Raw genomic sequence first — 72,089 nt, 5'->3', positions numbered from 1 at the left:
AAAATCCCTTCATCAGAGTTAACCTGGGCATGAGTTAACATGGGCATACATATCTGGGTATAACTCATCCGTCACATCCTCCATCTCAACATCATCATAATTAAAACTAGTATTCCCAGACGGAACACTATTATTAAATCTTATTTCTTCCGTGCCCTCAACCTCAACCTCCACGTCTATTTGTCTTTCCAAATCATCCACCTCCTTTTCATTTAAATTAAGAAGCAATGCAATTTTTCTTTCGTTAATGAATGATCAACCAATTCACCTTCTTCAATCTCATTCGCGTCCACCATACTCATTACTAACCCGTTTTCATCAACAAGTAGCACCATTTTGACTTTCAATGTGTTAACGGGTTGCACATTGGTAGAATCATGATAAACTACCAACTAATTTCCCGACCCCCTTAGTAGAAACTGTACCAGATGTAGAACCACCTGGTTTCTACTCAAATCCGTCCCCGTCTGGAGCCTTTTCGTGATCCAGATCCTTCAACCTTTTCAACATATCATCTTTGCATGTAAGTTGAAGGATCATCTCGTCTTTCCTCTCTATTTTCTACCTTTGAGTAACAACCAATGCTCTGAGCTATTTATTCTCCTTCTGTAAAATAGGAGACCCCTCATCATATGTCGTTGATCTGTCGGCATTGTTTCTTGAAATTGTCGATATGCAGCCATCTAAATCTGATGTTGAACTAGCGAATTGTAGAAGTTAGCACAAATCAGCTGCATCAGGCCGTGATGGCTATTGAATGTCATGAAAGAGAAACGTGGTCTCTGCATTGGTCGTGCAGGAATATATAGACTAGTAGTAGCCAAAGTTTGTTCAGGAGTGGCATATGAGAAAATACAGATCTTGGAATATAACTGAAGTGCAGATTTGTGGATGTCGTTGTCAATAATGTAATAACCGGTGCACTATGTAAAGTAGTAGCAGCCGGTGTATGTGGAGTAGAAGTAACATGAGGAACCACCACCTGGTTCTCATTGTGGCTCCTGTATAAATACACCAGAACCCCTATGAGTTCTTTTCGGCTTGGACTTATCAACTACAGTCGCTTTTCCCTTAGCATTTTATTTTCGTGTATCTACACCACCACGAGGACCACCTATTCCACCATTACCATTACCATCACCACCTTCACGTTCAGAATCTGAATCATCATGGATCCAATGATCATTAGATGAAGCAACATAATCTTTGCTAGCCAAATGACAAATCAATCCTTTAAACCTTGGCCTCGTTTGATCAATTTGACCCCAGTATACTTAAATCCTGCATAGTTTCTTCAGTCATGTGCAACAATTCAATCAAATTAGCTAGAACCGACAGGTCTTTAATAAGGTTAGGCTCCAAATTATTAATGATCATTTGTAGGAAATGAGCTTACATTAAAAACTAATTCTTCCTGGTGGTGCAGTTCTCCTTGAGGTGATAAAACACCATCTTCGAAGAGTTAAACAACTTGTTCAATACTAATGCAACAAAAGCCGGTTGTAGCATCCACCTTTTCGTCCTCCCAAACAATGAATAAGTACATGTAACAAATACTTATATTGTTCACACATATTCGTCTTATTATACATTGACTTATACTTTAACCTTCCAAACAAACCTTTAATTAAATCCTTATCAAACTCGAACACACAATCATCATCATCCCTAAATCCCAATACCTTACGTATCACATCCACATCAACCACAATCTTTTTACCCTAAATCTCAGCAACAATATGCTTTTCCTCAGCACCATACCTAACAGTCATCCAAAATGGTCTTATAATACTATAGTGAACAAGGATATTTGTCGATATCGCACGGTATATTCATGAATGCCTTAGAAACATCATCACTTCTCTAAACATAGCACGCCCAAAGAAATTCTGACCCAAGAAAGCATAAATTTATGCTTCTTGTTAGACACTAACTGGTTCATTGTGGGTGCCTCTTCTTGTACTTGAGTAAGTTGGGCCTCTTGAACAACATGTTGCTCTTGTCCACCCTTAGGAACATTAATATGAGGATTTTCAGCCATTCTTGCAAAAACAAACACATTAGAACTTGAAATTTTAACAAACTTGACAAAATTGCCCTAATTCGTTATACATTTAACATATAACGAATGAAAACAACTCTCATTCATTAAAATAATTACCGAATAGGCACATTCATTAAATATATGCACATTCATTATGAAGACAGACACTTATTTGTTAGAAAGCTCAATGAATGCGGTCATTCGTTATCCAAAGTGAACGACTTATTCGTTACAGGAAAAATGAATGAATTTAATGAATGGATTCGTTTGACTTTAAGAGTCAAAGTCAAATTTTATATGAACCCAGAAAGTCAAATATGCAATTCAAATTCTGAATTCTTTCAATACTTGACAAAATACTTTAAAACTTGGTTCATTGTCATTGATACAACATCGATGATTAACTAATAACTCCTAATCCAATTTTCAGTTCAGTATTAATGTCCAATTGATTCGTTATTAGGCTATAAGGATTTTCGTGCCAAAACTCATCAAAACTTGATCAAAACTTAAATTAAGAAGTTCCAAATCATCGTCTATACACTCATAATCAATCTACGATGATTAAATGAGAAGATTTTGAATACAAACTTATACGGGAAATTTTTGCAAGGGTTTGCCGTAGATGAGAGGTTTTTTGATGTAAATAGTTTTTTGAGGTTTCCATTCGTTTGCAAGGGTTTATATACTCAGTGCATCCCAGCACGTTTCCCAATGCACACGAAATGTTTCATTCATTCACATAAGTAATGAATAACCCTTCATTCGCTAAGGATTTAACGAATAACCCTTTATTAGTTATACATTGGATAGCATATTATCGAATATGTTCTCATTCGTTATGATCGAGCGGAAATGAATGTGAAATGGTAACGAATATAACACATTCGTTAACTGTAATTACCGAATGGCCTCAAATTTGTTACATTGTGGTAACAAATGAACAGTAGTGACTGAATGGTTTTTACCATTCCAACTCCTATAAATTAACCATCAAAAACAACTTTGATGTCCATTTTATAAATAATAGTTTTTAATAAATTACTTTAAAATTGTTAACTTAAATCTTTTAACTTAAAATCGTGGGTATAATCTTACTTTTTCAAAATTTGAATTCGCAAAGCTCGGTAAACCAAAATAAAGTAGAAAAATTTAAAATCTTTTTGGATTTTTCTAAGTTTATATCAAAACACAACTAAAATATTTTTATAAATTTTCAAATATTCAAACAAAAATTTAACTACAAAAGCAGTACATATTTGAGTTTGAGCAGAAATCTTATTGATCAAGAAGCTGTCGACCACAGTTTTATATTTTGGCTTTAATGTGACTGGTTTGTTAAGTCAGTCATTTGTATTGCTGTCCACCTATGCCTTATAATAAAATTTTCAGAAATTTCCATGATACTTTTTAAGTTTCAATTAGGGCACGGAATATCAGAAACAATCAGCCTCTAATATCGATTCAGGCTAATTTGGATTTTTACCATGTCACCTCAACTTGACTTAAACCTTTGAACCATTTAGATCAAAATATTTGCATTACAAAAATTTACATTTTATGAAGAATTTAGCAAAGACGATTAAAGATATTACTGTCCCTTAAACATAAACATGCAAGTCTACCAGAAACTCACTATTTAAGATTTTTATAATACCTATCTAGCAAATAATCCCCACTACATGACATACCTCCATTATCAAGCAATACCCTGAGGTCATTTCCCACGGATGAGTATGCACGATTTCATATGTATTGCTTACATACATCGTGCCCCTTTTGGTCCGTTTCTTAATGGTAATAATATGCGAGCAAGGGGAGCATGTATGACTCACGGTGTGGTTTCATCAAGTTGGTAGTGAATTTGTACAATGAAGTATGTTTTTTATCAAGTTTAATGACTTATATAGGCAGATAAACTGCGGGTTTGCATCTTGAGCATAATGATATTCACCGAAATGAGTATCCGGATGAGAAACCACATAACGACCCAATGGTGTCCAGAACCCCGAAGCATCCTATCAATACAGGATTTAAGTGCATAAAACCATATGCCATTGAAGTGTTAACTGATGTTGTCTGTGCACGTGCTTATAAAATATTATAGATTGGAGATTTAGATTTTGTACAAGATCATGTTTTAAATTTATAAAAGTGTTTTCTACTAAGACTAAACACACACAAAATAGGCAAGTGTACCTATCGTATATGTAGAATAGTATTGGTAAGAACCAAGTATCGATCCGTGGACATAAATGTCTCCAATAGTGAATATTCGTTTTAGTTCAATCGGAGAGTTTTAATCATTTTGGGGTTGATTTTTAAACTTTTTGTAAAATAGAAATACTTATATGTATAAAATATGTAGGTGACGTGAAGAGAAATTCAAAACGAGTAAATCAATTATATGAAGGTTACCATCTAAGATCAAGAATCCACTCTATTCTTCCTTGATGATTATTAAGTAAACATGTGATAAACTTGCCCTAATATTATATGATAGAATAGTCTCTCATTTCTAAGTGAACATATTTTATGACATAAAAGAAAGTAGCATGCGTATTTTCAAGTCCATCCATGCTTAATCTCATACTACCATGAGAATGTCAATTTAAGTAGGCAAGTAGTTTGGTAAAGTAGAACGATTAGGATTTACTTCGATTTCTCAAATACCAATCCTAACAACTTCGGGTGGTTGTAGTTAACTCACACAACCTCCCCTTGGTTGATTTAATTAGGTTATAGCTACACATTTCATTAACATATGATTTATTTAACTAGCATGATAACCTAAGCAATCGTGTTAACAATGTTATTTTACAATTATCAAGACTAGAGAAATATATCATAACCTATATCTCATCATTTCTAACTACAATATAAGGATCCATGTTATATCTTGAATAAGTTATCAAGGTATTCTTTTTAACATTTCTAGTCTCCAAGAATACGAGTGAACATGAATGATTATTAGTCATCAACCTTTATGTATTAATTTAAAGTGATAAAACATTTCTTTATCAAATGATAATTGCAAAATAACCATATACTTACCAAACTAAATCACATGTTCAACATAATCATCAAGTAAAACAAAGCTTCTTCATAGATTTTAGATGGTAAATGGAGTTTAGCTCATAATGAGCATGGTTATGAACATTGAAAGAGATGAAGATAACAAAAACATGATCAAACTAGAACAATCTAAACTAATGTGGATTAATCTTCTTTATTCGATGGTGATGGATGATGATGATGATGATGATGATGATGATGATGATGATGATGATGGATGATGGTGATGAAAACCTCCAAGCCTTCAAACTCTCCACAAAACCTTCAATATGAGTCTAAAGTGGGTGTTTTTATAAGAGAACCCCGTATAGAAGTTCTCTTCAAGCCCACCAAATGAGTGCAACATGCTCCACTATTTATAAGTTGTCTAGGCAATCAGGTACGGCCCCGTTCTCCATGAGGCACGCCCCCGTGTCCACGTGTCCAATTGCATTAAATGCTCTGTCAGATCGTACATGCTGACTCAGCACGGGGGCGTCTTCCTGAGGCACGGCCCCGTGTTTTTGGGTGTTTGTTATATCTTCTTTTGTTGTTTCTGAAAGGTGACCACGAACCCGTTTCCTCTTAAGCACGGCCCCGTGTCCAGCTGTCCATTATTTTGTCTTTTCTTGTAGATTTTTGTCTTTTCTGAAAGGTGAGACCACCCTGAAGCATGGCCCCATGTTTCCTGAAGCACAGCCCCATGTTCTCAGAAGCACAACCCCATGTTATCTGAAGCATGGGGGTGTGTTTTGCTGTTTTCTTGGGTTTTCTTTGGTTTTTCATTTGTTTCTTCGTTTGAGGCTTGGATTCACCTGAAAATACATTTTAACATGATATGTAGTATTTTAACTATATTATACGATAGAAGTTGCAGTTTTTAGAGATTATTTGATGCTAAAAAGATGTATAATTTTGTATACATCATTAACCATTACACTAGAAGCATCAAATTTTTAGTTTTAAAGGCAGTCTAGCATACTTACAAGTTAGGCACACCCAAACATCATATGATAACTAATTATTCCTTTTATAATTTTATTGGTGATCTAACTGACTTAAGGCTTGAGTATAACAGGCTATTACATTTCTGCCATTATTACCAAGACTTTTTAAGAGACTAACACATCTTTCAATTTGGCAATTTTTATGTTTATATCACATACTCCTCCTTGTTTGTTTAAGGTCTACCAATACACTAATACAATTAAGAACACAACCTTTTTCCCCTATTTCTTACTGGATATGGGACATTAATGAACAATTTACTACCATTTTCCCTTTTGGCTTCAAAAACTCAATCTGATGAACATTTTTCAATGCTTTTGGCTTTTTAACATATATGAATGTTTTTCTATTTTATCCATACAAACAGAGATCACAATATATTTGTATTTTTATATTTTCTCCCCCTAAAACCAAAAACATGAAGAAAGAAAATAAATGACAAATCGTACAAAAATATAAATGATTAACCAAGCTCATGAATTTATTTCAAAGTATTTAAACCATTAATACCAATAAAATATATAAATCGCGTTTTGTCAAATGCTTTGGTAAAAAGGTCAGCTTTCTTAAAATCTGTGTGAATCTTTTCAAGATTAATTAACTTCTTTTCATAACAATCACAGATGAAATGATATCTAAATTAAATGTGTTTCGTCTTCGAGTGTTGAACATGATTCTTAGTTATAGTTATCGTAGCAAAATTATCAATAAATATGGGATTAGTTAGAAACTTCAAACCATAATACCACAGATGTTGTTGGATCCACAAGACCTATGAAAAGAAACTCGAAGCTGTCACGTACTCGGCTTCGGCGGTTGAAGTAGAGATTGTTGTCTACTTCTTTCACTGCCAGGAAATAAGCCAATTTCCTAAGAATTGGCATCCTGTTGTGGTAGACTTGAAGTTGATCTTGCACCCTTCGTAGTCAGAATATGTATAAGCCCTAAGTTTAAAACTATTATCCTTGGGATACCATAAACCGATGTCAGGATTATCCCTCAAATAGTGGAAAATGCACTTAACAGCCACCTGATGAGTCACTCGGAGACTCAGTTGATAACTGGCTCATAAACAAACAGGAAACATGATCTCAGGACGAGAGGTAGTTAAGTACACTAAATAACCAATCATAGCTCGATAAAGGGTTGGATCAAGGGTGCCCTCCAATTCGTCCAGTGATGAATTGTGATCCACAAGAAAAGGCATCAAGGGGACTTTTCCAGCAATTATCTTGAATCGACTTGAGACGTCGCTCACATATTTGGTATGATGAATGAAGATACCCAAATTAGACTGATGAACCTCCAACCCCAAAAAAAATTCATCTCTCCCATCGAACTCATCTCGAACTTAGTCTCTCGAAGTCCTTACATAGCTTTCGAGCCAAAGACGATATCATCAGCAAATATTTGGACAAGGAGGAGATCATCTTCCAGAGTCTTATTAAAGAGAGTACAATCTGTAGTCCCTCGTTTGAAGACACTATCAATCAGATGGTCAGCCAATGTATTGTACCAAGATCTTGGGGCTTGGTGAAAACCATATAGAGCCTTTTTTTAAATGAGAAACACGCTGAGGATAGTTAGGATCTTCAAAACCAGGAGGCTACTTCACATACACCTCTTCATGAATTTCTCCATTCAAGAATACACCCTTAACGTCCATTTTATAAACTTTGAAGTTCTTGAAAGCTTCATAGGCTGAAAAGATACGTATAGCCTCCAGACAAGAAACCAGAGCATATACCCAGTCATACAAACTGTTGCAACTCCTCTCGCATTGCCTCTACCCATTAAGGTACTTGAAGTGCCATAGACAAACCCGTCGGTTCAATTTGGGATAGAAAGAAAGTGTACTTGGTGATACTCATGATTCCTGATGTGTGCATATCGGTATGCACACATAATACATTATCATCATATACGTTAGTAATTTGACTTCTCGTACGAACCCCCTCATGCACTTGATGTGTGAAAAACGTATATAATATTAAAAACCAATTTTTACCGAATTCACCCAAAAAATCCACACACAATCGGCAAATGTACCGGACGCAATGTAGCTAGCAAGTAAGAACGAATATCGAACCTACGACACTATGGGTAAACTCTAATTATTAAACTTAAATGATTACTAACCTAGACTTTCTTTTGATTTTTATGTTTTTTATTACTTAAACTAATAATACTTAACTAACTAAAAATTAACTAAAAATAAAACTTTATAAAAATTGGGTTTTAAACAGATATGAGAAACGACTACCTGGGTAATGGAATCTTACTAGTTAAATAAATAGTTAACGAACTTGACTTGGTTGAAAAACAATATCTTAAAATATGACACTAGAGACCACTAAAAATACGCTAGATCGCCTCCCGGCCTCACCAACGACACCCTAGAACTCTAATGACATGTGAGCTCAGTTGTTAAAGGTTTGGATCACCTCCCGGTCTCACCTTGCCTAATAATACTATGCTACCCCAAAATCCAAATTACCTCCCGGTCTCTTCAAATACAATATATATTAATATAAAGAGGGTATTTTTAATTAACTTGAACACAACTTGTATTACAATAATCTAAGGGACCTAGGATAACTCACTCCCGTGCAATTACTACTCAAACCCGCAAAAGACAAAGATGACACAACACAAAATTGCCTCCCGGCCTCTCTAGTGAAAGAACAATAAAAATCTAATAAACTTCCAATAATTATTCCTACGATTATTTCGACCATAAACCGCAAATAAGTTGAAAACACAAAGTAGATAACCTAATCATGCATCTAACAATCACCAAAAACTATTAAACACAAGTGGAATAATTATTAAAGCAATAAACTAGATTCAGTTACTCAACAATATTATGACCAAACCAATTAAAACTTTTACCATAATACTAAATCAACTAATGTCAAATAAATAGTTCGTCAAACAATTAATCTAACATAGTATTCAACCAAAACCTTGGTAGTATAAAGGTTTAGCCACTTATAAAAACAAAAATAATTATGTTCATGACAAAATATATAAAAAAGTAAGACAATAATTCACCAATATACTTAGTTGCTTTCTTCTTTGTGTCTTGACCTCCAACTCATCATGAAGATAACACTGATTCACCTTTCCTGTTGTTAACTTCTGTTCACACTCTTGCGAGCCGTACAAACAAATCACAATTATTCTCTTCTGACTCAGTCTCTTTTGTTGTGCTCCCACTAGCTCTCCAAAAAATTTATTATATATATTGTGAATATGATTTTGTGTTATGCTTTCCAAACCAGCCGACCAAAACCAAGATATATTATGTATATTTGTTTGCAGCTTCAATATATAATAATATTAATGATGTAGCACGGTAGCCGCCAACAACCCTCCAAGAATTCTACGTAGGGTTTTATTTTTATATCAATATATATATAGACTTCAAATTTCTGAATTGATTGATGAAAGCCCATAACATCAGCTCGTATTCAAACCCAACGATTCTCTTTTCTTTATTTATTGTATTTTTTATTTGGTCTTGTATGTCATAATTCATGAGGGTCCACAAATCTCATGTATCTCCTGTACAAATCAAACAAAACTTTGAGTTTATATCTATAATTTAAACCTAAAGTTCATATATAAACTAACTTGTTATAATCTTTCATTAAAATTGATTGGCCCTCTTTATTTTATACCAAATAATAGTAATAATAATAATATATAATTTATTAAAATATATTCTTTTGCTAATCCCAAGTTTAGTTTGATACACCGTTTTAGCTCGTTTTAAAAAATTAACCTTTAAACTTTAATTATGAGCCAAATAGAAATATATTCAATAAAAACTGGTTTAAGATACTTGAAAATGTAGAAAATATTTATATAATAACATATATATTTTAAACCATATCTACATCACCAACAATGTTTTCATGAGGATGATAAGAATGAATCCTAAGAGTTGGATTCTCAGGAACTTCAACATTTTCTTGTAGATTGGTGACGTTTTCATCAGCCGATTCAGCATTCATATATTAGGAAGCTTCTGCAACTTGTATCTCAAAAACGGTCATGAGATTCATTCAATGGTGCTGATCAAGAATCTTCAAAGTCGACATCATAAGATGAAATAGAAACATCATATGACGTTTTGGGTTGATCAGCTACACCAGGATCTTCATAAATAAAAATCTAGGCTTATATAAGATCTCTTCTTCCAGATAAGGACGAATAATGATTCTTCTAGTTGTACATCAACCAAGGAAGTGAAAGAATCAAACAGACCATCATAATCAAACATCCAATTAGGTTCCTTGTCAACAGTTGGGGTGGTGTATCGTTAACAATCCATATGGTACCACTCTTCAACACACCCACATGAGAATTTAAATACACGTTTCTTAGGTGACGTGTACCCAAGAAAGTAACCATCTATCGCTTTCTCTTCAAATTTACCTGCATCTTTTTTCAACATAGTGTAAGGACACCCAGATGGTTCAAGAAATTGAAGGTTCGGCTTATGGTTGTTAAGTAGCTCATAACTTGTCTTCTTTAGCTTCTTCACCGTGAAAACTCGATTCGAAGTATAGCAAGCAATATTCATAGCTTCGTTCCAGAATTGAACAGGAAGCTTAGAATCTGCTAGCATAGTTCTAGCCGCCTCAATTATGGTATGATTCTCCCTTTCAGCAACTCTGTATTCATGGTGAATACCCCTTTGAAGATAGAAATTTCCATCATACTATTCTTAGACTCCGGGCAATTATCACTCGGGACACGTCTCACTTTCAGTTTGTAAAGTAATTCGATCTTGGTGATCATGTTTTGCATAAGAACGGGTGTTTGATCCTTCGTGCTCATAAATAACACCCACGAAAATCAAGTATAGTCATTGGTAAAGACTAAACAATAAAGATCTCCAGCAATACTCGCTCTATTCACAAGACAAAAAAAATCCATATGTAGACGTTCTAAAGGAGTATCGATAGAGTTGATAATCTTCAATGGATGTGAATTCTTCTTCGATTTTCCATTCTTGCACGCAACACAGTGATCGGTCATCTTGAAATTATTCAAAGAAACATCATCCACTAAATCATTTTCCATCAAATGATTCTTCTTTCGAATGTGGATATGGCACATCCTTCTGTGCCAAAGGATCGTGTTTTTCTCAATTGCTTTTGAGATAAAAACATGTTGATGTCGATGAGGAAGTATTTGTCTTTGACATGTCAAGCACATAAATATCATTCGATCAAGGTGATCGCATGACAACCATGTCCTCGGGAATAACAAATCCTGGTTTGAGAATTACACATTCCTTATCTCTGAACATAGTTGTATACTTTTTGTCACAAATCTGTGAAACACCCAACAGTTTATGATCAACTTTGTCACAATGATTAACCTTCTCGAATGTAATTCTTTCATTCGAGACTTCACCCTCTTTTGTAATCAAACCACCTTGATTACATGCAAAGGCAACATATCCCCCTTAAATATCTCTTACATTAGAAAGGAGATCCAAATTGCATGTTACATGCCGAGAACATCCACTATCCATAATCCATTTGTCTCTTGAAATAGTCTTGGATGAACTTTGCACAATCAAGTAAATGATTAGTTCAAAAAGGCAGCCAAGGCCTCAGCCTTGGGCTCAACCTTTGATTCCTCTTGGCATAAATCAATTTTAGGTTTCCGTATTGGAAGAACATCAACATAAACCTTGATCTCACTTGATTTCTTTTTCAAATGTTGCTAGTGTAATTGATGAACTTTAATATAAGTCAAAGTTTCCTTTGACTTTATTTTAACATATTTATCACGAATCACACCAGTATCAACATTCTTATAGAGAGGTTTAACAAGCTCAAACTTTTTATCAGTTACATTAAAATTTTTAAAAATTAACCCTTACTACCTTGATAGGATTAACATCACCAAACATAATTTGAGTATCACCAACCTTGACTTGTAGAGGTTGCCTTTTCAAAATACTCTTAATACGTGTTCCTTGATTAGAGGTTTTGATTCAATTTAACCCTAGATTCACATTTTTAGCAACATGACCTCGTTCACCAAATGAGAAACAAATTCTGATGTCAACAAATACTTGTGGTGTGTCAACAGCTCAGGTTGAAAAGTCACAACCTTTACATCAGCATCTCCCATTTTTTTTGCATGTTCATTTTTTTAAAAATCAAGAATAGAATACTCAGGAAAACTTTTAAGTGAATCCAATCCGGAAGATTTCATAAATTTAATGAGTTTAAACAAACTTGATTTATGTTTCAGTTGAGATTTGTTAACAAGATTTGATTTCTCAAAAGCTTTTTCAATTAAACTTGATGTCTCATCATTAGATACACTCTCAGCTAGTTCTGGTTTGATTAAACTCAAGGCAACAACTCTATAATCAAACATTTGATTCACACCTTTGAGTTTATCAACCCTACCTATTTACCTTATCACTTCTCATAGGATTTATAAATTTCATTACGTCCTCATCTAAAATCACATTCTTTTTAGATGACTTTCCACTCACAAGAAACATTTAAACTATTTTCATTTGTGTCAAAGTCATGTGGTTCACAAAGAATATGATTTGCACGTGAAAGGTCATTATTTTTGTGAATTACATGTGGTTCAACACATCCTCAACTAATACATCATGATCAGTTTCAGAAAAATCACATTGTTATGAATTTGAGGTTTTGGATTTGATTTAGTATAATCAAATTTTAATGGTTTTACTAGTTTAGTTCCCTCCTTTTGAACAACCTCATTCACAGGCACAGGAGGAACTATAGTCAAATCACTATAAACATCTACATGTTTTAAGTTTATTGTGCCTGGAATATTGTTATAATCATTATGGAAAGGAGGAGGAATCTCAACAAATCCTAAACCAACTTTCCCACTTTTCTGATGAGTACTATTCACTTCTATTATTTCACTTAACAAGAAAGATGAATTTCTAAATTTTCCCAACTTGTTTATCAACTCCATGACTTTATTTTCAAGCTCAGTAACTTTAGTTATTAATCTCAAGATCTCTTGAAACTGACTTTCAATAATAGTTAGTTTAACAGAAACTTCGTCTTTCAAATAATGAAAACTGACAGACAACAAATCAATCTTATCTTTTGATTTTTGATCATAATCCACCACTTGTCTATAGTTATCACGAATGATAGTTAAGTCACAAAGCAATTGTTCATTGTGGTGACGAAGTTATTCAATTTTATACTTATATTCACCACAATGAGCACACTCAATAACAATTTTAACAATCACATATTCAGAAGATTTAGAACTAACCTCTTCGATCTTTTCCATGCAAGCATGCAAAAGTGTCTTGCTAATCAACACTCAAATCATCTGAATCTATCTCTGACGCGTCAATCTTTCCAGTCAGTGTCTCATACTTATTACCCACACATTCTTACTGATCACAACCACATTAGATTGTTGCACCTAAGTATATACATTACCCAACAATCTTTGTGACCAGTCAATTCCTTCTTGTGCTATCATTGCTTGTGACCTTCCTGGCTTTGTAGAATCAGCTCCTTTTGGTTTCTCCTTAGACTCAGAGTTGTTATACTTCTTGTTGGTGTTGAAGTTTCTATATTGGGTCCTTGGTTCATAGGAATATTCCTTTCTTGGCGTGTCACATTCTTTAGCAAAATGGACAAACTCCTGGCAATAATAACAATTAACTTTCAACTTATCAAACTCTATCCTCTTGCTCATAGCAGGAAAATCCTTCCCAATTATTTGCATAAACTTTTTAATCTTCCTCAAAAGCATTGTCATGTTCCACTTCAAGTCCATCAATTCAAGATCATCATGATCAACTTGATTATAATCCTCATCAGTCATGTCACTATTTGCCACTTGTCCACCCACTTATGAACCTTTGTAATTAATCCATTTTATCTTAAGTCCAGGGACCTTTATGTCATTCTTTCAATCTTTAGTTCGTCATCTAGTTCGTTAACAAAGAATGCTCCTTCGTTAGCCTTCTTCATTATTTCTTAACGAATGGACCCTTATAACAAATTGGCCCTTATAATGAATTGATCTTCATAATGAATGGACTCATTCGTTTGGTCTAGCTAACGAATGAACTCTATAACGAATTAGGTTCATTCTTCCCTTACTTAACGAATGGCCTTAACGAAGTGAGGTTAGTTGGTCATTCTTTCCTTAACGAATTGACATAGCGAATTGCTTAACGAGTTAAGCTAGTTCGTTATTCTTCATTAACGAATTGACTAGCTAGTTCGTTATTCTTCATTAACGAATTGACATAACGAATTGTTGTCAATTCGTTAATTCGTTATTTCTTCGTTAACGAATTAGGGTTAGGTCAGAGAATGTCAGAAACATTCTCTGACATTCCTTTACCTCGTACACCTTTTCCGGCGTCGCCTTTCCGGCGCCATCATCGCCGGAAAAGCTAGATCTCAGTTATTTTACATCGTTTTTCACCGTTTTTCATCTCATTCGATCAATATCTGAGCTAGGGTGACCACTAAGCTCAACTTTTGATCGGTTTATACCCGATTCCACCCGGATCTCGTGACTTTAATGGTTTAAGGGTGTCGGCTCATTGTTTCGCGACTAAAATCTAGCGCGTTTGGGTCCATACAATATCATACTATCATTACATCGGGTCGGGATCGATTCTTCTTGGTTTCAGTTTAGAGAAAGAGAGGAAGAGAGAAAGAGCTTAAGTGTGTGCTTTGGGTGGTGTTTGAAATGGATGAGAATGAATTAATTAATGATAATTATGGTATTTATAACATGGGTCATGGGCTTAAGCCCATGGTCGTTTCCTCCTTTACTTATTAATCCAAGTCCATTACCCATATTACTTAACTCAACACAAGCCCGACTCATAATAACTCATCTTTTATTTTATTAACCGAAACGAGAAAACGGGATGTTACATTCTAACTTTGAACAAATTGTTGTTTGCATCCCCTCCCATAATTTTTTGTCAAAAGCTTGTAACATGACATGGAATCTCTTTGCTTGAGGATTCAGTACGTGTTATATCCTAATATTTGACTCTTGGGGGGGGGGGGGGGTCGAATTATGATCATATAGATGCATGCTATCCAATAGCATGCCACTACTAGAAATCCATGAGATCGTCTTTTCGGTCACAACACGGTCGCAATTCCCCTCATGCGACCTTATTACTATTGAAAATGTGACGGAAAATGCTCATGTCAAAATTGTTGCTCTATTGCTTACACTTTGTGAATCGAATGTTAAGACCAGTAGTTGCGGTCAGAAATCTTTCCACAAGAAAAATCATTATAATATAAATGCCAAAACAAATCAAACAAAGAATTTCCTTAAAGATGTTGAATTTAAACAAAATGTTAATCGAACTCCATAAACAAATAAAAAATATTATTCTAGCTGAAATTAATCCGTATAAAGAAATAAAAGGTTGAAAAGTACGTTCCCCTCCCTGAGTTTGTTTTGACGTACACTTGATGGAAGGCATGATATGTGCTAGTTACAATATAAATAGCCATTTGAAGGCGTCATTTCCGGTCTAGTCCGGTTGCATCCCCTTTAAGTATGTATAATATTCTTTCACTACACAATATTCTTTTACTAAGACACTGACAGATCTAGAATAATTTTTTTCACAGGGACAGAAATTTTTAAGGAACATTTATCTATCGTTGTATAATAAAATTTTCCGGTACAGTTCAGGTTGGTTATATAGAAAGAGATAATCAAACTAAGTTGTATATAATTAACATAAATACGTCAAACGTCATTAGAAGTGCATAATTAAAATATAGTATTTTAGAGTTGTTCTTTATAGATTTTTAAATCTAGCCATAACTTAAAAACCGGACCGGAGATTAAAATAGAGTTAATTGAAGTTATAGTCCATGTGGTGAAACCCAAAACGCAACTTTCAATCCCATGAGTGACATTTCGCAGATATGCTTGCTATAGTGGTCCTTTTTTTGCAATTAGGACCAGTCGTTAGTTAACGGTTGTTCCCTCCATTAGTTTCAGGGGCAACATAGTATTTTAACACCCAAACCCAACATTGGCTCAGTATAACCCCCCCCCCCCCCCTCACAATATACAACCCTAAAATCACCCACCGTTCCGTCTTCATCGTATTCCCGCTGATCGTAACAATGGCTTGGAATTTTGACGCAATCCTTAATACTACGTTTTTCACAGGTATCAGAATTCACATTTCCCCGTTAATCCGTTTGTTCGATTAAATTTAGTTTAGGTCGATGCTCCGAATTTAACACGATTATGTTATTGGTTTAATAGTGGCAATTTGGCTGGATGTTAGCTTTGACCACCTGAAACTTGAGTTGGTGGGTTTGGTGAAAACCCAGCCATACATGATCTACACTTTCCAGTTTGAAGCAGGTGCCAGGATCAAATCAAGTAGGGTTTAAGTAGTTGGTGGTTTGGTGTTTTGTATAAATTAACTTAACTAGTAATGACCTGGACTGGTAATCAAGTATTTTGTATTATATCAACAACTAATTAGGGCATTTTGTATTAACTAACAATCTAGTAATTATGCCTTTTAAATATAATAGTGAACTGCGGTTTCGTCCATGGAGTTTGTCTAAATCTGCGCTTTTAGTCAAATATTTTCAAATTTGTGACTTTCGTCCATATGGTTTCATTTCACTTGCAATTAAACCTAGCCCCCTAACCACGTTTAGTTTAGTCGTTAATCATATCAGCATACCCCTCACATGAGAGGCAGTTTTGTCCTTTTTCCTCCCAATATACCCCAGCCCCTCACGTAATTAGGGCTATGGTTTATTTTGTGAGATCGAGCAATACAAGTTTTTCCCTGCCGCAACGCACGGGTTCATAACCCATTAGTTATTATTATAATACATTGAGATATTAACTTTTAAAATAATATTTTTATAAAATATGTTAAATTAATTTTTATATAATATGTTAAATTTGTCTTTATTAGTGTTCTATTGGTTTAAAGATGTATTGTTGTTGGAGTTAGGTTTTAACGGAGATGACGTTGTCATCAGAAATGAAGTTGACAAAGATCAGGAACACAATTGTTGTTAAGGATATGAAGTGAAGGATGACGACTGTTCTTAGGGTTTTAACATTAAGGCGAAAACACGACTTTGCCCCTAATCCCTCCTATTTTTTTATGGTAAAAGTTAACGAGTTAGAGGGTCGAACACAAAGTGAAGGTAAATGTAGAGGCCAATGGGTCAAATTTTCAAATAGGGCTGCAACATGTATCAGGACTGTTACTGTAACACCCCGTAACCGCAGCGGAAACGTACACGGGATGCAACAGACACATCTGATATCAACAGCATTGCTTATAAAGAAAATACCACTACATTAATTTATAACATATTACATTGTTGCGAGTTTCATTACTGTCTAGGTGTTACACACATATTTACCGATAAGACGTTAATAAATTCATTACAAAACAAAGAGCAGCAAGCTTCCAACAGGTAGCACAGATAGTTAAGCACACATCAATCAATCCAACTTGGGCATACCTAGAAAACATGTAAAGAAAACGGGTCAACTACGAATAGTTGGTGAGTTTCACTAATTTAATAAACACTGACAAATCATTTTAATAATCATTTATTAACAATATAATCATGCTGGGAACTATGTTACCCCAGAACATTTCCATTAACTTCCTGGGAACTATGTTACCCCAGAACAATAATACCCCTGGGAACTATGTTACCCCAGAACAATAAATACCCCTGGGAACTATGTTACCCCAGAACAATAATAACCCCTGGGAACTATGTTACCCCAGAACAATAATAACCCCTGGGAACTATGTTACCCCAGAACAATAATAACCCCTGGGAACTATGTTACCCCAGAACAATAATAACCCCTGGGAACTATGTTACCCCAGAACAATAATAACCCCTGGGAACTATGGTTACCCCAGAACAATAATAACCCCTGGGAACTATGTTACCCAGAACAATAATAACCCCTGGGAACTATGTTACCCCAGAACAATAATAACCCCTGGGAACTATGTTACCCCAGAACAATAATAACCCCTGGGAACTATGTTACCCCAGAACAATAATAACCCCTGGGAACTATGTTACCCCAGAACAATAATAACCCCTGGGAACTATGTTACCCCAGAACAATAATAACCCCTGGGAACTATGTTACCCCAGAACAATAATAACCCTGGGAACTATGTTACCCCAGAACAATAATAACCCCTGGGAACTATGTTACCCCAGAACAATAATAACCCCTGGGAACTATGTTACCCCAGAACAATATAACCCCTGGGAACTATGTTACCCCAGAACAATAACACATGATAAACATTTTATATATTCTATGCATCAGTCCATATATATATAAATGTACAAGTATTTCCATACGATCGGTATGTACTTAAATACTTTAAATAAGACATGTTTTCCGCCCCGGGAAAATATAATTAAAACAATTCATTAAAAGGGGCTCGTGAAAACTCACCTTTTTGTGAGTCGGTGAGTAATATAAGGAACAGCTACGTGCCTGGATCTGAATTTGCCGGAATCGTTACATTCTCCCCCCGTTATAAAAATTTCGTCCTCGAAATTTTACGCGTCAACTACTTCCTTTTGAGGAAATAGGTGGGGGTATTTCTTCCGAAATTCATCCTTTCGTTCCCAAGTAAATTCTGGGCCTCGTTGCGAATTCCATCTAAGTTTGACCAACGAGATCTTATTGTGTCTAAGCTGCTTGATCTTACCGTCCACTATTTCGATGGGCTCCTCTACGAAGTTGAGCCTATCACTTATTTGAACACCCTCTAAGGGTAACACCGATGTCTCATCCGCCAGACATCTTTTCAAATTCGACACATGAAACACGTTATGAACTGCACTTAGTTCCTCAGGCAGTTCTAGTCGGTAAGCTACCGGACCGATCTTTGCAGTAATAATGAATGGTCCAATATATCTAGGGGCCAACTTCCCCGCCTTTCCAAACCTGACCACTCCTTTCCAGGGTGATACTTTCAAATATACCTTTTCACCCTTCTCGAATGACAACGGTTTTCGACGGGTATCGGCATAACTCTTCTGCCGGTCCCGCGCGGCTTTTAGGTTGTTCTTAATTTCAAGAATCTTGCTGGTCGTCTCCTGGACCAGATCCGATCTAATGATCTGCGGGTCACCCACTTCAGACCAGCAAAGTGGTGATCGGCACTTCCGCCCATACAATGCTTCATAAGGTGCTGCTCTTATACTGCTGTGATAACTGTTATTATAGGAAAATTCAACGAGTGGGAGATGTTGATCCCAATTTCCCTTAAAGTCCAGTACGCAAGCACGAAGCAAATCCTCCAAAGTTTGAATGGTCCTCTCAGACTGACCATCGGTCTGAGGGTGGTAAGCTGTGCTTAGGTCAATACGTGTTCCCAATGCTTCTTGGACAGCTTGCCAAAGTTTGGAGGTGAAATGGCTATCCCTATCGGATATGATCGAGATGGGGATGCCATGACGAGACACTATTTCATTTATATAAATTTGCGCAAGTCTCTCAGTGTTAAAAGTATTCCTAATTGGAATAAAATGTGCCGATTTGGTTAATCGATCCACGATTACCCAAATCGCATCATGACCTCGGGGTGTCTTGGGGAGATGTGTCACAAAATCCATTGTGATCTGCTCCCACTTCCATTCGGGAATTTCCGGCTGTTGCAACATTCCCGAAGGTTTCTGGTGCTCCGCCTTAACTCTCGCACACGTCGTACACTTGCCGACGTATGTGGCTATATCCTTTTTCATTCCTGGCCACCAGTAAAATTCTTTCACATCCTTGTACATTTTATCTGATCCCGGATGTATGGAATATTTCGATTTATGAGCTTCGTCCATGATTAAATCACGAAGGTCATGGAGGGTCGGGATCCAAATCCGATTTTTGAAATAAAGAATTTCGTCCACACGCTGTTCGAAATTCTTCTCATTCCCGTAAAGTCCTTCTTTAACCAATTGGCCCTCTTTCAACGCCTCGCGTTGAGCGACTCGAATTAAATCTGAAAGGTTCGACTGGACTATCATCCCCAACGCTCGCACACGTAGTGGCTTGACTCGATCCTTTCTACTCAAGGCATCGGCTACAACGTTAGCCTTGCCGGGGTGATATCGTATGTTACAGTCATAGTCACTCAGCAACTCGACCCATCTTCGTTGCCTCATATTCAGTTCTTTCTGATCGAATATGTGTTGCAAACTTTTATGATCAGTGAATATGGTGCACTTTGTACCGTAGAGATAGTGTCTCCAGATTTTAAGTGCAAAGATGACTGCTCCCAGTTCCAAGTCATGAGTAGTGTAGTTTTTCTCATGAACTTTTAACTGTCGAGACGCATAGGCTATGACCTTTTTATTTTGCATTAACACGCACCCTAACCCTTTACGGGATGCGTCACAATATACAACAAATCCATCGTCTCCGTCGGGGAGACTTAAGATTGGCGCTTGGCACAATCTTTGTTTTAGCGTTTGAAACGCCGTTTCCTGCTCTTCACCCCATTCATATTTCCGATCCTTTTGAGTCAAGAGGGTTAAAGGTTGGGCGATGCTGGAAAAGTTCTCTATAAATCGACGATAGTATCCAGCTAAGCCTAAGAATTGGCGGATTTCTTTCGGAGATTTAGGCGCTTGCCAATTCTTAATAGCTTCAACCTTACTCGGATCAACGTGTATTCCTTTGTGGTTTATAACATGACCGAGGAATTGCACCTCTTGTAACCAGAAGTTACACTTGGAGAATTTTGCATATAACTTCTCCTGATCCAGGAGCTCTAAAACTAACTTTAAGTGTTGCTCGTGCTCCTCTTTACTCTTCGAGTATATCAAAATATCGTCAATAAATACAATGACGAACTTGTCGAGATAGGGTTTACAGACTCGGTTCATGAGATCCATGAACACCGCTGGCGCATTTGTTAGCCCAAAAGGCATAACTAAAAATTCGTAGTGGCCGTAACGAGTCCGGAACGCGGTTTTTGGGATATCCTCCTCTTGAATTCTAACTTGGTGGTATCCCGATCTAAGATCAATTTTTGAGAAATAGCTCGCACCTTGTAGTTGGTCGAACAAATCATCGATTCGGGGGAAGAGGACATCTATTTTTGATGGTTAATTTGTTCAATTCCCTGTAGTCAATGCACATTCGAAGGCTTCCGTCCTTCTTTTTCCCAAATAGTACAGGTGCACCCCACGGGGAATAACTGGGACGTATAAATCCCTTATCCAACAATTCCTGCAACTGGTTGGATAGTTCTTGCATCTCGGACGGTGCAAGTCTGTAAGGGGCCTTAGCAACAGGGCCGGCTTGAGGTAATAAGTCGATTCTGAATTCGACTTGTCGGGTTGGCGGTAGTCCAGGAAGTTCTTTTGGGAAAACTTGTGGAAATTTGCGTACCACCGGGATATCTTCTATATGCCTTCTTTTAAATATTTTGGTAATCACGTTTGTTAAATATACCACGACTTCTTGTCGTAAATATTATAACATCTCAAGATGAGATTTGAGTGGCAATATAGTACCGTACACTTTTCTCTGTATTTAATCGCTTCATCGTCCGAAAGAGAGCTTCTAATCATCTTCTTTTCATATTTGATTTTTGCTTCATGCTGAGTTAACCAATCCATTCTAACTATTACGTCAAAACTTCTTTGCTTTACTGGTCGTAGGTCAATAAGGAAAGGTTAATTGTTCAGAATAATAGGACAATCCCGTACAATTTAATTAACCATTAGGGATTTGCCGTTAGCGATTCTACAGTATAGGGTTCTATAGTTTCACTAACCGGTATCTTTCCAAAGGGTAGGAGGTTAGCAGGAACTAACTTATATCGACGACCGTAAAAATATCACTGAAGCCTATTGATTTAAAACTACAACGTACTTAATGCCACTTTTGGATCATGACGTGCTTTATTTGAATTACTCACAAAAACACGGCTCCTTGCTTGATCATAGGTTGATGCTTGTCATGAGGTTCATCTTCCACGACACCTTGGTTCAACTTTGGGCAATCTCTCTTGAAACGTTCTGTACTGCCACATTCATAGCAAGTACAACTGTTTGGTATAATTTGGTTTCTTTGGATGGATTGTTATTGAAGTTGTTGGGTTCGGAGTGGTTGTACACGAATGGGTTAGGGTTGCCGGTCCACATGGCTTCAGTTGGTTCTACAATTGGGGCATTACGTCCATCTTTACCATACCGTGGCCTACTATCACCCGACATTATTCTTTCTGCCGATAACTATATTTTCCAAATTTAAGGAAGGACCCTTTATGCGGTTCATGTTTTCGCACCAGAACTAGTCTTAGTATAATTCTGGGTTGTAGGACATACCTACTTATTCGCCAGTCTATCTTGCACTATACCTTTATCATTTCCCTTCTCTAACACTCGACGTTTCACCTAACGTCCTTTCATTCCACGTCCCATAGAATCAAATATATCAATGCTGGCTTGTGACACAACCCTTCCTAAGGTTGTATATTTTACAGGATTGACTATACTCCTTTATCGATGGAGTTAATCCCCAATATTGCGCTCACTTCGCTTAATTTCAGGAGTAATTAGCCATGTTACCAGACATGACAATTCCTTTAAACGATTAGCGCGTTCTAAGTGATCAGCACACAACATTTCAATCTTTCATAGCTCAGTTTCAAATCTCTGAACTCAATTACTCGAATAAAAGTGCTCTAGCACAAGGATTTTAAACCCTGACTACATTATCTGAACAAAAATTTTCTAACTATAAATTTGTACCATCGTGTTCCATCACGATACAACATAATCTCTCAACATATCTGTAGCATATTTCACTACACAATGTTCTAGACTCTTACCAATATCCTTAATCATTTCGATCTTTTCTATCCACTCGTTAATCTATCCCTCCCTTTACCATCAGTAACTATTACTAATTTCCTTAACACCCACAACAACATATCCTTCATACCGGATCTAATTCATTACGACTACTAATCATGTTTAGTTCATAACTAACACTTGTAGTCATATTAATATTCGGTGGGACATAATCACTCTTAGCAATAATACTAAGAATTTAAATAATCATAATCATGTGATTGCTCGATCTATAATTCTGCGATCACATTCGCATCGACACTAGCAGTGATCTGTGATACGACATTCGGTATCATCATCTGCTATCTTTGAGCAATCAACTGAATCACAACAATCTCCACCCTTGGAGTTATTTTTTTTATGTCATTCTGCCGTACTCATCCCGTACGCAGTAATCAATACTACTCTCACCATATCACTCGTTACCAGTTCAATCATAACAACAGGTACACATACACACCAATTATTATCACATATACTACACATACCGGCATCTAGTATATATGCCCCACAACTATAATAACATATGGACTTAACCTGACATCGGTTAACGTTTAAATAAGTTTCATAACCCTTGTCACCAACTGACATATAGATCTTTCTCAACAAAGATCAATGTTTAACATGCCTGCTTTCAATATCCTTCTGCATGTCAGTATAACCGATACATGCTCACCGTGAGCACCAAACGATTACATGCCACGGAGTTATAATATCCGTGTTTATTCGTATATCCGGCATACACAGTATACCACCTACGAACGAACAACCAACTATGCTATAATGATTCCAACACTTCTTTGTGTATAGGTAATCATTCTATTCGAGCATACATGGGTGTAAACATCTAACGGATGTAAGGATAACATAGGAAGTTATTAGAATAGGCGGCACCGGTGTTGGTAGGGTATGGGACTTATCAAATTTTTTTTTTTTTTTGGTTGGGAGTCACGGTTACTGGATATTTCTGGTTAATGTCAAACGGGAGATTTGACTTGGTACCATCATAACTATAACCTGATAAGTCCGACTTATCACCAATCGATGCTCAAGAAATTTCAGCATCCTCGGTACTTTTTATTATCTCATCCCCCGGTTCCTTATCCGGGTCTTATTTCACCATACTTGTACCCCCAAGCTATGCACGTATATATATATATATATATATATATATACACATTAGCACACATAAATAATATTATATACTTTACACATATGTTGCCATTTTTACCTATTAATGTACCGCGTGACTTCCCCTGAAGTTCCTCGTGCGGACAAGTCTGTTATTATGTTCCGGACCATAATAACTCACTTGTCCATCCAAGTTCATCCAGACCTCGTCACTATAAATTATTAGTTGATATTCAGACCCTATAATACTTGAGCTACTGGTTATATTTTAGGTATCTTTTTCAGACATCCTAATTCTTTATAACCAATGGCTCTGATACCAAGTTCTGTAACACCCCGTAACCGCAGCGGAAACGTACACGGGATGCAACAGACACATCTGATATCAACAGCATTGCTTATAAAGAAAATACCACTACATTAATTTATAACATATTACATTGTTGCGAGTTTCATTACTGTCTAGGTGTTACACACATATTTTACCGATAAGACATTAATAAATTCATTACAAAACAAAGAGCAGCAAGCTTCCAACAGGTAGCACAGATAGTTAAGCACACATCAATCAATCCAACTTGGGCATACCTAGAAAACATGTAAAGAAAACGGGTCAACTACGAATAGTTGGTGAGTTTCACTAATTTAATAAACACTGACAAATCATTTTAATAATCATTTATTAACAATATAATCATGCTGGGAACTATGTTACCCCAGAACATTCCCATTAACTTCCTGGGAACTATGTTACCCCAGAACAATAAATACCCCTGGGAACTATGTTACCCCAGAACAATAATAACCCCTGGGAACTATGTTACCCCAGAACAATAATAACCCCTGGGAACTATGTTACCCCAGAACAATAATAACCCCTGGGAACTATGTTACCCCAGAACAATAATAACCCCTGGGAACTATGTTACCCCAGAACAATAATAACCCCTGGGAACTATGTTACCCCAGAACAATAATAACCCCTGGGAACTATGTTACCCCAGAACAATAATAACCCCTGGGAACTATGTTACCCCAGAACAATAATAACCCCTGGGAACTATGTTACCCCAGAACAATAATAACCCCTGGGAACTATGTTACCCCAGAACAATAATAACCCCTGGGAACTATGTTACCCCAGAACAATAATAACCCCTGGGAACTATGTTACCCCAGAACAATATAACCCCTGGGAACTATGTTACCCCAGAACAATAACACATGATAAACATTTTATATATTCTATGCATCAGTCCATATATATATAAATGTACAAGTATTTCCATACGATCGGTATGTACTTAAATACTTTAAATAAGACATGTTTTCCGCCCCGGGAAAATATAATTAAAACAATTCATTAAAAGGGGCTCGTGAAAACTCACCTTTTTGTGAGTCGGTGAGTAATATAAGGAACAGCTACGTGCCTGGATCTGAATTTGCCGGAATCGTTACAGTTACCACGGAAGGCTTACGGTCACACTTTTTTGTGTGGCGAAAGACCTTTTTTGGCATAGAGTTTTCTTCCATTATTATAATTTCGAAATGAGCTATCAAAAGATTTGTTTTTCTCTTAATATTTCAGAATAAATCCGTGGCCCGTTTCTTAGTGGAACTAAAAGTATTCAATAATTGAATAAACAAAGTAGAAGAAATATCAAAAGTTAGTGTATGCTTACACTAATAAAGCTAAGTCATTATAAGAAAGGTGGGAATACGAAGACGACCGCTGGATATTGTTCTGCCATATGATTTCACCCACCCATATTTCTCTTTTGCAAGTTTCTTCTTGTGTGCATTTGAACAAGTAGCTTTTGAAAAGCAACAATATCATCTATCCTAATACTTTAAGAAAAATATAAAAAGTTTATTTAATTAACAATGATTATTTATCTACGTTAATACTTGATATGAACTATATATAATACATGAGATATGGTAAATTGCTTAGACCGGTCATTGTGGCTTCAATGTGCTACATAGAAGCGATTTAGGGGAGTGAACACCTGTGGAGGGCGTTTTCAGGGGGCTACATCACGTTGAAGGGGCGACAAAGGGGAGTGGTGGGCCAACATCTCTCTCTCTCTCACACACATACATACACATACATATATAAGTATATATATAATGAGGCAACAAAGGGGCGACAAACCACAGTTGGACGTTATGGAGAGGGGCTTCAAAAACGTCGTTTCCTACGTGACAGTGACACCCTGTGAGGGGAAAATGATGCCCCCTTCCACAGAGGATAACTTTTAGATTAAGAGATTTACAACCAATATGGTACAAACATCAATAGGGGCAAAATGATCATTGAATCATTAAATCTCACATGTCTTTAATTTAACCAAATATAGTTTCAACAGTCGTCCTTATCTATATCAAACCTTTGTTAATTTGAAGAATAGTTACAAAGTTGCCCCCTTATCTTTAACCTCTACCTGATAACTTCTTTTTTACGTTTTATTTTCTTCCATAATTTTAAATATATTATCATTTAAAAATAAAGAAAATTACCATTGTGACGTGGTCATTTTTTCAACATTTTGATATAAATTCCGTTCAATACCGAGTTGAAGATTATATTGCACAAATCAACGAAGCATGAATGTACAACCTATATACGAAATCATAATACTAAAAATCATGGGCGGCTCGGGCATAGGGCAACGTGGACGACCGGTCGGAGCACTTAATTTTCGGGGGCACAAATTTTTTTTTATGAAAAAGAACTATGTATATTTAATGTTTTACCCTAATTATACAATAACTAGGTTGGTCTAGTGTTAAAGGGGTATGACTTCCAATCCAAATGTTACAAGTTCTAGTATCACTTGAGACATTTTTAAGTTTATTTTTATATACAGTTTTTTACACTACCTAAATCATAACTAAGTAGGCCCATTTTATTTTAATATTTAATTGTTTAAACCAAACAAAAAACCCATTCACATAAGGCCTAAAATTTTTTTTGCTTATAATATTTCGTTACTCGTTAGAATTTACGGGCCTTTTTATTCCGGCTAGGCCGAGGCATATAAATTTTCGAAGACGGCCCTACTAAAAATACTAAAGGTGGCTAAAAGCATCCAATGCCCATCTATTTTTTTCACAAAAATAAAAACAATCCATTCAAATATTACCACAACTCAACTTAGGGATACTTTCAAGAATCTCATTACGTTTTACATTTATAATTTATATACAAAATTTAGTAGCACTTTTATTTTTAACGGTTACACGTAATAATTCACTTTTTGACCTTAAATTAACTGGTTTGGTTACATAAGTGTATACTATTCTCTAAAATAAAGTAAATCTCATATTTATGACAATATTAATTTTACCCATAACTTGACCCATAAACTTATTTGTGTCATGTCGAACCTACTTAAAATCATGTCATGCCCGGGTTTGTTTCACGTCATGTCGAACCATGAACACCCATAATTGTTACGTGATTACCAAGGTATGTGTTCAAACACTCGTTGCATCATGCAGGACCCAAGATTCTCTTTGAAAATTAATTTGGTACCATCTGCTAGAGCTTGAAGAATTCCCAAAGGTCCCGTGCATTCAGGACCACTACGTTGTTGTAAACCTGCGGATATCTCTCTCTATAACAAAACAATTACTGGTACACTTATTGTAAATATAGATGAACACCCATATGATCCCATATACCTCTTTTAAATATTCCGGTCTAGAAAAATAATTGATAGCTTTTAATTTTGTTGTATCAATTATTTTAAGGTTAAGGAAAATAAAACAAAAAAAAATTTGTGTATTAACGACTATTCATCTATCTCAATATAAATTAAGAAAATATATAAACGAAATCTATTTATTTATAAACATAACAGGGCAATAAAAAACGTGTTGACGCAATGTATGAAAAAACACGCAATGGCACACTGTTGGAAGAAAAACACGTTAAAGCAAGTTATATATTTTAAACGGGATAATGACCAAAATAGCCCTTTTTACCAACAACATTCATTGACTAACAATATGAGCTCGCATAATAGATTTACGGCCTACAGTTTAAGTCTACACATGTCTAGATGTGGTTGATTAAAAGACGGAAGGATGTCAAATAGATTTGTTGCATGTCAGTTCTAATATGTTGGATCCGACAGTTCAGAAAGTGATCATTTTGGGTATTTTCGATTTGAGTGGATTGATTAAGGAATGCTGTTGATAAAATGGCCATTTTGATAATCCTATTTTAAACTCATTATATAATTTAATTTTTGCATCACTTGAATAGGAAAGTAATTAACATCTTTGGTGTGCGCATCTTATAAACCAATTCTTGATCTTAAGGCGTCTTAATTCCCAGCATAAGCAATTGCAGATACGATCGGACTTCGAACCACATGACTTCCATTCACCTCGTGCCAACTTAAATACCCATAGTTACCAAAATACCGACCCTTGATCGGATTAGAACCATTTATATCAACATCAACGATGACTTCAAACTTGGACGTACTGTATCTACCTTCAAAAAATATTATAGAAGGCTTGACAACCACTCTCATACCAATAACAGGAGTATACACCTCGGCTCGATATGAACAACTTGACGTCCCGACGTTCGTTAACACTCTGTGGAACGTGTAACGGGCGGTATTTGTGTTGTTTAACACAAGAATAAACGAAGGGTAGTTAAGATCCATGGTTGCGTTGGTACAAACAGTCTCTAGTTTCTTCGAAATGATTTGGATTTGGTGTTGTGTGTAGTTCAATGCGCAGAGATAATTGACGTAATCATGCGGTTGAATGTCGTATACCAAACTGGGATTCATGGCTTTGTTTGGATTAACATGTCCCGCACCGTAGTCCAGAGGAGTACCTTGTTTTATAGAATATATTGTTAGTCTTTATTGCTATATATATGATTGTATTGTCGCACTCCAATAAATAGTTAATCAACAATATACAATACCTTATGGCAATTTTATTAATTATTCCATCTATACCTTGTTTACGTGTGATCATGTCCGTGATTACATTTTCGTTGTTATCTAGAATATCGGCTGTTGTCATCATGGCAGATCGAATTGCAGCGGGACTCCAGTCACGATGGGTAGATTTCAGTAACGCAGCTACGCCTTCCACATGTGGAGAAGCCATTGATGTACCTGTTAGATATCATATATTGTTAATTAGTTAATTAGTTTTTCTATGCAATTATCTTTATATATATAGATTTGATTAATAATACCTGAATCAAGCTAATAATCACTGAATAAATAATCATCTCCGATTTGCGCAGTTTCTCTATTGGGCGCCCATGCAGCCAAGATATCGACACCTGGAGCCAAAATATCGGGTTTTAGGATCCATGGAGATCGAAGACTAGGTCCTCTTGATGAGAAGTATGCAACTTGTGGAGCTGGTTTAATACCCAATAAAGTTTCGCCATACCTAACGCTAATAATCGCATTCTTTGTGTCAATTATATACTTTTTTAACAAGTTTCCAACCTTGGGTTCCAGTACAACGAATGGCAAATAGAGGTCCCCTGGCTGGAGAAAGTAACCAAAGTCTGAACTAAAGATAGCGCCGGCAGCTCCAGTGGCATTGAGTTCATAAACTGATACTTCATCATCAAATTCACAAAAAATGTACTTGCCTTTAACATCTTTGGGATCAAGGGAATTATATGCACAAGTTTCTTTGCTTCTATTTCCATATTCATAGTATATGTGAACCTTCTCTACCAACAGCTCTTTTGGGAAAACCGATTTCCCGATTAAGGTTCCATAGTTCGGATCACCAGGTGTAACATAAGCAACGAAATCTCGGTCTACTGTTCCTGCACCAACAGTAGTGATCCATGGAGCTCCATTGTTGATACTGTACGCACGAGGACCAGAATTACCAGCTGAGCAAGATACAAAGATCCCTTTTTCCATGGCGGCAAATGCTCCGATTGCGATAGGATTTTGGTAAAATGGTGTCTCAAGGAACGCCAACGATAAAGACATCAGGTCCACACCGTCTTCAATGGCTTGATCCATTCCAGCCAGTGTGTCAGTCGCTGCAGCATGATATGAGTTCTCTAAGAACAACACTTTGTACATGGCTAACCGAGCCTTCGGTGCTATTCCAGTGGCTGTCCCAAAAACGTCGGAGTGTGCGTCGTGTGAAGCTGGCCAAGAGTCTCCTCAAATGCTGCAAGATGGCCGGGCATCTGTTCAAGCTGCTTGAGCTGGGATTGGTGAGCACCGCGCTGAATCCATCCATGACATGGTTATATGTGTAGAGATGCGTCGCGGGAACTTCATCGGATAGTGATGACAGTACAGAAGTGTACCAGTTGTGGTGATCAGAGAAGGGTGATGGCTTCATTGATTTGTCCATATGAATAATGTACGATTGATGATCATCTGAAGAAGATGATGATAAGATTGTGGAAGAGAGAATAAAGATGAGGAGAAGATTCATAGATTGTGGGATTTGTGGTATTTGGCTAGATTATGTTGTCAATGATATCTTAACAGATGTAGTTTGGATTGCAGCCGAATGCATGCGCTATTTAAGGACATGACGATGTAATTGTGACCATTAATAAGGGTCAAGTGAGTCAAGTCTAGCTTTATATGTATGGCCACTGTGATAATGATTTCTGGGGAGTCAATGTTGATGGCCAATTAGTAGTTATCTGGGTGTGTTTATGGTTCGGTTTGAAATCGTGAAAACGTCCAAACCGATTCAATTTCATGGTTGGTTTTCCTTATTTTTCGGTCATTTTGTTTCAAAAATTTTATACCGTAGCGAACGGCCAACAGTATAAACCGGATCGGACCGTCTAATTTAATTATATTTGATCTTTTAAAAACTTTTAGATTATTTGTTGAATTAAAGCTGGTAATGTATATATATAATATAATTAGTTACTTACCAAAAGTGAATTAGAAAATGGTTTCAAACACACAAACCACAAACTCCAATCGTGGACTTTATATTGTTAAATAAAACCTTAAATAACTTTTAGTCTCTCAGAATGCAATAAGTCTTATAGTTGTTGATGTATTTAGGCACGGAGTTTGAGTTTCATCAGATAGTTATTTTGTTTTGTTTTCGAACAACTTAGATTTACACTTGACTATGGACAAATGAACTATAAATATGTCATACATTATATTAAACAATTAGTATAAAAGTCCAAAAAGGCACATAGCGTGAAACCAAACCGGAACCAAACCGTTACTGACGGTTCGGTTCGGTTTAACATTTCTACGGTTTGGTTTTTGTTTTCAAAAACCAAAATCCGTTACCAACGGTTTAATTCACGGTTTGACCTAAAAATTGTGAAAAATGGACCGTAAACACACCTATCTAGAAGAATATATATGATTATTGACCATAAATAAGGGTCAACTCTAAAATATAAATTTACAATACATAAACAAAATAAAGCCTCTGGCAATTTATTTTATTATATGTCGTATGTGTAGAGGCCATTTCATATATTAATTTGTTTGTTTAGCATATATATATCATTAACATGTCTATTTCTTTATAGACAAAGTGATAAAAGACGTCCTTTATATTTAAAAATTTTTCCAATGATTGTCCTTTAGCCAACTTAATGATAGAGAGCATCCTTTATGTTCAAAAAACCTTGAACGGTTCATCATTTCCGCTAACAAGGGTTAGTTTTGTAAGTCCCGAATCTGTATCACTACAATATGATATCAATCAAACGAATATTGGTGCGGAATACCAACACTCGATGATTTAAGAACACGAATAATAACAAGTAGTTTAACACAAGATTGCTTCAAAATACACGTATATTATTGAATACGTCGGGTGCTTAAGCACTTACAATGATCGATCACTATACTATGAATGAACAACCTTTAACCCTATACATAACATGACTATATATAGGCATAGCAACTAACTAAGCCGACCCAACCAACCAAAGGCCCACCGAGAACACATAAGTGTTCTCGACTTACACACAATCCCAAAACCCAAGCCCAAACATTACTATTTAAGTACAAACCACAAAACTAGGCCCAACAATCTCTCCTTTGGTTTGTAGCTTTATCTAAAACTCTTGCTCCATGTAATCAATATCTGCATCCTTCAAACCTCCAGCCCAAAACTTGTTATTGATGATAGAAGCTACCATGCTTGTGTATTCTTTGGCGGCTGTTTCAAAAATACCATCAGCAACAATATGAAACGTGCTGAGCGTCTTGATATCCTTCTCATGGAGTTTCAACAAATCTTTAGGGTCAACAAAACGGTATTAACCTTTCCCTTTTTGTAGTTTGATAACAGCTGTGGCAGTAAAGGGATCATAGAACCAGAATCTCATATTATCCAACGTACCATCGGGAATGGCATTTGGTACGGGAATGTAAGTAGCTTTCTTTGTGAGAGGCCACATTACATTCACCATTGTTTTTCCTGTCCTTGGATCTTGAACGCCTTTAGCTTTCTTCAAAAATGACTCGGCAGTCTTATTATTTGGGAAGCCTCGATCAACTTGTCTTTTCAAAAATTCCCAAAAATCTGAGCCCCGCTTGTCATTTGATGGATTTGTAAATGGAGCATTTATTAAATCACTCAAATCAACTTTAGTTCAAGAACCAAAGTCTTTCATCTTTTTATAGTACTCCATTGTTCCTGACTTTCTTTTAACCCACCACATACTCTTATCTGCGTCGAAACCCCTGGATAAAACTCCAGATCGATCACCGTATTTATCAGAGAACCCCTTTTGAAGCGTAACAACATATCTCTCTGGGTGATCTGAAGATACAATATTTTGATCTGAGTTCTTCATTACCAGCAACTTCTTATTTCCCTTTCCAAGTAGTTTCTTCTTAATCCTGTCAGATTTTTCTTTTGTGACAGATGGTGCATCTAAGTATTGCTTTAGAGACTCTAGTCCTCTTGTCGACTAACACCAATGCTATCGTCTGGACGAATATCAGAATCTTTGTCTTGATCAGCAGCGGGAGTTTGATAAACCATATCTTCATTACTTTTGAACTCATCTCCAAATTTCTGAACTAGCTTTTGTTGGAGATCGAGATACATAGTTGTTAAACCTCCCATGCCGGACTGCAGCTCTTTAATCTTGGAGTCTTTATCTGAGTTGCTAGCCTCAAGTTCCTGAATGCAGATATCTTTAAAAACTGAATCCTACTCGAGTTCAAAAACTCGACGTTGTAATGCCTGAACATCCACAGGAGCATTCTCAAGAACCACTCCCATTCCTTTGTTCTGAAAATAATTTTCCTGCATAGCAAGGATTTGAGCAACTTTTTCTGAAACACCTGAACTTGATTGACCTTGACAATTTGACCTGATGACCCAGAGGGAATATCTGCAGTATAAATATGTGGAATATCTGTTTCAAAATCAAAATCATCACCAAAATCGCTGGACAACAACTCCATAAATGATGGCTCAGTAGTAGGTGCAACTGGTTCAGTTTGCGATTCTGGTTTATCGGTGTGTTGTTGAGGGCTGGTGGTTGATTCTGGTGCTGGTGTGGGTGTTGGTGTAACTATGGTTGTTTCAACTTCACTGTCCAACTCGCTAGATCTCGAATCATCCCTTTTTCGTTTACGATGAATGAGATCAGCAGTTGGTTTTTCAACATAGTCTTCCTCAGTGTTTTCAGTAACTGTCTAAGGAGGCTTCTGAGCAGTTGATTGAAATAAGACTTTAGCAGCTTCGAGGGCTTTTAATCTTTCATCATCTGTAAGAGTACTTGACTGACGGTGCTTTTCTTCATCTTCCTCATCATCAGAAATCTCAAATGTAGCAGCACGTGGTTGAGTGGGTGCCACATGTTTGTCAGCAACCTGAGCTACGACAGGCTCAGCTTCGGTCTCAGCAAAACGACCGAATTTTACTAGGGGTTTCAATCCCCTATAAACCACTTTGGCTCCCTTTCTTGACTGCTTCATTAACCCAAAGGAATTGGGTCCCATAGACTTCATATCCAAGGTCTCAACAGATTTAACCAGGTCGGTGTAATGAGAATAAAAAATCATCTGTAAGAACCTTGGATACATCAAGAACATCTCCTTCTTCTTTTCCCTTAGATTGCTCATCATTTCATTGAAGACGAACTTGGAATAGTTGTAATTCCAACCCATGATCAGAGCAGCAACGACATACATTTGGGTGTGACTGATTTCATTTGAACCTCCCTTTCTTCCCGAGATACATGTAAATAACGTGTGCAATAGGTATCTCCAGTAAGGGTGAAACAAATTCTTGATTGCCGGTGGATAAGTGCCTTCATACCCCATTCTTGTAAGAACTTCAGTAACTTCAGCTGCAGAGTACTCTGTTGGGTAGTCGGGTTGATCCCCAAACAAAAGTACATCTCTGATAATGGCTTCAGTAACAATAACCGGCTTCGTCCGTATTTTGGAGTCGATTGAAATAACTCCATCTGCCTCTTGAGAATTGATCTTTGCATTGTTCCATAAATCAGTAACCATCTTCTTGCAAATGACAGGATTTTCCCGAAGAGCATGAGAAATCCTGCAAGTATTGAGTCCGACTTGAATTCTTTGTGAGCCAATGGTGGATCATACAAGTGGCCAGCTATGTTATGAGTATCAACATACTTTAACGAGTTCTGATTAGCCATATCTGCACCAAACTTATCAAGTTAGATAATAGTAATTGACATTTGAACCATGATTAAAAATACACTTGGATTATTAAGCATAGGAAGGCCCAAAAAAAACTTATGTGACAGTCCAAACTATATTGGAGTGGCCCAAAATTACACCACTGAAGGTCTGGGCCCAAACAGTGAGAATTGGGCCCGGCAGGAGGGATCTCAGTCAAAATAAGTGAGTTCTCGGTCAACAAAGGTCAATGAAAGTCAACCGAGAACTGAGGTTCTCGGTCAGCACAGTTAACCAAGAACAGAGGAGTTCTCGTTCAAGAAGTTACCCAGAACGAGATTATCTTTCAAAATAGGGGAGTTCTCGGTCAACGAAAGTCAAACCGAGAACTCCTTGCCAGCTGGGGCAGAGAACCCCTTTGGATTCCACCTAGGGATGCGTGTAGTCATCTCTAATCCACCGAGATCCCTAAAATTCACCATTAAACCTGCAACATCTTGTTAAAACATCAGCCAAAAACCACAAATCAAAACTAATATTCCCATCAAAGCCCCAATAACTCCTAAATCCAATTTCAAATTCAAGTCACCCATGAAATCAGTTCATGGTGACATTAACATAATCCTCAGCAGCATATGGATCTTATTAAGCCTTGTCCAGTACCTGATAAACAAAGGACACTCTAAATGATGATTAGTAATGAAGGTTTCTGATTTCGGCAAGGAAGACTTAGAGAGTTGATCTCGGCTGAGATGATAAGAGAAATTGTGATTTTGAAGAGTAATAAAAGTGAAAAATAAAACTTTTAGGAATACTTATACCAAGATCAGCGGGCCAAAAACCCTTAATGGGCTCAAATAAAGCCGATAACAATCAAAAGCCCAATTAGATTCATGACCCAACAGTAGAGTGACCCAAAACTTTTAACCCAGAGTTAAGAAAACTTAATTTACACGAGCATTTCGAGGAGAGTAATTTCGAGGTAAAATAATAGGATTAGACAAGAGAAAACAAAATAAAATAAGATAAAATCAAAATAAAAATAAAAAACAATTATTTATCCACACACAAGTAAGACAACTCCCTTTATTTCTAACGTCGGGATCAAATTTCAGTTCTTAGTAAAACTTCCACCCTTTTTATGAAAAGGTCCGCACATGGAATCATATCCTTTAAGGTACTGTCACAAGGATTCATGTTCAGCGTTATTATGACAACAAGAGACAGGTTGATAGCGTGTATCCCATACTTAGCATGATATTTCATCGGATCAGTGATATGATTAGGATTCAGTTAGGCATAAAGCTTAGATGGACATCACTCATGGACCTGTGATGCCTCCTATCTCTTCTTAAAGCGTATTTGGCTTTCCCCAGATCACCCCAATTTGACTCCAACCCCCTAGTGCTTGATCAAAAGATTTTATACAAAGCAGGATTAGTTTTTAAGGTTGAACGTTGGACTTAGTGCCAGTAAACTGACAGGCCTTTCATTCGAGACATGACAGGACTTACTTGTGTGCCCCCATCTCTGTAGTTCTAGTTTGACCCTTTAAGCCTTAAAAATGAAATAACTTAAACAGAAATAAGTAACTGCAATCACACATTTTTTTGCATCATTAATAATAATAATAATAGCTTAACGGTACAATATTTTTGGTGATCAAGACACTAACGGGCTCGTGTATGACTGGGTAATTGCTTTTCTGCCTATCATTCGGAGAGATGTATCTGGAGACATGCACCTGTCTTCAAAATGACTCTCCACATTAAGTTTAGCAAATTTAGTTTATATCACTTTAACTTTTACGTATCGTGGAAAGTACCATACACATCAATGACTGTTGTAGAGCCTTTTAAGCTTAATAACTTCACCCGTTAGGCAAACAGAAACAGTTTATCTATCACTTTGCAAAGGTTGGATCAATTTTCATTTGAAAATATTTTAAAGCTCCTAAAAAGTCGTTAACTGAATAGTAATATCACTTCCCGGAGAGTTAAGTGAAACATACGTGTTAAGCATTCAGTCACCCAGGTCACTTTAAGCCTTCGGGTAAATGGCTATCCATTATAACCACAAGTGGTTAACCGGACCAAACATGCATGAAAACACATGTCCTTTCAACTCAGAGTTACTGACATAATTTTAAGTGAAAGAACACAAAACACAAAAACACATCATAATCGCCCCGGGTGCTTTCAGTCGTTAGGTAAATGGCTATCCTGTGAAACTACAAGTAGAACACCGGATCAACCATATACAAGTATATGTCCTTCAAACTTAAGCAACCGACATAATTTTAAGCGAAAATGAATCATGAAAAGCTCAATTTTTTTTATATATAAATAATAAAGACAACGTACACACACTATTTTTGACATTTTGATTTTTCAACACACACACACTATTTTTGTCTTTTTGATTTTTCTCCCCCTAAATTTGTGCAAAATTAAACAAAAAAGTACAAATTTATCCCCAAAAAGACTCAATCCTCGAAACGAAGCATTTTAAGAAAACTCACAAGCACATTAAATTTTGTTGTTCCGACCGGTTTTGTAAATAAGTCCGCCACGTTGTTATCAGTGTGGACTTGTTCAAGATGAATCAATTTCCGATCGAAACAGTCAATAATAAAATGAATTTTAATATCGATGTGCTTGGTTTTAGAATGTTGGACTGGGTTTTTCACAATAGCAATGGCCACATCATTATCAAAGAAAATAGGAGTGTCAAGAAATTCCAAACCGTAATCCAGCAACTGGTTTCACATCCAGATAACCTGAGAGCAGCAAGAGGATGCGGAAACATACTCTGCTTCGGCGGTTGAGGTGGACACTGTTTGTTGTTTCTTACACTGCCATGAGATGAGGCGATCTCCGAGAAACTGACAACCGGCTAACGTGGATTTCCTGTCAATGTCATCTCCAACATAATTGCTATCAGCAAAAGCATAACGATCAAATTCTGATTGTTTGGGATACCAAAGACCTAACTTCGGTTGTCCCTTCAGATATCTAAAAATACCTTTAACAGCAATTAAATGAGAGAGTTTAGGATTAGCCTGGAAGCGAGCACATTGGCATACTTCAAACATTATGTCGGGACGACTAGCTGTGAGATATATCAGAGACCCAATCATCGATCGATGGTATGTTTGATCTACGGGACTCCCTTCAGGATCAGATGATAGTAGCGGTCTTTCTGCCATTGGAGTATTAGCACTCTTGGAATCTTGAAGCTCAAACTTAGCCAGCATATCTTCAACATACTTTCCTTGATGCAACAAATTCCTGTCGGACTTTGGCGAACCTGTAAACCCAGAAATGTTGTCATTTCACCCAACGAGCTCATCTCAAATCTTTTCTTCATAACACCCTCAAATTCTTTGCACAAATCAGCACTGGTGGAACCGAAGATGATGTCGTCAACATAGATCTGGACCAGAATCAAATCTTTTCCGACAGTTTTCCGAAACAGAGTTTGATCAATCGTTCCACGCTTATAGCCATGATCAAAGAGATGTGCGGTTTGCATAGCATACCACGCCCGAGGAGCCTGATGTAGCCCATACAGAGCCTTGTCTAGTTTATAAACATGATTTGGTTTCTTGGAATCAAAGAAACCCGGTGGCTGATCAACATAGATCTCCTCTTTAACCTCTCCATACAAAAATGTTGTTTTAACATCCATATGATATACTGTGAACCCCATATACGATGCATATGCCAGAAAAATCCTAATTGCCTCAAGTCTAGCTACTGGAGCATAGACTTCTGTGTAATCTAACCCTTCTACCTGGCGAAACCCGCGAACTACCAGTCGTGCCTTATTACGAACAATAACCCCAGTGTCATCTTGCTTGTTCCTAAACACCCATCTTGTATCAAGAGCTTTCTTTCCTTCTGGCAGTTTAACCAATCTCCATACCTTCAACTTATCAAACTGATTCAGTTCTTCATGCATAGCCTCATCCCAACTAGGTTATTGAAGAGCCATTTCAACATTCTTTGGCTCGATTTGAGATATGAAACAGGTTCACATCAATGACTGTTGTAGAACCTTTTAAGCTTAATAACTTCACCCGTTAGGCACACAGAAACAGTTTATCTATCACTTTGCAAAGGTTGGATCAATTTTCATTTGAAAATATTTTAAAGCTCCTAAAAAGTCGTTATCTGAATAGTAATATCACTTCCCGGAGAGTTAAGTGAAACATACGTGTTAAGCATTCAGTCACCCCGATCACTTTAAGCCTTCGGGTAAATGGCTATCCATTATAACCACAAGTGGTTAACCGGACCAAACATGCATGAAAACACATGTCCTTTCAACTCAGAGTTACTGACATAATTTTTAGTGAAAGAACACAAAACACAAAAACACATCATAATCGCCACGGGTGCTTTCAGTCGTTAGGTAAATGGCTATCCTGTGAAACTACAAGTAGAACACCGAATCAACCATATACAAGTATATGTCCTTCAAACTTAAGCAACCGACATAATTTAAGCGAAAATGAATCTTGAAAAGCTCAAATTTTTTTTATACATAAATAATAAAGACAACGTACACACACTATTTTTGACATTTTGATTTTTCAACACACACACACTATTTTTGTCTTTTTGATTTTTCTCCCCCTAAATTTGTGCAAAAATAAACAAAAAAGTACAAATTTATCCCCAAAAAGACTCAATCCTCGAAACGAAGCATTTTAAGAAAACTCACAAGCACATTAAATTTTGTTGTTCAGAACGGTTTTGTAAATAAGTCCGCCACGTTGTTATCAGTGTGGACTTGTTCAAGATGAATCAATTTCCGATCGAAACAGTCAATAATAAAATGAATTTTAATATCGATGTGCTTAGTTTTAGAATGTTGGACTGGGTTTTTCACAATAGCAATGGCCACATCATTATCAAAGAAAATAGGAGTGTCAAGAAATTTCAAACCGTAATCCAGCAACTGGTTTCACATCCAGATAACCTGAGAGCAGCAAGCGGATGCGGCAACATACTCTGCTTCGGCGGTTGAGGTGGACACTGTTTGTTGTTTCTTACACTGCCATGAGATGAGGCGATCTCTGAGAAACTGACAACCGGCTAACGTGGATTTCCTGTCAATGTCATCTCCAACATAATTGCTATCAGCAAAAGCATAAAGATCAAATTCTGATTGTTTGGGATACCAAAGACCTAACTTCGGTTGTCCCTTCAGATATCTAAAAATACCTTTAACAGCAATTAAATAAGAGAGTTTAGGATTAGCCTGGAAGCGAGCACATTGGCATACTTCAAACATTATGTCGGGACGACTAGCTGTGAGATACATCAGAGACCCAATCATCGATCGATGGTATGTTTGATCTACGGGACTCCCTTCAGGATCAGATGATAGTAGCGGTCTTTCTGCCATTGGAGTATTAGCACTCTTGGAATCTTGAAGCTCAAACTTAGCCAGCATATCTTCAACATACTTTCCTTGATACAACAAATTCCTGTCGGACTTTGGCGAACCTGTAAACCCAGAAATGTTGTCATTTCACCCAACGAGCTCATCTCAAATCTTTTCTTCATAACACCCTCAAATTCTTTGCACAAATCAGCACTGGTGGAACCGAAGATGATGTCGTCAACATAGATCTGGACCAGAATCAAATCTTTTCCGACAGTTTTCCGAAACAGAGTTTGATCAATCGTTCCACGCTTATAGCCATGATCAAAGAGATGTGCGGTTTGCATAGCATACCACGCCCGAGGAGCCTGATGTAGCCCATACAGAGCCTTGTCTAGTTTATAAACATGATTTGGTTTCTTGGAATCAAAGAAACCCGGTGGCTGATCAACATAGATCTCCTCTTTAACCTCTCCATACAAAAATGTTGTTTTAACATCCATATGATATACTGTGAACCCCATATACGATGCATATGCCAGAAAAATCCTAATTGCCTCAAGTCTAGCTACTGGAGCATAGACTTCTGTGTAATCTAACCCTTCTACCTGGCGAAACCCGCGAACTACCAGTCGTGCCTTATTACGAACAATAACCCCGGTGTCATCTTGCTTGTTCCTAAACACCCATCTTGTATCAAGAGCTTTCTTTCCTTCCGGCAGTTTAACCAATCTCCATACCTTCAACTTATCAAACTGATTCAGTTCTTCATGCATAGCCTCATCCCAACTAGGTTATTGAAGAGCCATTTCAACATTCTTTGGCTCGATTTGAGATATGAAACAGGAAAACATACAAATTTTTATGTGTCTGGTCTGACTTCTGGTGGACACACCTGCTTCAATGGGACCTATGATGTTTTCAATCGGATAATTCTTTTGGGTTCTTGATGGAATTAACTGATCAGAAACATCACTGCTAGGTTGAAGATTTGTTACGTTCTCCCCGGAATCAATAAGGGGGTTTTTCCATCCAGACATTGCTGTACTATGAGAGTACGATGTGCCGGCAACGTATTCTTCTGGAATGGCAACGAGAAACAGTGTACTCCCGAATATCTGACGAACAGAACTCTCCCCCTTAACATTTGCAGTATTCTCTGACAAGATTGGTGAACTATCGGTCTTTGAAGATTGTCTAGGTTGATTATCAGTTGTGGTCGAAACACTGGTCAGCTCGGTAGCTTCATCATCCAGTAGCGGAGAAATATGGGACAGTGACTAAGAACTGTATTGTGTAACTTCCAATGTGGGACCACCTTCAGAGTTTGTGTTGATGACTTGAAATACATTGAAGGGTTTGAAGAATTCATTGTAGTCAAATTGCCAATCCGGACCAACACGAGAGTCAGTCTCATTTTCTTCTAACCAACGAACTTCATAAGACTCTAGAATCTACTTAGTTGACTTGTTGTAGACCCTATATGCTGTATTTCTTGCATATCCAACGAAGTAACACTCATCCGCTACAGCCCCAAACTTTGGAGTGGTTTCTAGATTTAGTAACGTGCACGGACACCCGAAAGCTCTGAAATGTGTGACAGTGGGTTGATGACCATAAACAATCTCATACGGAGTCTTCATCTTGGACTTGTTGATTATCACCAGGTTCTGAACATAACAGGCCGTATTAATGGCTTCTGCCCAGAAAAACAGTGGCAGTTTAGAGTCACATAACATCGTTCTTGCTGCCTCGATTAGAGTTCTGTTTCTTCTTTCAGCGACACCATTTTGTTGAGGCGTCCGCGGAGCGCTGTACTGACGAAGCACCCCCTTTTCTGAGCAGAAATGATTCAGAACTGCATTCTTGAATTCCGTTCAATTATCACAACGAATTCCTTTCAGCTTTAGATTCAGTTGGTTCTCCATCAGCACCACAAACTTCTTGATTAGATCTGCAGTTTCACTCTTATTTGACAAGAAAAATACCCATGTGAAACGTGAGTAGTCATCAGTAATAACAAGACAGTAAGAGCTACGAGACAAACTTAAAACATGAACCGGCCCAAAGAGGTCCATATGAAGTAACTGGAAAACTGACGAGATGGTATTAATTAACTTAGGCTTATGAGATTTTTGATGATGTTTACCCAAAGCACAAGCAACACATTTTTCAACAGTCACAAAATCCTTGATTGGTAAGCAACGCACTAAATTGTTTTTAGCAAGACAATTTAGATTTTTTGTATTAGCATGACCAAGCCGACGATGCCAGAGCATCGCATTATGTTCTGACACTTTTGAAAACAAACAGGTTATTTCGTCAGGAACATTTTTGTTCATGTCGATCACATAAGCATTATCTTTTCGTTGTGATAGAACAAGAATCCATTCTTCTGGTATGATTATACCAGGTTTCAGAATTAAGCACTCCCTCTTAGTAAAATGAGTTGAAAAATCTTTGTCACAAATTTGTGACACGCTCAAAAGACTATGCTTCAATTCTGGAACGAAGTTAACATTTTCAAACTTTAAAACACCGTTACTTACAGTACCCTTTTGAGTAATCTTTCCTTTCTCTCCTCCCGCAAAGGACACATACCCACCATTAAATGTCTGAATGTCGTGTAGCTGGGTAATGTCTCCTGTCAGGTGTCTGAAATAGCCACTATCAACATACCAAGGTCTGATGATATTCCTCCATAGCTGTCCCTGCACGAAACACGAGATTAGTTAGTTTTTTGTACCTAGTCCATACTTACACTGGGTGACCCTAATTCGTCTACAGTTGTCACGGATTGCCATGACATGTCCTTTTGATCATCAAAAATAGATTTTGTTGACTCTTTGGCTGGAGATTTAGGCAACCATCTATATCTGTGAGACTTGGAGTTATATGTACAAATGGTTGTTGTAACCTCCGATGATTTGGACGTGGGAGGAGACGAATCTTCCCGTTTTTCCTGTTTGGACTTAGCCTTAGTTTTTATATTTGAGTTTAACTTTGAAACATCCTTTCTGACTATTCTTTTGTATCTGTTCGGTTTGGTCTGATAAGGACTAAACCTGCCAGACTTATTTCGATTACAATCATCGTCAAAGGAACTAGCTGGAAAATGTCTGAATTCTTGTCTGTACGTATTATAAGGCATATAAGACATATAAGGCATATTCCTTTGATAAAATCCGTAGTAGGGAATGTACGGACGATGTGGACAATTTCTGGCAATATGACCAGGAGTGCCACAGTTAAAACATGTCTGACGTTTTATGAAAAATTCATTTTGGGCAATTTCTTTGTCTGGACTAGTTTTGTGGACCAGTTTGCTTAGATTTGAGAGAATTCAAGTTCCCATTTTTGAACTTATCACCTTGTTTGCCATTAGAGCATCCCTCCTTGACAAACTTAGGTGCAACATTTTTTCCTAATGTTTTTGAATTTTTTGAAATTTTGGTTTTATTTGAAACCACACTATTAGAGTTTAAAGTTTCAACCGAATCAACCACACAAGTATCCTTGCTCTTTAAAACATAGCCCACACAAACAGTCGAAATAACAGAATTCAAAACAGGAGGTTCTAAAGAAACATTAGAAATAAAATTATTATCAAAATCAAAACTAGGGTCGTCATCCTCATCAGTCCACTCCTTCACAATTACTTTTTCTGCACATGAAGTAGACACGTTAGAATCATTCATACTTGAAGTAGATGGACCGGTGTTTGTAGATCTGGTCCCCTCACCCTTATCTTGTTTACCATACTTCAAGTCCTTTATCTTTTCTTCCTGTTCTTTGGTAACAAGAGTAGGAACATAGTTGTGGTTGTATGGTGGGGGAACTTGACTGAATCCTATCCCCTCACCTTCATTTTCCTTCCACCACAGCTGATTTTCGATCATTGAGTTGACAACTTTACTGGACCCATCGAATTTCTTAAAATCAAATTCAACTTTTTCAAACTTGCTAGTTAAATTTAAAATTTTTGATTTGGCGGTCTCCAATTTAGCAGTCAACTCAGCGATTTCTTGTTTAGCATCAAGATAGTGACAGCTCTTTATACTAAAATCAGACTTAAGTTTTTTAATGTCTTTGTTGAGTGATTCTATCTTATCTAGAAAACCCTTTTCATTTTTCTTAAGTTTAAAGTCTCTGATTTTATTCTTTCCATATCTCTGCTTAGACTATCATTATGAAGTTTGTACATTTCGATTTTTTCACCACAATTTAAAGAGCATGGTTGAAACCGTACCTCAGATGAGTCCGGAGAAGTGAACGCCATGTAAGCAAACTGGAGTTCCTTGACCTTCTCCTCAGCAGTGTTTTCCTCTTCAGAGTCTTCAACTATGGTGAAGTTTGCAGTTTGATTCCCAATGTTAAGCACAACCATCTGATCTTCCCATGAGAACTTTTGAGAAACCATACCTCTTTCACCATTTCCCTAACTACCTCCAACATCACCCCGAACATTCCTTACTGGAACCAATGCCCTCTCCGTATTTCCATCCTTAGCAGGATTAGTGCATTCACGAGCAAAATGACCCGGCCCGTGACAGTTGTAACACCTGAGGGTCTCTTTGTTAAAACCCACCTTTTGATTATTGGGCATGTTCCAATTATTTCTACCCGTCCTCTTAGTAAACTTCTTGGCACGAAAAACTGCCATGGCAATTTGCCACGAGATGTCCATTTCTTCAACATCGTCGGGATGAATCTGGTCCAGTTCAGCACTAACCAACGGTTTGACCAAGTCTCCGGCCAGAAAGGCATGATAACAATTCATGAAACCCGCCATTAGAGCGATATTCTCTTGAGTTTATTTAGGTATGGTGGGAATATGGCTGGGGTTTAGACTGGGAGTGGTTTTACCAAAATCATTTGTAGACTGAGCAGATTTGGTAAAAAATACTGGAGCTGGATTAGGTGAAATTGATGATGATGATTGACCGAGGGTGGATGAAAACATCTGAAAATTTCCCTGTGGTAATTTTTGAGTGGGCTTGAACAGTGAAAAGCTATCTTGAGACATGAGAGCACTGTTAGATGCAACGTTATAACCAGCAGCACTATAAGAACTATCATGATTTATTGCCCGTTGTTTGTCATCCATATCGCAGGTTTTAATGGTGGCAATCATTTCAGTCATGTTCATTCTGTTAAGATCTTTGGTCTTTTTGATGACTGCAACATTCATGTCCCAATTTTTCGGCAAAGAATTCACTAGCTTGTTGTTAATTTCTGAGGTTTGTAGAAAGATTCCAGCAGTTCTCATTTCAGTTACAAATGATATGAACCTTTGAAGTTGGGATTCCATTGTCTCTCCCAGAACATGATTAAACATATTAAACTTTTGTCGCAGCAAATCTTGGCGACTTCTCTTCATATCCTCATTTCCCTCATAAACTTCTATCAGTGCGGCCCACAACTCCTTAGCTGATTGGAGTTCTCTAAACTGGAGGGCAATCTCAGGTGAGAGTGCCATAGTTAGAGTTGATAAAGCTTTCTCATCTTCTTCAACTTTTGCAAAGTCATCATCATCGTATAAAGCAACTGGTTTCACAAGAACCTCGGTTGAACCATCCCTTTGATAGGTGATCCTTTGAGGTCCCCTCACAATACTTTTCCAAATCTTTGAATCTTTCATTTTGGCATAGTGTTCGAAACGGAACTTCCACTCACTGAACCCCTCATGGGACAATAAGCGGGGTATACGAGTAGCGGTGCCCATGATGGAATCAAGCTCTTGGTGAAGAGACGAGTTGATGGAGCTGCTACCATTAGTTAACTGGGCCATTGCAATTAGATTACAGATTATTTTAGGTCCAATTAAAGGTTAAGTCTAATAAATTGTAAGTCCAATAACCAAGTCTAAGAAAACAGGCCCAAACTGACAGACATGACTGAGTATACTTAAACCGAGAACTGAAGTCTTGACCGAGAACTGAAGTGTTAACCAAACTTTTGACCGAGAACTCAGGTGTTGACCAAGATTGACCGAGAACTCAGTTAGTTGACCAACTCTTTGACCGAGAACACGAATTGGCCGAAAACTAGAATGTTGTCCAATTCTTTAACCGAGAACAAGACTCAGCTGAGAACAGCGAGTAGCCGAGAACAATGATGAGCCGAAAACTCCTAATTTTGAGAATTGATAGTTGCCGAAAACCAACAGTGGCCGAAAACCAGAAAATTCTTCAACTAACTTGTAACAAACTCCCGAGAAAGTGAGATTCTGATTTGTTTCCAAACTAAAGTCAATCTGTTCACAAAAATATTTTCTTCCTCTTCTCCGGTCACTGTTTCACCGGAAAAGTGTTATAACCACCGTAGATGCTATTCTCGAATCGTTGATATCACAATAACGAGACTGAAAAGGTCTAAGGCTCTGATACCAATTGTAAGTCCCGAATCTAGATCACTACAATATGATATCAACCAAATTAATATTGGTGAAGAATACCAACACTCGTTGATTCAAGAACCCGAATAATAACAAGTAGTTTAACACAAGATTGCTTCAAAACACACGTATATTATTGAATACGTCGGGTGCTTAAGCACTTACAATGATCGATCACTATACTAGGAATGAACAACCTTTAACCCTATACATAACATGACTATATATAGGCATAGCAACTAACTAAGCCGGCCCACCGAGAACACATAAGTGTTCTCGGCTTACACACAATCCCAAAACCCAAGCCCAAACATTACTATATTAAGTACAAACCACAAAACTAGGCCCAACAAGTTTTTCCCATTAAATCCAGTCATGTGCACCTCATGTGAGGGCAATTTGGTCTTTTTACCCACTCAGGGGTTATTTGTGTAATTAACTTAAATTTTTGGTCTTTAAATAAATATATTTTATTCTTTTTAACCCTCTTCATCCCAAACATTCATAACCTACCATCAATACCACAACCCAGTGCACCACCCACCATCAATACCAGCAACCATCATCGCCTAGACCCCCTTCTAAGTCGTACCCCGCCGCCACCGTCCTTGTATTCTCCAGCACCACCATCGTGCTCGTCTTTTCGCCCCAAACCTCTAGCGGCATCACCATGGACACCCAAACTCCGTCACCCGCCTCTACAATCTTCATCACCGCCACCATACCACACGCAACCAACCATCGTCACCCACCTCACCACCGTCTCCCCCGATGACGACGGAGACACCGAAGACGATGATATCGAATCAAATCAGTTCGCTAGAACCATTCACCAGAAAATCAATTTTGTTGTTAGAGTGCTTGAAATGGTACTTGATTTGCAGGGAATGCTTGTGTAGGTCTCATTCCATCATTCCCCTAAACTATCATGTATTGAAATTGTCGTTTCTCGCCAGAAAATTTTGATGCTAGTAGTCGTAACCCTAGTTCATGGGCCGGAATTGCGGCAACAGTTGGGTGAAGTGGTGAGCAGTAGCGGCTGTCAAACATGTGGAGTTGGTGGCCTTATAATTTGTCATATCCCTAATTTTTATTTCATAGTATATTTCACGTCATTTGTTAACCAAAGATTTTAGGGGTAAAATTGGGGAGATGATAGGTTTGAGATTCTGAGGAATAAGAGATGGAGGTGGTCCGGTGGTGATGGTGGTGGTCCGATGGGGGATGTTGGCGGTGGTCAGAGAGAGGGGGAAGATAGATATAGTAGAGAGAAACAGTTTTTTTTCTTTTAAATTTCAAATTTTCAATTATTAAATAAATATGTAAATTTACAATACTACCCTCATATGTCTTGCACATGACTAGATTTAACAAGAAAATTAATTGGTTCAGTGCTAAAGGACATAACGTGATAGATTTTTTAAACATAAGGATGTTTTTTGTCATTACGTTTGCTAAAGGACAGCCATTGAAAAAACGTACAAACATAAATGACTAGTTTTGCCATTTTGTCTTCTTTATATATATATAGACTCAATACATAGAGGTGTATGATATTAAAGAATGTGATGTGAGCTACATGGGATCTGCCTATTAACAAATGTTTTTTACTTAAATTGTTATAGTTAAAACTTTTTTGTTAGTTTGAATAAGTATGCATGAGATCTCGATAAGTTTGCTATATCCTAATCTTAAGGTTATAGTCGTTGTTTAGTTTTCTATTCCACGATCCATGTAAACTCTTTATGTATGTAATCTTGCAATCACGTATTAATTCTTTCGCCATTTTTCTGTTCTTATCAATATTCATCAATCTGATGCCAACATATGAGTGTTACAAAACTAGACAGCAATGCATAAATATATCATGTGGAATAGATGAACCCAAAACAACCACTTCCTAGATCGGGCCTAGTAGGACATGCAATCAAACCCGGCCCATAGCCAACCAAGGCTCAACCAAAAGCCCAAATCAAAAACAATATGGAAACACAAACTGCCCAATATGCCTTAAAGGGGACCAAAAGGCTCGGAGGTCCACCAAAAAGCTTGAATTGATCCACACAGATGTATGTTGACCAATGCAAGTACCAAGTCTTTGTGGAAATCAGTGCTATTATCTGTTTTCATTGATGATTACATCAGGATGTGTTGGGTATATTTCACCTCTAACTAGTCTGATGTCTTTTCAAAGTTCAAAACTTTAAAGGGAGGTGAAACTTCAATCAAGGTGTTAAGATCTAACATGGGTGGGGAGTATACCTTCGCTGAATTCAATAAGTTCTTTTGAATCACATGGCATTAAAAGGGAGCTTACAATCATGAACATAATAGAGTGGCAATGGAACAAGCAACCCGTATCCAATGAAGCCAACTATATTGACCTTTTCCCTATCCCTAGCAATGAACCTACTTACTCACAATCTAGTTCAAACACCAACACTTCAACACCACATACTCCAACATCAACTCCCAGCCAAAACCAATCACAAATTCATGATCAAAGTCCCAACCAAAGCTAATCACCTACCTAATCCCATCACCAGCCTCTTCTTCCTTACCATCCTCACAGTAGCATAACATATATACTCCAACTCATCCACCTAGAAAAAAGGGGGCTGAATATAGTGTATGTTAATGCTAAAAAGATTAATGTTGTTGCTGACTTTTACAACTGCCAATTTGCTTTGAATGTTACAGATCCAATTCATTCTGATGAAACTATTATTAAGAAGGAATGGGTTGAAGCTATGTGAGAAGAGTTGGATGTTATTAATAGAAAGTCGTCTTGAGAACTTGTAAAGATTCCACCTGGCAAGAACTTGGTTGGTCTAAATTGGCTGTAACAACTCGGACTTTTCATTTAAGTAATAATAAATCTTTGTAATATTTAATTTTTGCAAAGAACACTCGATCATCAAATCTCGAGCCTCTATTTAGTGTTAGATTCATTATTCAATCCATATTTATTTTCCTCAATTTATGCTACTTAGGATTTGTCGTCGGTAATTCTCGAAGAGCATGGCTACTTTTTTCTTATCTAACCTTTTCCGATGTGCTTAATTTCTACGGTGAGTATCTCATTCCCCTTCTTTTACTTATTTTTAACCGTTTTGGGGACATATGCGTTCGTAGATATTTTACTATTATTTAATGCTTAAACTTGCAACTGTTATCTTGGGTGTGTAACAATTCATACCCAACGTGTTATATGCTTATATGCTTTACTTGAATACATGTCGGAGAGGTCCAACACATTCTCAGACTAGTATGATCATACCCCCGTTGTGTTAGCCATCGTTCAGTTCATCTAACATCGAGCTTACCGATAACATTATTTACTTGCTCATTGGTTAAATTGCTTATCTCACTTGGCACAGTATGCTCTTTTATGTTATTATTATAGTATCTTAAATATGGTGTTATACTCATTCAACATAGTGTTGACAAAACCTATTTGTATTCTTAACGCATATGCTTGTTATCGCATGATATTATTATAAAGATTGTTTGGAGACACTTAGGATTGCATGCTAGAGAGAAGAAACAAGGATTTAGATCTTATTTTGTCTTTACTTATTTTAATGATATTTATGTACTATGATTATTTGAAGTTATTGTACTATTTAAATTAGAATAATATATATCATAAATTTTAGTTTCGCATGATAGTACCTTGAGAGTTGTGAGCAATCAGCTCATGCCCCGACATTTCCATCTTAGATTGGGGTGTGACAGTGGCTCTATAAAAGAAAGTTGGGGCTGATGAAAGTGTTCTTCGCCTCATGGCCAGAATTCTGGCAAAGAGATACTCACAACAATAGAGTATAGATTATCAAGAAACTTTCACTCTAGTAGTAAGGTTTGAAACAATTCGTGTTGTTTTTAAGTATTGCAGCCCGAATGGATTGGAGGATTCAATAACTTGATGTCAAGTTGGCCCTTCTAAATGGAGACTTAACAAAAGAAATATACGTGGAACAACCTCAAGGATTCATTGTATTAAGTAAAGAAGATTATGTGTAGAAGTTGAAGAAGGCACTCTATGGTTTGAAGCAAAACCCAAGAGCATGGTATGCCAAGATTGAGGGCTGCTTTGTTCAAAATGGGTGTCTTAGAAGAGTTAATGAGCCTACATTGTATGTAAAAGTTGGTGAAACTCATAAACATATATGTATGTTGATGATATATATATATGTATGTTTGTATGTATGTTGATGATATCATATGCAGAAGCCCATGTTCTAGTCTCATTGCAGAGTTTAAACAAGGTATGCAACATATGTTTGAAATAACTGATTTGGGACTTCTTAAGTTCTTCTTGGGCTTAGAAGTCTATCGGTCTAAAGACGGAATTCTTTTGGATCAAGAGAATTATGCCAAGATTCTGCTCGCAAAGTTTGGATTGGCTAACGATAATGCAGAGTAGACTCCTATGAATACAAGTAATAAACTAACACTTAATGATGAGGTTGATAAAGCTAATGAGGTAACTTATACGAGCCTTGTTGGTGGTCTAATTTATCTGACTTATACTAGGCCTGATCTGGCATATGTTGTGGGTATGGTTGCATGATTCATGTAATCACCTTCCCAAATTCACTTTGGGGTTGCCAACATGATACTAAGATATGTTTTAGCAACACTTGCTTTTAGTTTGTGGTATAAAAGTGGTGCAAAGTACTGACAGTGACTAGGCATCATGTGCAGATGATCTAAAAAGTCACTCCCAATGTTTTCACTCTTGGTAGAGGAGCAGTTTCTTGTAGTTCAAAGAAGCAGTCTACAATAGCTTTGTCTAGTGCTGAGGCTTAATACATTGTTTCTACAACAGCAACATGTCATGCTATATGGTTAAGAAGAACATTAGAAAATATGGGCTTTACTCAAAAGGGGGCTACTTTAATATTCTATGACAACAAATCAACAATTAATCTAAGTACAAATACCATCTTGCATAGCCATTCAAAGCATATTGAACTCACACATCACTTTGTAACAGAAATGGTAGCTCAAGAAATGGTGAAATTGGAGCATTGCAATACAAATGAACATCTTGCTAATGTGTTAACCAAGGCTGTTACTCGTGAAAAGTTTGTGTACTTTTGGCCTTTGCTAGGAGTTGTTGAGCATGGACCAAGGGAGTGTGTCAAAATGTGATCCATTGCATTCAAGGTTGTCGGTGAGTTACGTGGGATCTGCCTAATAAATACATGTCATTTATTTAAATTGTTGCGTTAAAGTCATTTGTTATTTTGTATAAGTATGAATGAGATCTCGATATGTTTGTTATATCATGATCTTAAGGTTATAGCCATTGTTTAGTTTTCTACGTAATCGTTACACGTAAACTATTTATGCAAGCAGTCTTGCAATCACACATCAATCAAAAAAAGCCATTGCCATCTTGGGTTCTTAGCAACATTCATCAATCTTATACCAACGTATGAGTGCTACAAAACTAGACAACAATGCAGAAATATATCATGTAGAACATACCTACCCAAAAAAACCACTTCCTAGATCAATCCTAGAAGAACAAGCAATCAAACCCGGCTCATAGCCAACCAAGGCTTAAACAAAAGCCCAAAACAAAAAAAAATATTGAAACACAATGGGACCAATATGCCTCGGGGGGGGGGGGGGGGGGAGGTTGATTTAGAAACCAGTTTTAGAGGAAAAATATGCAAACTGATTCGGTTCGGGTTATAAACCGGTTTGGGGAAAAAATTGTTTTGAGGCAAGACAAAACCGTTCTTTTTTTCAAATCATGTCGGTTTCAGAACCGGTTTGGCAAATCAGGAGTGTTGGGCGTTATTTTGATATACTTAGGCTTAGGTGTGACATCCGTCGTTTTTAGTTTATTTATTTGTATTTGTTTACCTGACCCAGACTTGTATTTGGATCTTTATTATTACTGATATCGAGTGTTTATTAGTATTTAATGTTGTCTAATTTACTTTGTACTGTTTTGATATTTAAATATGTTAGAACATCCATAGAAACTCTTATTTTGGCCTAAAACCATAATTCTGGAAACCATAGGGGCTAAATTTGCCATATAAGAAAGTCAGGAACATCACCCCCCTCGCTTGGTGTGTGTGGAGGGGAGGGGGGATGTAATTCCTACACGTAGCTCGGGGAAGTCAGCAGCTCAACAAAAATGAGATTTGGTTTGTTTTTTACTCATTTATCATCCAATCTTCATCCTAAACTCATTTTTATTCAAATTCAAGGGTTTTATAACATTCCTACGCATTTTCTATCATGATTCAACGAATTTTATCATTTAAATCAAGATAATGATCGAGATTTAGTGTTTATCATATTCCATTTTTGAGTTTTAAACAAGTTTGATGATTTGTTGATAAACATGAAGTTCTAATTCGTTTCCTATATAAACAACCCACCCTTTGCCTTCATTCTTTGCTACAACTCGTAATCCTTACTCACATTCACGAATTCACGACCCAATCAAGTGTTCTTCAAGTTTTGGCTTTCAAAAGTCAAACAGGTCTCTTAAGCATCAATCATCTCGTTTTTCCATCGATCCTCAAGTAAGCTTTGGTTTTTATTGTTAGTTATCAAACCTTGAATGAACACCCCTATCCAATTTAAATGGATTTGGGGGATTTCATGTTTTTTTAGTCAAATTCAAGTTAGGGTTTATGGAACTAAATTCGGGCTTTTCAATTACAATATTGTTAGTGCATGATTTGTGGTCTGCAGCTGAACGAATAGGTTAGGGATAGTTTAGTCTTTATGTTAAATGTAATAAGGCCCATTCGCTATGGATTGTATAGTGAATGAGGTCCATTCATTAGACTAGGCTCATTCATTAATATATTGCTCATTCGCTAAGGGTGTTTAGCAAATGTGAAGCCATTCGTTACGGGAACACCCCATTCGTTAGTGATGTTAACGAATGGGTACTGGGCCTATAAATAGGCAGTTCATGTTCATACGAATGGGAGGAGATCTAGGCCTAATGTATTCATGCCGTTACAATTCCAGATTCTCTCCATAATGTATTGATAATGTATAACACTAACGTATAAATAAAGTACTTCTTAACATATTCATCTCGTGTATCGTATTGATTTATTGTGTTAGTGACTAGATCTTGGCTCGCGCAATGTATCGTAACGTATTTACAACTATGAATTGACCAGAATTAACTTTTTGACTTTTCTATGTTTTATGTTTGTAATTATGTTTTGAACATGTTGGACCCGAATCCGATCTCATAACGACATTCGGACCAACTACGAACTGAACACTCGCTTAAGTTTCGTGTTCTTTATTTTTATATTAAATCTCATATTTTATTTATGAGTCTTGTTCGGTTTAATTTGATTTTAAATTTGTAATATTTATTTAAATTTTAGGGCATCCTCAAGTTCAGTTTGGTCAGCTCGCTTAAGTCGGTTTTCTTTTATTTAATTATCTTCTTTCACTAGCCAACTCTTAATGTGAGTAAATCACATACCCTTTTTAGTTTTAAATGTTTGGGGACAACATGTATATTAGAAACCTCAAAACTATTATTTCACATCCTCTATTACAATTCTAATATATGCGTATACGTGTATTGCTCAATTATATGTTACATGTAATGTGCAAAAGTGTTTATTGATTTATTGTTGGCGGCCTCATCCTCATCTTCATCCTCGTTAGTAAGATCTTACGCCATCTTAGTAGCTTGACTTAGTGTCATGATGAACATTTTTTTATTTTTTATTGTTTCAAGTTAATTGTTGTGATTACGCATCCGCGTGAAAATTGGATTTATTATTATATATATCCAATTGTGTATTTTCTTACCAACATTGTGTCGATCAAATATAATTTTCATACATGTTTCAAGTACTTTATGGGATAAGAGAGACAAACAATTAGTTGATTACCTTTAGGATGTCAACAATTTAATTAGTTATCATGATGGTGGTTTGGATTTTATTTATTTGGATAATTTTTTTTTTTTGAGATTTGTGATGTACTTTGACTAATGGAATTTAAATAATTAAATATTTGACTAGATTATTGTTAGTATCTTCTAAGAAACTGTGCAATCAATTGCGCCCGGAAATTTATGTCATAGATTAGGATGTGACAGATTGTTATCAGAGCCGACGGCTATAGGATCGGCTATAGGATAAGTGGTTAGAAAAATGACCTAATACCATGCTTGGGGTCCCATACGTGCTTGTGTGTTTCCCTAATTGTTTATTATTGATTGACAATGCTTACTTAATTATTTGAATATTTTTTTCTATAATTGATGTACACGCACACACTTCTCCAAGTTTATGCCTCATCCTTAAAATTGTTTTCAAACCCTAGTTGTTATTTATTTTGAGAAATTCCTTTAGAATTTCTTGATTTTCATTTTCCATTCTTTCTTAAAGTATGGGAAGTTGTGTCGGGATTTCATAGTAACAGGAAGAGGGGAATACTATGAGTCGGGTCTTGTTAAAACGATTATGAGAATCAAAGCAAAGATGTTATTCCTTTCCTGTGGGATTTTCCGAATATAGTATTTGAACTTGTTGGGAAACGCGAAAATGTGTCACATACTTCAAAGCTTTAAGTAGTCTAGTGGTTATATTGAATAAAGATAACTAAATTCCATGTTTATAACCGAATTCATGGTGATGCGTGACTAAACTCAGTTTTCTCATTATTATTTTTGTTGAATGAACGAGTGAAGTATAGGGTGGTTCCGAAAATACTTCAGCCGTTCACTTCAACCCCCTTATCTCAATTTTTGATTGTTTTGTTAGACATCCATGGTGGTTCATGGACAACCCAACACCCAAATTTTGGTTTTATTTTGAATTTCAATTGTTTTTTTTGGAGAAACATGGTGTTTCATGAAAAATCCAACCATTTATTTCAATTATTTTACATTTTATTTGTGGATTGAAATATGATATCCATGGTGGTTCATGGATGTTTTAGTTATCCGATAAAATTTTAAATTAAAAATTGTTATATTTTATTTCAGAATGTTTAAAATCTACAAACCTCAACCTCGATCACCACCACAACCTCAAAATAGTGTCCAAACTTGAATTATTTTAATATTTTAATTTAGTTATCATAAGGACCTCATGAATTTCCTCATATCATAAAATTTCATATTTTATTCTCATAGAATGTCTTCTGGTCGTTACGTTCGTACCGCAAGGAACAACAAGAACTCCAAGAAGAAAATGGCTTCTTAATTTTCTTTGGAGATGGCTACAATGCTCCCCAAACTCATGATGAAAATGCAAACCATCAATTCCGTTACCACAACGCAAATCCCCTTGCTTGTTCCTACAAGAAGTTCAATTATGCTACCCCTCCCAAGTTTGTTGGAGGGAAGGATGTTGTTTGAATGCATGTAGAGCATTTTACTCCATTGCCAATGTCTCGAGGACAAGAAAACCACATATGTTTCTAGTGTTTTTGAATTAAGAGCCTTTAATTGGTGGAAAAATGAGAAATACTCCCGAGGGGCCGAAGTAGTCATGGCTATGTCGTGGGACGATCTCAAAGAAATCATGCTCACGAAGTTCCGCTCGAAACACGAGATACAAAGATTGGATGCTGAATTTTGGGTGCTTAAACAAGAAAGGAATGCTAGTGACACCTACAATAACCGTTTCCATGAGCTTAGTTTGTTGGTTCCCCACTTGATCACTCCTCTCTCCCGAGCCATTGACAAATATATAGCCGGGTTGCCCATGAAAATTCAAGACTTCGTCTTGAGTAGTAAACCGCAAAACCTTCATGCTGCCATCACTCTCGTTGCTTCTCTCACCAAGAACCACGTTAAGGCAGGGACTATGACGAGGAATAATACCAAGAAACTAGAGAGAAGGCCGCAACCGAACTCGCAAAAGAGGTCAAGGCCGAGACATATTATAAGCCCAATAATCATGCCAACCTCTAATCTATCAACAAGAAAAAACGTAAAGCTGATCACCACAACTATTCTTTAACCCAATCCAATCCACCACAACCTAAAGCTGTGACAATCGTCAATTTCAGGTTAACCTCGTTAACTCAACTCCGTCAATTCAAACTTTAAGATCGTTGAATCTTTAACGCACACTTCATTACATTTAAACTAGGGTTTAAATGACGCTTAACACTTACTACATGTGTAGTCTTTCGGGATTTGCACCGAAACGCAAACGAGTTAACGCAAACGATTGACAAATAAACGACAAACGTCAAGACACTAATTATATGATTAATATGTGTTAGGATTATGTGCTATGTGATAATGGTATGGTCATGTTATCTTATTGTTCAAGTATGATGGAATATTCTAGAGAAAAACAACAATTGGAAGTTTAGGGACTAGAATGTAACTTGTTTGCTTATAAATATAACTTAAACTCTAAACCCTAACTATTATTATTATTATTATTAACCCTACGATCGGCTCTCCCCTTGCTCCCCTATCCACGGCTGCCGTCCACATAGATCACACACACACACATCAATTCAAGTCCTTGATCCAAGAACTAGGTGCTAGGAAGGTATACTTGATCACCTCTTACCTCCTTGTTGTGTAATTTTTATGTTTAATGGGTTATGTGAAAACCCTAAGTCAGCCGATTCATGCCAGCTTACCCGATCAGATTCGCGATGCGCAACTGGAAGCTTTGAAAGATGATAATCTCCCATCGGAACTCATGCGGGGCATGAGCAAGCAACTTGAAACCAGGTCGGACGGGGTCCGATATTTTGAGAACCGGATTTGGGTTCCACGATACGGAGAGTTGAGAACTCTAGTGATGGACGAAGCTCACAAGTCCCGATATTCTATCCACCCCGGCTCAGATAAAATGTATCATGATTTAAAGGAACTTTACTGGTGGCCGAACATGAAAGCCGACATTGCAACCTACGTGAGCAAATGTTTGACTTGTGCCAGAGTCAAGATAGAATACCAGAAACCATCTGGTCTACTGCAACAGCCGGAACTCCCAATGTGGAAATGGGAACAAATCTCAATGGACTTTATTACGGGTTTGCCTAAGACACCGACGGGATGCGATACCATCTGGGTGATCGTTGACCGGTTGACTAAATCGGCACATTTTCTAGCGATTAAGGAAACAGACAAAATGGAAAGACTGACTCGTGTCTACATGAAGGAAGTAGTGTCAAGACACGGAGTGCCTGTCTCCATCATTTCCGACCGAGATTCTCGTTTTACCTCACACTTTTGGAAGTCGCTGCAAAGCGCACTGGGCACACGTCTCGATATGAGTACCGCATACCATCCTCAGACAGATGGGCAGAGTGAACGGACTATCCAGACCCTGGAGGATATGTTGCGTGCATGCGTCTTAGATTTCGGAAAAAGTTGGGAACCCCATTTACCCTTGGTAGAGTTTTCGTATAATAACAGCTACCACGCAAGCATTAAGGCAGCGCCGTTTGAAGCGCTGTACGGACGGAAGTGTCGATCACCACTCTGCTGGGCAGAGGTGGGTGATAGCCAAATCACTGGTCCGGAACTGGTACTCGAAACTTCGGAAAAGATTGTTCAAATCCGAAATCGCATGGCAGCAGCACGAGATCGACAAAAGAGTTACGCCGACAAGCGCCGAAAACCTCTCGAATTTCAAGTAAACGATCGAGTGTTACTCAAAGTCTCACCTTGGAAAGGTGTGGTTCGCTTTGGTAAGCGAAACAAACTTAACCCGCGATATGTTGGTCCGTACCGGATAACTGAGCGCATTGGTCCGGTGGCGTACCGACTGGATCTACCAACAGAACTCGGTGGCGTACACGATGTATTCCACGTATCAAATTTGAAGAAATGCCTATCTGATGAAACCCAAGTAGTCCCTTTGGAGGAACTACAAGTTGATGAACAGTTACGGTTCATTGAGGAACCAGTCGAGGTTTTGGATTGGGAAACCAAAACGCTCAAACACGGCAAAATTCCAATCGTTAAGGTTCGTTGGAACTCGAGACGTGGACCGGAGTTCACGTGGGAACGCGAGGATCAAATGATGAAAAAGTATCCTCACCTTTTTGAAGGGCTAACCAAACACCGGAAACCGCGAAACCCGGCAAACCGTCAAACATCACCGGAGGTATGAACTAAATTTCGGGACGAAATTTCTTTCTACTAGGGGATGATATGACAAACTGAAAATTTTTCTTACTTTTTCAGGCTCTCATCACGACTTGACTCAATTTTCGGGACGAAAATTCTTTAACATGGGAATGATGTGACAATCGTCAATTTCAGGTTAACCTCGTTAACTCAACTCCGTCAATTCAAACTTTAAGATCGTTGAATCTTTAACGCACACTTCATTACATTTAAACTAGGGTTTAAATGACGCTTAACACTTACTACATGTGTAGTCTTTCGGGATTTGCACCGAAACGCAAACGAGTTAACGCAAACGATTGACAAATAAACGACAAACGTCAAGACACTAATTATATGATTAATATGTGTTAGGATTATGTGCTATGTGATAATGGTATGGTCATGTTATCTTATTGTTCAAGTATGATGGAATATTCTAGAGAAAAACAACAATTGGAAGTTTAGGGACTAGAATGTAACTTGTTTGCTTATAAATATAACTTAAACTCTAAACCCTAACTATTATTATTATTATTAACCCTACGATCGGCTCTCCCCTTGCTCCCCTATCCACGGCTGCCGTCCACATAGATCACACACACACACATCAATTCAAGTCCTTGATCCAAGAACTAGGTGCTAGGAAGGTATACTTGATCACCTCTTACCTCCTTGTTGTGTAATTTTTATGTTTAATGGGTTATGTGAAAACCCTAAGTCAGCCGATTCTTGCATGTATATGATTGTGATGATTCTTGTTAATTGGATGATAGATTGATAACTAGTTTGATAGTATTGCATGTTAATTGTTGTGTCCTTGATTGAGAGTGTAAATAAAACCCTAAGCTTGCATGTATGTGGGATTGATATGCATGGATAGTAGTTATAGGGTCTAGGGGGTTATATGGATGCATGATAGTTCATAGGTTGTGATTATGTTGAGTTTTGATGTGAACAGATTCTGGACAGAATGTATATACGATGTTTAACTGACTGTAACGAAGTGTAAACGTGGAAATTGATTGAGATTGTGGGTACTGCAGTAAACTAGGTTGAGTCTAGTTTCTATGAAGTATAAATTCGTAATTTTTGGATAAGTGGAAGTATACTTTTATGATTTTACAAAAACGTGATGCAAAGCTGAGCTGTTAGACCTGCTGTTAGGTTATGTTGTAAATGTTATATCTCATGAACCACGAGACCAATTGGGTTGGTTCCACTTCTGGAAGTTGACTCACTGAGTTAGGAACCAAACCCAAGTGGTCTTGCATTTATTGGATTTTTCGTTTAACGGGAATTGCAAATAACATTCTGATGTGCATGAATCTGGTTGATAAAAGTTAGCTGTAATGTTTTGATCATTGTGAACAATCTATATGGAATAAAAATAAGATAAAATATGTTCTGGAAACCTAAGACATGTATGTTTCTGTGGTAATTTTTGGTGAATTAATTGGGACGTTATAATCGGTGAACTAGTACAATCTTTCGAGTAGAAATTCTGTCATAACGAAACTAGCTGCTGAGTTGTATAGGAATGCATGAAATATGATAGTTTCTATATAATTGTTGTAATTTTGACCAAAATACCCTTGCGGGGAAATAGTTGCTAGTTGATTGCCATGAATTGACCAAATTACCCTTGCGGGAAATATTGGTTAGTTAGTCTTTGTTTGTTGACCAAATTGCCCTTACGGGAATTATTGCTAGTAAGTAGGTTATTAACACATGACACGGAAGTAATTGCTCACTCATATGTCGTATCACGATTGTACTTGTAGAGTCATACACAATACACAAACGAAACACGAAACATGTTACGTGCATAGGTATTATGTGCCGAGTCTAGAGACTCGTTAAACGTTCCGATACTTAGAAAATCTCCTTGTTGTTTTAGAACGCTAGAGAGTTTTCTACGACGCGCATCACTCGGTGATCTAGATCGGATATTCTTCGCAAACAGTGAGTTCACTTACCCCACTCTTAAACTGCTTTCAAATGTTTTTCCACTTGGGGGAGATAACATACTCCGATAAACATATTTTCTGAGATAAACGCATATGAAAGATTTTGTTATAAATTATATATCACTTGTAAAGGCTAAGCGGCATTTGTAACAACTTGAAGTCCCACACATCGGACCGGTTAATATTTGGAATAGCGAGTCACTTTTGGGTAGTACTACTGGGTTTGACAAACCCCACCCGACGTTATAGCTCAACTGGAGGTTGAGTGGGTGTAAATTTGGGCTAACACATACCATGGTCTGGATGACCTGGTGACGGGCACTTGATAAACAGTCAGCTTCGGTCGCGAACCACTTAGCAATACTTGTTGTATAGATTAGCTACCTATCGATATATAATTTAACATAACACTATCTGGTAATGCAACACTTAAACGTTGTAACATGGTTACACGCTCAAACGTCGTAACGAGGTTACGCAATACTTAAACGTTGTAACGTGGTTACACACTCAAACGCCGTAACGAGGTTACGCAACATTTAAACGTCGTAACGAGGTTACGCAAAACGCTAAACAATTTATCTTATCTTACTTGTGAACTCACCAACCTTGTGTTGACACTTTTAGTATGTTATTCTCAGGTAGCCGAGGCGGGCGCGCGGTTTAGGAGCATGCATTATTGAAAACACTTTTATTCTGCAAATTTAAACTTAAACAGTTACTTTTGGTTTTTAAGTCGTCCTGCGTGACGCAACTTTTGAATTAAGGTTTTACGCTTCCGCATTTACTTTCATTTAAACGTTTTTCTTTGGTTTGGTTATAACTAATGATTCCGATCCTGCCAGTTCACACCCTCTGACGGTAAAACTCCGTTAGTGGATTTTGAGGGTGTGACAAAAGCCTAGAAGGCCTATCCTAACAAGAAACCCTATATTAGGCCTCAACCGTTGTGCACCACTTGTCAACGCCATCATCTCGCTTATACCTCGTACTGTCTTTGCACCAGTTTTAACCAATATGGTCACCTTGCCAACACTTTCCATGAAGTTACTTGTTGACAAACCACTCTGAGAATCCATGGTCTATTTGTCATATTAGATCTAGTCTTTAATATGATCGTGTTATGACTCGACTAGGTTTACTCTATGTAACTTTGTGTAACGAGAGGAGATTTAGACAGAGTAATGAGGCTAAATGTAATAAAATAAGAACTGATAACTTGATAATTTACTAGGTATTTATATGTGATAGCTCATTCGTTACGTCATCCGTATACATACCATAACGAATGACCTTCCGTACATTACTTCTCATTCATTAACATCCCTAATGAATGAGGTCCAAAACACATGGCCTCATTCACTAAACATGCCTTAGCGAATGAGCCTTACACACATTTACTAAAATACCCCTATACATTATGCTAACATCCAAATACATTAAGCAAAGACTGAAAAGACAAACGATGTACCAACAAACTCCCCCTCGTCTCGATATTTGTGGTCTTCAACTCTTAAATATGTCAGTCTTCCAATCAGCACAGTTATGAATTCCAAATGCACGACAAACATGAACAGCCCGTTGGAATTGCATAACTAGCTCATTGTCTTTGTTGTGCACCCATCTGATCTGATAATGAAATAACACATCGTTATCAGACTCAGATAAGTTAACCAGCCACGTCAGATCAATTATTCGAATAAATTCGATCTTTAATCCAAAACCCAATACTATTGCTGCTTATCCCATCTTGTCATCATAGAACTACCTATTGAATCTCTTGTAAAGGCTTTGAGGAAAAGTTCGAGTCGGCTTCACGTTAAGCACCAACTTTCTCCAGCCAGTGCGTGGATCAATCTCATCAACATACTTTCTAGTCGGCACCTATGGCTTGAAAAATATGAAACCATAATTAACCTCATGGACCAAATGATGATAGTACCAATTCTCCAACTGATTATTACTCATAAATGGCCTATATGCCAGTGTACGAATATCCCATTGTGGCATGGTAAGAACATCAGTAATATGTCTAAAAAACTGCATACCGTTCTCCCACTTCACGATACAAACCTTTAACTCTGGTTCATACATCCAAGAGATGATATCACCTTTGACAGTCTTCACAACTACAAACTTCTTCATCTGATATGCAGGCATGTGGGCCTTTTATTGTAGATAATCTTCTTTTGATTCATACCACAACGTGTCGATCATCGTTTCATCTTCTTTGCATTATAATTAAACATATCATCATAAGCTTGACATGTCTCGGGTTCTTACACCTTCTCTTTACCTTTCTTCTTCTCTTCCTTCTTTCACAAACACTCTTCGGCTGCTTCAAAATGTTCAGTATTAAAAAATGGAATCCCATCATTAGTGTTAAACTATGTATACATATCCAGGTATTCCTTAGCCGTCACATCTTCCATCTCCACATCACCATAGCAAGTTTTCCCAGATGGAACACTTGTATTAAATCTGACTTCCTTTGTATCTTCCACTTCCCGTCTCTCCAATTCCTCCACATCTTCTTTGTTTAGGTTAAGAATAATGGTGATATGTTCTTTAGTCAAATAGTGGTCAACAAACTCGCATTCTTCTATGTCAGCTGCATCAACCATACTCATTACAACCCCGTTCTCATCCACAAACAACACCATCTTCACTTTTAATATGGATACATCAGAAACTTATGAGTCTTCGTGGTGTAGTTCTCTTTAAAATGATAAAAGAGCATCTCTGAGAAATTAAAAGGCTTGTTCAGCACCAAAGCAACAAAGGCAAACGAAAATATAATCCTACACTCATCAAATCCGTCTCTACGACTCACAAACAATGAATCGGCACATGCAACAAATACTTGTACTGCTCACAGAAGTGTGCCTTCTTGTACATGAACTTATTTAGATCACCATATACTTTACCCGTCTAAATAGTCCTTTGATCAATTCCAGATCAAACTCACATACATCATCAACAGTATCAGTAAATCCTAACACTTTACGAATAATCTCTACGTCAACGATTATCTTCTTTCCTTGAATCTCATCAACAATGTGATTCTCTTCAGCAATATGTCGTGCAGTCTCCCTAAATGGCCTGATAATACTATAATGAACTGGGAGATTTGTTGAGATAGCACGATAAATTCTCGATCTTCTCAAAAACATAATTACATCACCAAACATAGCACGCCCAAAGAAATTTTGACCCAAGAAAGCACAAATATTATGCTTCTTGTCAGCTACCCATCAATAACTAGCAGGTTCGTCATCTTCTTGTACTTGTTGTGGATGGGGATTAGCCACAGGTTACTCAACTTGATGACCTTGTATCAATTGAACATCTTGAATCACAGGCTGATCTTGTTGTCCTTCAGGAATATTAACCTGTGATTATCAGCCATATCTACACAAAAAAATATGTTAATAACATGTAATATTTTTGAAAATGACCTAAAAGTCCTCATTCGTTACACACCAACACTATAACGAATGAAAACTTGTAACATTCATTAACAAACTTAACAAATAGACTCATTCTCTATAGAAGCCTCATATGTATCACATTCGCTATGATATATGTATCCTCATTCGCTACACAACTAACGAATGGGGTCATTTGTTAATCAGTAATAACGAATGAACGTCATTCGTTACAAGATGAATGAATGAAGGAAAAATTGACAACGAATGAACATATATGTCACTAATGAATGAATTTATTGACTCATAAGTCAAAGTCAAAATCGGAATGAACCCAAAAAGTCTAATCTTGCAATTCGAATTTTGAAAACCTTTAATACATACCATTAACAACCAAACTTGTCTCATTGACATCGATGCAACATTTATACCAATTTAACATTGCATAATTTGATTTTAATTTTGAATTATATCATAAATTTGTACATTATCAGTTCGTAAGGGTTTTTTCCGTCAAAATCCTATGAAATCTGGTCAAAACCTTATATTAAATCTTTCCTGATGATCAAGTTGTACATTATAGTGATGAATAATGACAAACCAAACGATTTTCATGTCGCAAACTGGTCTAAGAAAATTTTGCAAGATTTTTGTTTATGGTGAGGGAAAACCAAGACCAGCGGTGACAATACGAATGGTCTAACATTCATTAACTAGGGTTTATATACTTCATAAAATGATGCACGATTCCCAATCAACCTGAATGGCCCACTCATTAAAGAAAGATAACAAATAGCCATGCATTCGTTACTCATTCGTTAACTAATAACGAATTGATTTCTCATTCGCTATGGTACAAAGTTATAGCAGAAGCGAATGTATGTTGTAACGAATGTAGTGCATTCGCTAAAGTTAATCAGCGAATGACCACTCATTCGTTATACTTTCATAACAAATGAAGATTAAAAGTAACGAATGGAGGTTTTTCCATTCCGACGCCTTGTAAAATCCTTAAATTAACCATCAAAAGCAATTTCTGATGCCATTTTTTAAATATTAACTTAAACTCGCGGGTAAAACTCTTGATTAAGATCGTACAATCCAAGATTTCAACAAATTTCATGTCGCATAGCCCGGTAATTGAAAAAAAAAGCATAAAAGAAAATATATTTGAATTTTAAAATATTAAGATAAAAAAAACCAAGAATCTTTGTGGCTGTTCAAACTTTATATTAAAACACACCGAAAATATTTTTGGTAATTTTTCAAATATTCCAACAAAAATCAAAAGAAACAAAATAAGATAAGCATACATAATTTTGTGAGAAAGATCATGACATGGGATCATATTGACTAGCAACGTCCTATACTACACTTCAATTTCGACATTATTATGCACATAATCCAATGATGATTTAGTAACGTCCTATACTACACTTCAATTTCGACATTAATAAACTTTATGCAGATCCTTTAGTAGTTTTATGATATGTAATAAGGTTCAATTAAACGCAACTCTTATGTGGACCCCATCTATCAGACACAATTTTTATGTCTTTTTGTTAGTGCACGGTTTTGTCGTCTCGAGTCTTGGTAATCGTTTTTGTAATTTATTATTATTTTAATGAAAAGGGAATTTTAGTAATTAAGTCACATACTATGTTATGGCTTATTCGTTAATAATGTTTAACGAATGAGACCATTCGTGTTTATTATGGTTCATTCGTTAAGGATGCTTAACGAATGAACCTTAATCGTTATTGTTATATGTCCATTCGTTAAGAATGTTTAACGAAAGGACCTTAGTCGTTATTTATTGTATCCATTCGTCATGGAATGTTGACGAATGGGATATGGCAATTGAGTCATTCGCTATACCATTTTGGTTACTTATGTAATGAAGACGAATGAAGGCCATTCGTTACGGATTCTGTAACGAATGGCATTTGTATTCTATATATAGGTTGTTCAGCCAATTCATAATTTAAGTGTTTATAAAGTAACCTCTCGTGTGTCGTTACTCTGTCCAATCGTTCTCTCAACACTTCGTTAATATTGAGTCCAATCTAAAATAGATAAGTACATATCACATAACTAGATCCGGTTTTCAATTGATAAGACGAATTCGATCAATTGAAGCTCTGTTAGCATTCAGGTGGTATCAGAGCATTACCAGGGTTATACTGTGTTTATCATTAAGGTATTACGAGTCGTTTGAGCTATAGATTGTGAAATTTGACCGAATAATGAGGGAATAATCCATGAATTTGTGATTGTTAGTTTTGGTGTATGAATCTGGAAATTTTCCATATCTGGAAATTGGTTTGAAGATTTGAAGATGCATATGATCATTCGCTATGATGGACATGTTCATTCGTTACTTGTGTAATGTTCATTCGTTATTAATGTATAACTGATTCGTGCCACATGTCAAATTTGTTACAACAGAATAACGAACTCATTCGTTACTGTAGCAGCTTCATTATAAGCTATTCATTTGTTCATTTGTCTTCATGCATCCATCACTACTATCAACAACCATTCGTCAATCCATTCGACAATTCATTCTTTAACCATTCATCAATCCATTCGTTATCCATTCATCAACCAATCATTAATCATTCGTTAAGCTATTCATATTCATCATTCGTCAGTCATTAGTTAAATCATTCGTCACTTCAACAATCATACTCATTTGTTACTATTCATCATTCGTCATCAATCATACTCATTCGTCTTACCATTCATAACAAAATTTTCAATTTAGTCATTTAAGTTTGAAGTTTGTTAAGTTTAAACCTTTAAGATGGCTGGTTATTATACACTGGCTTCTCAGTATGTGTTGATGCAACAAATGTTGCATCTCGATCTCATTCAAAATGTATAAATTTAGTGAAATTTAGTGATTTTGCTAAATGGGAACCACGTTTCAGAGCACATATAGGGTCTGTACACCCTGATTGTTCACGATGGCTTGATGATGTATACATCGTTCCTATGCTTGGTAGTGAAACTATGGGGTTTACACCAAAAGCTTTCTCCCTATGCTCTCAAGAAGAAAAGTAATCTCTAGAGATTGAAACTACGCCATATTCCACTTTGACAATGGCATTACCTGACAATATTTTCCATCAAGTGGGAAGTATTAAAATTTTTGCATCCTTGTTTTAACATATCAAGATGAGAAGTATGGGTAATACTGAAGAAAGTAAAAAAAAGTGATGTTAAAGTTTCAATTTTTAATTTTAACTTATTGAAAGGAGAGACTGTGGAAGAAATGCTCACAAGATTCAATTATCTTATTGCTGAGATGAATAAGTTAAAAATGGAACCAAGTGAGGTTGATAAGATTGACACTGTGAAAAATGCTCTTCCAAGCTCCTATTCAACATTTCTCATGGTACTTAAAGAAAATAATTTCTTTAAAAATGATGATCTTACTGCAATGGAGTTTATGTAAAAGATTGAAGATAGATAGTATGATTTAAAATGTCAAAAGTCATCGAAAGAAACTCAAGATCTGACATTATATGGAGGTTGTTTGCCTTTGAGTAGTATTGCCGCTCCAGTTAATGACATTCTTACTCAAACTTCACAAGAGGGATCATCTTCATATAGTGATCCAAATGTATGTTTTATGGCGTATGGGATTAATGACATACCTAGTGGACCAACTTCAAATGTTTTCACTGCTCCACCGACTGTAAACATGAAGGAAGCTGAGCAAAATTTTTCTTTTCTTTGTGCATTTATGACTTCTTATGAAAACTTGGTGGGTAGCAAGATTTCTACAAGTGAGTTGACTAATGAAGATTATGATCATATTGATCCTGATGTTCTTGATTTAATGGATCTCAAATGGAATATGGCAATGATAGTGCTAAAAGTGAAGAAGTTCATGCAATGAACTGGAAAAGATTTACCATCATTAAACAAAAGGGTTGGTTTTGAAAATTGAAAGTCAAATGTTAAATCGCCAAGAGTTTGGACATTTTGCTAAGGAATGTGATAAGTCAAAGAAAGAATACAATGGTCCTCGTTCTCAAGATAGAAGTTCTGGAAAGACCTTTACTGAGGTGAAAGATAAACCTTCGGGGGGAGATTCTTTAAAGGTTGCTGGATCACAAGCTTTACTCAAAGCTGATGGGGTAGATTGGAAATAACGAATGCTGGGGAATGAAGGTCAAGCTAATCTAGCAATGTTTGAGTACATTAAATATTTTCAAGATGTAAGTGAAATAGGGTTGATTCTGAAAGTGAAGTGACACTGAATCAGATTCTGAAGTTTCTAGCCAAATGAATCCGACTACTTTTGCTTGCATGGCTAAAATTGATGAGGTCAGGTCTTCTTTTGATTTTGTTAAATTATCAGACAATGTGCTTTGTTCTAAATGTGAAACATTTAAGTTTAAAATTGATTTAATTAATGCTCATAATGATTCACTAATGAAAGTACTTCAGTCAATGATACATATAGACAATCATTAGATTCATAAATGAAAGCTAGAGAAAAGATTGATGGATTGTTTATAAGTAATCATGATTTGAAAGCAGAACTTTCGATGAAAATGACCATTAATGATAAACAATTTCAAGAAATTCTCAGAAATAGATCTAAAATAACCGAGCTTGAAAATGAGGTTCTTGAGTTGAAAAGCTAGTTAGGAAATTTTAGAAATTCGTTATTTCTGTTAAATGAAATTATTGAAGTATCTAGTAAATAAAAAGGTTCTAAAAATGGTTTAGCTTTTGTTGAGATTCCTCCACCATTTCATGAGGATTATTCTCAAAATCCATTTATGGGAAAAGAAGAGGTTGTTAGTGAACCTGTTGTTCATGTGGAGAAATCAAAACAAAATGACAAAGAATATTCTCCAACTCAAGAATCACATATTCAAAGCAACAAAGTCTTTGTTGAGAAAGTCATTATTGAGGATGTAGTTGAACCAGAGATTGTACATAAGGAGTCGAATATTCCACGTTCAAATCACATTTGTGTGAACCTCATGAATATGAACAAGCCGTATACGGTTCAAATACATCTAAAATAAAAGAGTCTAAGACGGTTAAGGCTAAGGCTAAGAAATCGGAAAAACCAATGATGCTGATTTGATGCGTTTCATCAACCCAGATCCTTCAACTGAAAAACAATGGTCATGTGTTTAAGTTAAAAGGTCTTAGAGAGGTGTTCACTGAGAAAGACATTCCACTTAATTTGATCAAACCATAATTGATCGAGAGTGTCTTTAACAATGAAACTTCAAAATTACAAGATCTTGAGCATGCTTTTGCTAAATCTAAGGTATCAAACACAACATATCCATTGGTTAAAGCAAAAAAATTGTTAAAATCTATTAAGAAAGTTCAATTTGTTAATTCAACGGAAACTGACACTTTGCAAAGTTTTTCTAATTGTTCAAATCTTGATTTTATATGAAAAAGAAATCTGTTATGTTTGATGATATGAACAAAATGCATGTTCCTAGAGCTTCTCATCAATCTTCTACTACACTGGTTTCTGTCAAACCACAACGCACCTTTGTTGATATGAGAACTTGTTTTTTATGCGGTGAACGTGGTAATGTTGTAAGAAACTGTGGAGTGAATAAATCACATAATCTTCATCCGTTTATCAAGGAACAAGCCAAACATGTTCCTTTGTTTACAGAAATTCTGAAAAGACCCATGTCTTGTGATGATGAGACTCACATCATGTTTTCAAATGTGAATACACGCAAAGTGATTCATGTTGGTGAGAGCTCGAGTAATTTAAAACCCAAATTTGTTCCTACGGAACCAATTTTTAAGAATGTGAACACAAATGTAGTTCGAACTGCATATTTGAGATGGAAGTCGAAAAGGCCTGTGACTTTCTCACAAGCAGCTAAACCGCATTTGGATTCAATAAAAATTAACAATTCAAGTGAAATTAAAGAGGTGCCCAAGACTAAGGCTCGGGATGCCTTTTTGAACCAATTATTTTACTTCTGTGTGCAGAACTCATCCATGACTATATCAGGTGAAAACCAGATTATGGATAGTGGATGCTCTCGTCATATTACCGGCAACATCAACCTCTTAACAAATGTCAAGAATATTCAAGGAGGGTATGTAGCTTTTGCAGGTAATTCTGGTGGAATGATTACAAAAGAAGGAGATGTTTCAAATGGTCATATTACATTTGAGAAAGTTAATTATTGTGATAAAGTGGATCACAATCTATTGAGCGTGTCTCAAATTTGTGATAAAAAGTATACAACTGTATTTACTGACAAGGAGTGCATAATACTCAAACCCGGATATGTCATTCCAGAAGATATGGTTGTTACGCGATCTCCTCGATCAAATGATATTTATATTCTAAACATGAATTCTAAGGTAACCACCTCTGTTGAAACGTGTTTTATCTGAAAACCAATTGAGAAAGACTCGATTAGGTGGCATAGGCGTATGGGTCACATTCATGTCATAAAGATGCATCATCTTATGGAAAATGATTTGATTGATGGGGTTTCTCTAAAACACTTCAAGCTCACCGATCAATGTGTTGCATGCAAAAGGGGCAAACAGAAAAAAAAAAGTCACACCCAACTAATTTAATAAATTCCATTGATACTCTTTAGAACGACTTCATATGGATTTGTTTGGTTCTGTGAATTATGCGAGTATTGCTGGAGATTGGCACTGTCTAGTTGTCACTGATGACTATTCAAGATACTCGTGAGGTATTATTTATGAGTTCTAAAGATCAGACACATGTTCTTGTTCAAAATTTAATCACAAAGATCGAATCACTGTACAAACACAAGGTGAGACGTATTAGAAGTGATAATAGTACGAAGTTCAAAAACACTGTATTGGACTTCTTTTGCATTCAAAAAGAAATTCATTGAGAATATAGTGCTCCATATGTACCTCAATTGAACGGTGTTGCTGAAAGGAAGAACCGAACACTGATTGAAGCTGCAAGAACAATGCTAGTAGATTCGAAGCTCCCTGTCCAACTTTGGAATGAGGTGGTAAACACTGCTTGCTACACGCTTAATCGTGTTCTGACTGTGAATAAGCTACAAAAGACAAGTTATAAGCTTCTGAACAAACGAAAACCTAATTTAAAGTTTTTGGAACCATTCGTGTGTCCTTGTACTATGTTGAAGAAAGATGCGGGAAAATTCGAAGAAAAAGCTATTGAAGGTTATTTTGTAACGATTCCGGCAAATTCAGGTATACCCTAGCCGGAATATACTATTTACGTGTTATTTAATACTGAATATATGAATTATAATGTGTTTATACGAGTATATAAGATTCACAGTACGAATTATACTGGAATATACAGCTAGTCGTATTGAAATTACGATTAATCGATGAACGGTTATTGAAACCCGAACGAATCGGGGATTACATTATAGACGAAATATATAATGTTTAGTGATGTGTACAAAGTATTAAAGCTTCGGGATAAGTGAATTATAGCACAGAAAAAGGATTTCGATTTATTAGTACGTCGGTACGATAAACGAAACCTTTAACATCAAACCAAGCAAGAGACGATCGATCAAGCCGAAAAAAGATGCACAATTACCGACAATATGATGTGTTAAGTCAATAAATGTCATGGTTTAAGTTTTTAAAGTTTTTAAATCGGTTTTATATAAATTTAAATTTTAAGCCGAAAAACGACCGTTTTGGCCTCGTTTTGAGCGGGATTAAACGTTTAACCGAAAAACGAACTGAACCAGATTATCCACAACATTATCCGGATTACACAATCCGAATGTGTGGCCAAGATTAGAGATGTGGGCCCCACCCCACACCACTACATGGACCGATCGGTCCTTTACCCATCCATTACACACTTCATTTTCTTTTTTTTAACATCCCAACTCACCAAATCCTCTCAACCCTTTACACATTCAACCAAAACCTTTGATTTTTAAGAAGATCCACAAGTTATAAACATGTTATTATGGTTTGATCTTGCTT

General features: G+C 36.7%; 1 pseudogene; it reads right to left on the bottom strand.

Moving 5' to 3' along the window:
• Positions 1 to 28,468: 28,468 nt before the first annotated feature.
• On the bottom strand, positions 28,469 to 61,754 carry LOC143636566 (subtilisin-like protease SBT1.7; annotated as a pseudogene).
• Positions 61,755 to 72,089: the final 10,335 nt, after the last annotated feature.

Source organism: Bidens hawaiensis, unplaced genomic scaffold, assembly GCF_021521415.1.
Source record: "Bidens hawaiensis isolate Kalapana, Puna unplaced genomic scaffold, B.hawaiensis_p1.1 tig00000599_1, whole genome shotgun sequence".
Taxonomy (NCBI): domain Eukaryota; kingdom Viridiplantae; phylum Streptophyta; class Magnoliopsida; order Asterales; family Asteraceae; genus Bidens; species Bidens hawaiensis.
Note: the sequence above shows the minus strand (reverse complement) of the source record. Positions and strands in the feature narration are given on the sequence as shown.